General features: G+C 39.9%; 1 long non-coding RNA gene and 1 pseudogene across 4 annotated transcripts; one reads left to right on the top strand and one right to left on the bottom strand.

The window, feature by feature from the left end:
• Window positions 1–552: 552 nt before the first annotated feature.
• LOC129639879 (60S ribosomal protein L4-like) lies at window positions 553–1818 on the top strand (annotated as a pseudogene).
• Window positions 1819–29101: 27283 nt separating this feature from the next.
• Window positions 29102–43044, bottom strand: LOC129639051 (uncharacterized). 4 transcript variants are annotated; one of them, XR_008708140.1, is made up of 4 exons: window positions 42880–43044; window positions 42440–42602; window positions 38300–38382; window positions 29102–29860 (listed from the first exon to the last, which is right to left on the bottom strand). It is a non-coding gene; the product is annotated as an uncharacterized LOC129639051 (long non-coding RNA). The 4 variants fall into 4 exon arrangements; XR_008708141.1 differs by having other exon boundaries at window positions 42482–42602; XR_008708142.1 differs by lacking the exon at window positions 29102–29860 and adding an exon at window positions 34624–34836.
• Between the last annotated feature and the right edge of the window lie 29045 nt (window positions 43045–72089).

Raw genomic sequence — 72089 nt, 5'->3', positions numbered from 1 at the left:
GAAGACAAACCAGGTCAGAGAAGATAGCAGATAAGACCAGAGTGGAAGCAGTAAATGTAGAGACATGTGGTCAGATTCCAGGTATATTATGAAGACCAGGCTGATCATACTTTCTGATGAATCCATTGTGAGGTATAAGATAGGAGAGGCATCAAAAGAAGAAGAGAGTTATCAAGAGTGATGTATTAGTAAAAAAAAAAAAAAAGAATGAAATAATGCCATTTGCAACAACATGGATGGACCTAGAGATTATTATACTAAGTGAAGTAAGATAAATATAAAGACAAAGGTAAATATCATATATCACTTATATGTGGAATCTAAGAAAATTATACAAATGAACTTATGTACAAAACAGTAACAGACTCATAGGCTTCAAAAACAAACTTATGGTTACCAAAGGGGAAGAGGAGGAGGGATAAATATGGAGCTTGGGAGTAACAGATACACACCACTACATATAAAATAGATAAACAACAAGGACCTAGTGTTTTAGCACCTGGAACTGTACTCAATATGTTATGATAACCTGCTTTTCCTGTGAGAGCCACCAGATTGAGAGGAGTGTGGCCTTCTCCTCTCCTCACCATGGCGTGTGCTCATCCATGGATATCAGTGTACTCTGAAAGGGAGGAGTCCTCTGGCAAAAATGTCATTTTGCCTGCTGTGTTCAAGGCTCTCATTTGACCAGATATTGTTAACTTTGTCCACACTAACGTGTACAAAAATAACAGACAGCCCTATGCTGTCTGTGAATTATCAGGTGATCGAATCAGTGCTGATTCTTGGGGTACTGGCAGATCTGTGGCTCAAATCCCCAGGGTTCGAGGTAGCAGGACTCACCGTTCTGGCCAGGGTGCTTTTGGAAACAGGTGTTGTGGGGGTTGCATGTTTGTGCCAACCAAGACCTGGTGATGTTGGCACCTCAGAGTGAATACAGCACAGAAGTGATATGCCACTTGCTCTGCACTGGCTGCGACTGCCTTATCAATGCTGGTCATGGCTAAAGGTTATCGTCTAGAAGAAGCTCCTGAACTTTCTTTGGTGGTTGAAGGCTACAAGAAGACCATGGAGGCTGTTTTGTGTCTCAAGAGACTTAAGGTCTGAAATGATATAAAAAAGCTCTATGCCTCTCAGAGAATGAAAGCTGCCAAAGGTTAGATGAAAAACCGTCACCGTATCCAGCACACGGGACCTTCCATCACTGATAATGAGGATGGTGGTATCATCAAGGCCTTCAGAAACATCCCTGGAATTACTCTGCTTAATGCAAGCAAACTGAACATTTTGAAACTTGCTCCTGGTAGTCATGTGGGATGTTTCTGCATTTGGACGGGAAATGCTTTCTGCAAGTTAGATGAGCTGTGTGACACTTGACATAAAGCAGCCTCCCTCAAGAGTCACCACAACCTCCCCCATGCACAAGATGCTCAATGCAGACCTTAGCAGGATCTTGAAAAGCCAGAGATCTAAAGAGCCCTCCAAACACCATGCAATAAGATTCATCACAGAGTCCTAAAGAAGAACCCACTGAAAAACCTGACAATCATGTTGAAGCTAACCCCATATGCAAAAATCATGCCAAGAACCACAAAATTTGGATGAATAGGACAGCAGCAGCACTAGAAGCCAAATCGGATGAGAGGAGGGTTCGAGGCAAGAAGCCTGTAGTGGGAAACACAGAAAAGAAGGCTGTTGGCATTAAGGAGGGGAAGAAGACTGGTGGGTATAAAAGCTGCAAGGACCGAGAAACCAGAAGCTAAAAAGAAGCCCACAGGAAAGAAACCCACCATAGAGGAAAAGAAGGCTGCTGCATAAACTTCAATTTGTTTATCACGTAAAGGTCAAATCATTTTGGACAGCTGATTTTGAATAAAGACCTGATCAAAGAGGCAGTAAGAAAAAATATAATAACTTTAATGAAAAAGAATCTGAAAGAGAATATATATATGTATATATATGTATGTATGTATAACTGAATCACTTTGCTGTACACTTGAAACTAACACTACATTGTAAATTAACTCTACTTCAGTTTTTAAAAAAATGATACATTAATATTTTTGGCTGAGCAATTGTAAGGATATATTATATATATATACATACATATATATCACATATATGTATATGTGATATACATATATCACATATATGGAATATATGTATTACATATATATATGGAATGTATATATCACATATATGGAATATACATAAGCTACATACACACACGTAGTGCCTAGTACAGGTTTGGGACATGATGTGTGTGTGTGTGTGTGTGTGTATTTCCTGGAGGCTCAGATGGTAAAGAGTCTGCCTGCAGTGCAGGAGACCAGAGTTCTGTCCCTGAGGTGGGAAGATCCCCGGGAGAAGGAAATGGCAACCCACTCCAGTATTCTTACCTGGAAAACCCCATGGACAGAGGAGCCTGGAGATCTACAGTCCATAGAGTGGCAAAGAGTTGGACATGACCGAGCAACTTCACTTTCATACACACACACACACGTGTATAAATATGTGTGTGCATGTATGTGTTTAACAAATAGCCCCTCTCTCTCCCTCATGGGACATAGACATAAAGGACATCCCAGTTCGTTAAAGGTAGAGATACCCTCACACTTAAGTGGTAACCCTGAGTAATGCTTGCCTGATAATGGAGTGGTGGTGGAAGAGTGATGTCTGTAAGCCTTGATTCTTAGGCATTTGATGGGCACAGACAATGATGCCCATCTTAGGAAATAATCAGAGTAAACAAGAGTCACTATAATAATGTGGCTTCCAACAGGACTTTTTTTAAAAAAAACAACCAAGTGCTATTTTAGCGTGTGCCTGAGGGTGAATGTTTACAGTAGAGAGCTTTGAGATTTCTGTGTTATCTGGATATAAATAGAACTTTTGAGCGCCTTGGAAGAAAGCTTAGGTATTTACCAAGCTGACCACTATTTTCTGCTGCTGACCAGTGAAAGGCTTTCTAAATGTTTTTCTGATTGTATTAGCCCTTTAAGATGGATGTTTTGATATGACCTCATTGACTAGGTGACTTTCAGAGATGACAGACCCGTCACCAACTTGACACAGTATCTCCCCACACATCTCAGTCTGCAAAGCAAGGACCAGGCATTTGTTTTCAGGTTAACATTATGAACACCAAATTAATGTGTGGTTTCTACAGAATCCATGCTTTCTCCTTTCTTGGGTTTATAATAGATGTCTAAACAAAAGACTTGGTCAAGAACTACATTCCTCTGGGTCACTCTCATGCGCCCTGAACCTGTCATCAATCATATCCCTAAAGACTCATATAATTATGCCCAGATTCATTCTCCATTCATTTGGGTTAATTGCTAATATAAGGTCAGCAACATTGTGCTCTTAACTTGGGTGTTATTTTTAAGACATTTTTAAAAAATGCAAGATGTTAATTAGCAGTAAACATTGACTAGATTGAAACAAAACCTTTCCTTCAAGGTAACACCAAGTATGTAAGATGCTTTAAAGTGATTTGAAGATCCTTTTCAACTTGCATCATCAGTCAAGTACAATAGTTATGTTTATATTGTCATGACTCTAGCCTTTGAAACTTGTAAAACTAGTATAAAGATGATCAGGGTACAAAATAAAAGGTCTTCCCTGTCACTGGTACCTTCTTAATGGAATAAGACATTATGGAGTTCTTTTACATTAAAAGGCAATTGTGCCAGGGACTAGGAGGTATAAAAAGATAGAAAATGGCCCCCACCATTAAGGAGTTTATTATCATGGGGAGATAGAGTTGGAAGCCAGTGGTTTTAAAGACAGCAAAGGCCCAATTATCACTTCCAGGGGACAGTTTCTTGGTGAATAAGAAATGAATGCTATTAATCAGATAATAATACACACTCAGATTTATTGCATAGTTCTCTGTGTTCCATGTAACACCTAATTTAATCTCTACTACAACCCTATGAAGTAGGATATTATTTGTATCACCGTTTTGCAGTCAGGGAAAAGGTACAGTCAGGTTAAGTGACTTCCCAAGGCATACAGGTAGCAAGTGGTACAGCCGGGATCTAGAAGAACTGAAGAAATTCTGTTTCAGAATCTGCATCACAACCTCTGTGTCGTTTTACCATTTTGATGTCAAAGTGCGAAAATCAACTTTACCACTTACTGTAGTAACAGAGGGTGGGTGAAAAGAGAGAACTTTTATTTTGTGCCCTGGTCTCTCTGTGCACCACTTTTACAAATTTGGAAAGCAGAAGTCATGATAATGTAAAAATAGCTGCTTCTTGACTAGTCAAGTAGTAGTCAAGTCAAGATCAAAAGGATCTTAAATCACACTTGGATATCTCTTTCATGTTCTGTGTTGGAAGAGGGTTGCCCTTCAGCCTACAAATGTTTCTTGCATGCTTCAAACCTTAGATGTGTTATCTTAGGAAGAATGCCACATTAAAAACACTGAAGGTTGCTTGCTCCATAGTGGCAGATAACTGGATAAATAGCACAATTTGGAGTTTAGTGGTATATATTTAGCTGCTCTAAGACTTAGTTTGGCCCCTTGTAAAAGGAGAATAATGGTATCTACCTTATAGGGTCTTTGTAAGTATTAAATGAGCTATTGAGAGTAAAATGCTTAACTTTATGCCTGGCACATAAAAAAATACTCCATGATAACGACAAGATGATAATGATGATAGTGATGGTGATGATGATAAAACTCTCTCTGCTGATGGCAGGCTCAATTTTCAGTCAGTTCAGGCACACCTTTTGAAGGAGGTCGCCATTTTCTTCATTACCTCCACCATAGTTTGGTCTCAGGTCCAACGACAGGGAAGGGAACACAGCCCCGCCCAACAACAGAAAAGTGAAGTCGCTCAGTTGTGTCTGACTGTTTGCAACCCCATGGACTGTAGCCTACCAGGCTCCTCTGTCCATGAGATTTTCCAGGCAAGAGTAGTAGAGTGGGTTGCCATTTCCTTCTCCAGGAGATCTTCCCGACCCAGGGATTGACCCTGGTTCTCCTGCATTGTAGGCAGACGCTTTACCCTCTGAGCCACCAGAGATCAACAGAAAATTGGATTAAAGATTTACTGAGCATGGCCCGACCCATCAGAACAAGACCCAGTTTCCCACACAGTCAGTCTCTCCCATCAGGAAGCTTCCATAAGCCTCTTGTCCTTCTCTATCAGAGGGCAGACAGAATGAAAATCACAGTCACAGAAAGCTAATCAAACTTATCACATGGACCTCAGTCGTGTCCAACTCTTTGCAACCCTGTGGACTGCAGCATGCCAGGCTTCTCTGTCCATCACCAATTCCCAGAGCCTGCTCAAACTCATGTCCTTTGAGTCCATGATGCCATCCAACCATCTCATCCTCTGTCATCCCCTTCTCCTCCTGCCTTCAATCTTTCCCAGCATCAGGGTCTTTTTCAATGAGTCAGTTCTTTGCATCAGGTGGCCAAAGTATTGGAGTTTCAGCTTCAGCATCAGTCCTTCCAATGAATATTCAGGATGGATTTCCTTTAGGATTGACTGATTTGATCTCCTTGCAGTCCCAGGAACTCTCAAGAGTCTTCTCCAACACCACAGTTCAAAAGCATCAATTCTTCGGCGCTGTTTTCTTTACATCCAACTGTTTACTTTACATACAACTCTCACATCCATACATCAATTCTTTGGCACTCAGCTTTCTTCACAGTCCAACTCTCACATCCATACAAGACCACTGGAAAAGCCATAGCTTTGACTAGATGGACCTTTGTTGGCAAAGTGATGTCTCTGCTTTTTAATATGCAGTCTAGGTTGGTCATAGCTTTTCTTCCAAGGAGAAAGCATCTTTTAATTTCATGGCTGCAGTCACCATCTGCAGTGATTTTGGAGCCCCCCCAAAATAAAGTCTGTCACTGTTTCCATTGTTTCCCCATCTATTTGCCATGAAGTGATGGGACCGGATGCCATGATCTTCATTTTTTGAATGTTGAGTTTTATGCCAGCTTTTTCACTCTCTTCTTTCACCTTCATCAAGAGGCTCTTTAATTCCTCTGCACTTTCTGCCATAAGGGTGGTATCATCGGCATATCTGAGATTATTTATATTTCTCCTGGTAATCTTGATACCAGCTTGTGCCTCATCCACTCTGACATTTCGCATGATGTACTCTGCATATAAGCTAAATAAGCAGGGTGACGATATACATCCTTGATGTACTCCTTTCTCAGTTTGGAACCAGTTCATTGTTCCATGTCCGGTTCTAACTGTTGCTTCTTGACCCACATACAGATTTCACAGGAGGCAGGTAAGGTGGTCTGGTGTTCCCATCTCTTGAAGAATTATCCACAGTTTGTTGTGATCCACATAGTCAAAGGCTTTAGCGTGGTCAGAAAAGCAGAAGTAGATGTTTTTTCTGGAATTTTCTTGCTTTTTCTATGATCCAACAGATGTTGGCAATTTGATCTCTGGTTCCTCTGCCAGATTTTAGAATCTTAAATTTTAGGACACTGAGGTGAGATGTTCTATGTATTTTGCTTATGAATATAATATTTATAATATAGAAATTATCCTTCAGTCAGTTCTTCTATCATCCATTAATGACTTCCACATGCTTAATCTCTGCCATCTCTCTGAGATCTTATAAAAGCATTTAAAAGAAAATTTTACCAATTACCCTAACTGGAATTGAGCAAAACTGGGTGAGAGGATTTTTGCTTAGATGAAAGTTTCTTTACCCCTCCACCACTGCCCCCTCTGCCCGAGTATTAGAATTTATAGAACATGATTCTGAACAATCTTGTAAACAGATTAGAACATTTCTGGAGATAAAAGAAATAGTGTGATAATGTTGCCTGTAAATGGAATATCTCACCTAATTCATTATACATGCTATACATACATCTACTTCCAATCGGTATTGTCCACTGTAACCAGGCACACTGATTTTCAATAAATAATTCCCTGGACATTCTTTATCTAAGTTAGTTTATAATTGTGTTCACTGAGCATTATGTGTTCTTTGTGATTAGAGATAAGACGTCAAGAAAGGCTTCTTCGGATTCCAGAATTCCTTCCATTCACTATCACAGGAAGTATGCTCTCAGATTCTAGAATACTAATTGAAAGTTAAAGCATATTTTAAAAAATCTGGAATATATAATTAAACCAAATGGTTAGTCCTACTTGCTATTGTGTGCATATATAAGCATTTTATTTGTATTCAATTCTATAAAAAAGAAGGATTTAGTTACTTTTTTTCTTTCATCTTTCCAAAGCAATATTTACAGTGTATTCTTAGATACAAGAGGGGGCTAAAACGCAGACTTATAAATAGGACCAAATTTCATTGAATTGGAAGAAAAATTCACCACTAAGAGGGTGTGCGTGTGTGTGTGTTATTTTTATGCCCAAACATTGTCATCACTCTTCAGAGTCTAAAATGATGAGACTATTTTTGTGGATCTCATGTAATTCATTTACAGTCACAGCATGTAGGAAAATCTCTCCAGATCAGCATATTAGAGTGTATAGTGGGGAGAAGTAATATAGCTTTAATTTTAGTGATGAAGATTGGGTGATTTTCTGTCTTTTAATTTTTCTTTCTGCATAGGCCTCACTTCCCCTGCCAGTAAACCTCCATTGTTAAGATGTGAACGAGCATGAGGGACAGGCAGCTGGATTTTCACTCGAAATTGCTAGCTTGCATGCACTGCCAGCTGCCAGTATCAAGTGTTCATCTCTGTCTCGTGACTTGTCATTGACCTCAGTGAGATAAACCATCAGGCATGGGCCTAATACTGACTTATCCCTGGCTTTGGGGTGTACAGCAAATACTGAGGACTTAGTTGAGGTTAGGAGAGCCCACCCAGGCATCAGTTAGGCCAGTAGGTGAAGAGTGGAATCCAGCAACATAGGTCAGAAGTAAAGCCAGAAGATGCACTGGAAACTAGTCTGGAAACAAACAAACAAAAAAACCTTTCTGGATATAGCAATATTAAATCTGATTCAGTTAAAGAAGATTTTTAAATGATGATCCCTCAGTGGTGTAAAAACTGAGAACAAACTCTGTCGCTGATATTTGGCACTTGGCATACTTCCCTCTAAGCACCCAATAAATCTCTGGAGGATAACTGAAAGAATGAATGTGAGTGTTGAAAGGCCAGTTTAGTGTTACATCCTCCGCTTTGTCTATCTATTTTCCTGCATGCCTACTTCTGTCTTCTCTCACTATTATGTTTTCTCTCTCTCTGTCTGTCCCTCTCTTGACTGATATGCTCTCCTCCCCATCCATGTAACATGACCATATCATGACTTAACTCCTGAGTTAATATCTCTATTGCAAAGATCAACCCACATGCAGCCAAATTTCTTAGTATGAATTCCAAATAATCTGTGCCCCACCTTCTCAAAAAAGTACTGGGGTCAACTTAAAATAAAAATGCATAGACACTTGAATCCAGGCTAGGCAAAAGGAATTTAAATTATGATCAGGAATCATATAAAGAAAGTGAGACTATACTAGGAATAAAATAATGAAATGAAATAGTCACCATAACATGTAATTTACCTGGCAGACAAGGTAATTAGGGAAACATTAAAGATCATAAAATTGCCACCCCTAATAGAAGAAATTGTCATTTTTTAAAAAGCCAGCTCTTATCATAATGTTTGACACATAGTAGGTACTCAGTAAACATTTGTCAGATAACTGAAAGAAGATAAACAGTTTCATGGAGAAAATGTAACACAGAAACACCCAGACCACATTCACATGCAGACAAACACATTCACACAACTAAGATATAAGTCAATGTGAATATTTTTCATCCAACTAGCAATACAACAGGGGCTACTTTATATCTCTATACAAAATGTGGATGTCTTTTCTGTAAGAATTCTGATCCTAGCTGAGAGAGAACGTGAGATATTAGTTCAGAGAAGGCTCTAGTCCTGCTTACAACAACTTTGGCTATATAGCAAAAATGGAATCAAGTGATCCAAACTAATATAAACTAAAAGCCATCATTTATTATTAAGATACAATAACATGGACCTCAAAGGCCTAGGCGATAGATTAGAATGAAAGCTAAAGACACCATCTACATTCTGTGCCTTTCTCATCGCTACCCATTCTGCAAGTCTTCCTCATTTCTTTCTCTTTTTCTCAAAGTTTCTGTATCTCTCTCCTCTTCTTGGGATCCTCTGTTTTTTAATTTTGCACCCCACCAATCATGGGTTTATATCGTCTCCTTTTAAATAAGACATCCTGGTGGAAACTGGAATCTCAATCCAAATTTCAAATTTTCAGAGCACATGCTCTATTTTGTTTAGTCAGACATTCAAGTCTGGACCAGTCAATTGCACAGGAAGCCAAGGCCATATCAGAGAAAATGGTTGCTAGGGGACTACTCTTACCTTTCAGGTGGGAGTGGGCATCCTGAAGGAAGGATTCTGCGGCAGGCAAGATAATATTGAATTCATTGCTTTCAGTGGATGGAACACTTAACATGTGGCTAGAAGCAAGAGATCCTAGAATTACTGGTGGAAAACAGATCACCTCTTGCAAGTATAACCCTTCCCAACCCATGATTTTGGCCAAAGCTTATTTACAAAAATAAGCTTATCAACGGGCATCTGATAGGTATACACATTCTGTTTTTTAAAGAAACAGACCCTATGATCTTGCTTTCAAATGACTATGTGGAAAATTTAAATAAACATCATTTTTTTAATTGAAGAACCTGGTTTGTATTCTCACTGAGATAAAAAGTCATCCTACCTTTTTTTTTTTAATTTTTAAAAAAATTTTATTGGAGCATAGTTAATTTGTAATGTTGTATTACTTTCTGCTGTGTAGTAGTGAATCAGTTCTACATATACATATATCTACTCTCTTTGAGATTCTTTTCCCATATAGGTCATCACAGGGTATTGAGTACAGTTCCCTATGCTATACTGTAGGTCATTATTAGTTATCTATTTTATTACAGTAGAATGTATCTGTTAATCCTAATCTCCCAATTCATCCCAACCCCCCTTTCTACCCTGGTAACCATAAGATTGTTTTCTACATATGTGACACTATTTCTGTTTTGTAAATAAGTTCATTTCATCCTACCTTTAAACACCCTCTTCCAACAATACAAGAGAAGACTCTACACATGACATCACCAGATGGCCAATACCAAAATCAGATTGATTATATTCTTTGCAGCCAAAGATGGAGAAGCTCTATACAGTCAGCAAAAACAAGACTGGGAGCTGACTGTGGCTCACATCATAAATTTCTTATTTCAAAATTCAGACTTAAATTGAAGAAAGTAGGGAAAACCACTAGAACATTCAGGTATGACCTAAATCAAATCCCTTGTGATTATACAGTGGAAGTGACAAGTAGATTTAAGGGACTAGATCTGATAGAGTGCCTGATGAACTATGGACAGAGGTTCATGGCATTGTACAGGAGGCAGTGATCAAGACCATTACCAAGAAAAAGAAATGTAGAAAAGCAAAATGGTTGTCTGAGGAGGCCTTACAAACAGCTGAGAAAAGAAGAGAAGCCAAAAGCAAAGGAGAAAAGGAAAGACATACCCATTTGAATGCAGAGTTCCAAAGAATAGCAAGGGGAGATAAGAAAGCCTTCCTCAGTGACCAGTGCAAAGAAACAGAGGAAAAAAATAGAATGGAAAAGACTAGAGATCTCTTCAAGAAAATTAGAGATACCAAGGGAACATTTCATGCAAAGATGGGCTCAATAAAGGACAGAAATGGTACGGACCTAACAGAAGCAGAAGATAGCAAGAAGAGGTGGCAAGAATACACAGAAGAACTGTACAGAAAAGATCTTCACGACCAAGATAATCACGACGGTGTGACGACTCACCTAGAGCCAGACATCCTGGTATGCTAAGTCAAGTGGGGCTTAGAAGCATCACTACAAACAAAGCTAGTGGAGGTAATGGAATTCCAGTTGAGCTATTTCAAATCCTAAAAGATGATGCCGTGAAAGTGCTGCACTCAATATGCCAGCAAATTTGGAAAACTCAGCAGTGGCCACAGGCCTGGAAGAGGTCGGTTTTCACTCCAATCCCAAAGAAAGGCAATACCAAAGAAGGCTCAAACTACCACACAATTGCACTCATCTCACATGCTAGTAAAGGAATGCTCAAAATTCTCCAAGCCAGGCTTCAACAGTACATGAACCATGAACTTCCAGATGTTCAAGCTGGTTTTAGAAAAGGCAGAGGAACCAGAGATCAAATTGCCAACATCTGCTGGATAATTGAAAAAGCAAGAGAGTTCCAGAAAAACGTCTATTTCTGCTTTATTGACTATGCCAAAGCCTTTGACTGTGTGGATCACAATAAACTGTGGAAAATTCTGAAAGAGATGGAAATACCAGATCACCTGACCTGCTTCTTGAGAAACCTGTATGCAGGTCAGGAAGCAACAGTTAGAAGTGGCCATGGAACAACAGACTAGTTCCAAATAGGAAAAGGAGTACATCACGGCTGTATATTGTCACCCTGCTTATTTAACTTATATGCAGAGTACATCATGAGAAACACTGGGCTGGATGAAGCACAAGCTGGAATCAAGATTGCTGGGAAAAATATCGATAACCTCAGATATGCAGATGACCCCACCCTTATGGCAGAAAGTGAAGAGGAACTAAAAAGCCTCTTGATGAAAGTGAAAGAGGAGAGTGAAAAAGTTGGCTTTAAGCTCAACATTCAGAAAATGAAGATCATGGCATCTGGCCCCATCACTTCATGGCAAATAGATGGGGAGACAGTGGAAACAGTGGCTGATTTTATTTTGGGGGGGCTCCAAAATCACTGCAGATGGTGATTGCAGCCATGAAATTAAAAGACACTCCTTGGAAGGAAAGTTATGACCAACTTAGACAGCATATTAAAAAGCACCGACATTACTTTGCCAACAAAGGTCTGTCTAGTCAAGGCTATGGTTTTTCCAGTAGTCATGTATGGATGTGAGAGTCGGAGTATAAAGAAAGCTGAGCACCGAAGAATTGATGCTTTTGAACTGTGGTGTTGGAGAAGACTCTTGAGAGTCCCTTGGACTGCAAGGAGATCCAACTAGTCCATCCTAAATGAGATCAGTCCTGAGTGTTCATTGGAAGGGCTGATTTTGAAGCTGAAATTCCAATACTTTGGCCACCTGATGTGAAGAGCTAACTCATTGGAAAAGACCCTGATGCCGGGAAAGATTGAAGGCAGGAGGAGAAGGGGACGACAGAGGATGAGATGGTTAGATGGCATCACCAACTCAATGGACATGAGTTTGGGCAAACTCCGGGAGTTGGTGATGGACAGGGAGGCCTGGCATGCTGCAGTCCATGGGGTCACAAAGAGTCGTATGTGACTGAGCGACTGAACTGAACTGAACTTAAATGGAAATGGGCCTCAGATGGACTTGAGCACAGAGTCCAATTTTTTCTTAGAACAGAATTTAAAATCCACCCTGAGTCCTGCATGAGAACTCAGAGATTCCATCCATACCCCAGATAAACAGATTATAGGATATAGGAGAGAGATTTTGACTATGAAAGTTTTACTAGAAAGGTGTTAGGGTCAACTGCCATGAGCACCAGAGCAGCCCTGTGGTCCCAAGGACTGTGTGGGTCACAGGTGATAGAGAGAAAACATGTGATGACATCAGATTCCCAAATATCTTTCCCTTGAAAGCATTCATGACATAGGTGTTAAATCAGCTACTAGTAACCAAGAGATGGCAATTGTGTATAGTTGGGCCAGAATGCAGCATTCTTAGGATAGGAATGAGTCAGTCCCCTGTCCCCATATAGTAAAACAGTCAAAGCTGGTTCATTCCTACCATGGGTGACAACAGAATTTTCAGGGAAGTCCAATCTTATCTGTGTCCCCCTTCCTCTTTCTTCACAGCCAAAAAACAAACTGGATAGAAGTCACATTAATGCACGGGGAGGAAAGAAGGTAATACATCAATAATAACTTGTCCTTTGTCCAGTTCCCACCTAACATATAAAATTCCCAAAACTGTTTCACTCTGTGCTTGTAGTGAAATTTCCAAAAGCACAAGGCACAGTAATAAACAGGCCAATAGATTCAGACTGAGACCTAGCAGACCCTTGGAGGAAAAAATGATTAATAGTATCAGAATGACATCCTTGAGAAGCTGATCTCCTATCTCTGAGACAACAATAATCTAACTTTACAGAACAAACAGCACCACTAGACTGGGACTTGAGCCATCTTAGTGCATTCTGAAGAAACGGAGGAACTAAAAGAACAGCTTTAGAATCGCAGTCAGGAAACCTGCCAGTAAGACAATGGTTGGAGTGCACTTGGCAGGCTTTAGGGAAATGCCAGCTGAATCCAATATGTTCATTACACAATGCAAGCGAAATATGAGCAAGTGGAAACCCAGCTGAAGTAAATGTAGTTGGAAAGCAGTAATAAAAATAAAAATCAGGAAATGGGGCGAATGTGGTTAGAAAGCAGTAATAAAAATCAGTCAGGGAACTTGGGGATTTCTTAGGACTTGTGGACCAAATAAAAGAGATTGGAATATATAGGGCAGTGGTTCTCAAAGGAGCAGCATCAGTCTGCCAACTTGTTAGAAATGCAATTTCTTAGCCTTGTCCCTGTGTTGCTGAATCAGAAGCTCTGGGGGTGGGACTCAGAAAGTTGTGATTTTTAACAAGTACTCCAGGTGAATGGTTATGAAGAGGCATTTATATTGTTCACTTGATTTGTCATTGGTGATGACAAATCCAGGGGGGTAGTTGGGATAGAAACCAGATGCCTCTCAGTATACCAGGTTTCTAGCGAGATTGTACTTCCTGGCCCCATTGTGTTCGCCATCTGACTAATTTGGGCCAATGAGTTGTAAGGGGAAGTTATATGAATCCCTTTGGGGTTGAATATTTCATGATAACATTTAGAGCTGCTTCCCTCTACCACAGCATCCACCAAGTTTCATGGACTGTTCCTTCATTTGGATGAGCCCAAACTGAGAAGACGTGTATAAAAGAAAGTGAATCTTTCTCATTATAAAAAAAGAGGCATTTTATTAAGCATGGAGGGAGAAACATTATATATTTTCCAGGTATGGATAGGAGGAGAAACAAAAATGTTTGAATAAATGCATATTCCCTAGAGTTCTGATTTTTAAAGCCAGGTCATTACACATTGTTGGGTCATGAATATATCTGAGTCATGGATCAGCATGTAGAAAACTTGATTAGAAAACATCTATTGAATTTAGAGTATTTTCTTCTCAAAACCTTCTTTTTAGTCGTCTCTCTTTGTGTATATGTATGTATGTGTGTGTGCAGTAAAAATTATTTATTATCTTGGATAAAGGTCAAAATGTTACAAAAGCCACTTTTCTAAGACAGAGATTCTCTTTTTTTAAATTTTATTTTATTAAAGTATAGTTATTTACACTGTTGTGTTCATTTCTGCTATACAGCAAATAGATTTATATATATATATATATATATTCTTTTTCATAATCCTTTCCACTATGTTTTATCACAGGATATTGAATATTGTTCCCTGTGCTTGTTGTTTATCCATCCTATATATATAAGTTTGTATCTGCTAATCCCAAATTCCCAATACATCCTTCCCTCACCCCTCCCCTTACCCTATGACTAAGACAGTGATTCTTAAATTTTAATGTACATAAGAAGTACCCAAGTGTGTTAAAGATGAATTTCCAGACCCCAGGCAGAGAATGTAGTACACGAGACCTGAGGTGGACCCAGGAATCTGCATTTTAACCAGTGCCCTAGGTGATTCTGATTCAGGTGGTCTGCAGATCCATTTTGAGCAACAAGTTTCTAGGGTAGACATTGTAACTGACATTAATGAAAAAAATTAACAGTTCAGATTAAATATTTTTGAGTCCCAATTAAAGATAGGCTAAAGGTTGTGGAGTGTGTAAAGTTGAATTAGACCTGGATTCTTCCCTCAAAGACATAAAAAAAGAAGCAGTCTTTATTGTTGGGCCTGCCTGATTTGGAAAGTCTGCAAAAGACAAAAAGGCTAAAATATCCCTGGGGATATTATTTGCCACTTACAATTCAGTTAGCAAGAACAAATATACTGGGGCAATCAGAGTCTCTGCTAGCACATATAGTGCCTTTGTGAGTAGTAAAAAGGGGTACCTATTCTGGGTAAATGAACTAGGAAAACACACACCTAATGGGTGGACCATCTAGAAAGACTTGCCCCTTCCTCCATATTAATATAGGCTCTGACACCACCACCATAGTTCTGTGTGGGACACAGAACATTCTTTCTACCCATACTCTTTGATGCTGCCCTTCCCCACTAGCTCTGGACTGTTGTTAAAACTTGATTTGGCCACCAGGACATCAGCAAACATGATGCAAGCAGAGACTTGAAAAAGGTTTATACATTGGAGTTTACCCTCTTGCTGCTGTCAGTAACTTTTCCTACCATGCAGAGTCCATCCAGGTTAGCCAGGGGGATGGTGAGTGTCTATAAGGGGAGAGGTCTCAGTCATCCCAGCCATCCCAGTTGAGGCCATCCTAAACCAGCCAGCTCCAGCCCATTCATTAACTGACTATAGGTGAAAAAGCAAGCTAGCCAAGATCAGCCAAGCCTAGAAGAACCACCCAACTGAGCCCAACCCAGATTGCCAATCTATAATAATGAGCAAAAATAATGGTTACTGTTTTAAACCACCAAGGTTTGAAGTATTTGGATATTTGATGAAGACTCATGAGCCACCTAATGGGCTTTCCTGGTGGCTCAGACAGTAAAGAATCCACCTACAATGCAGGAGACTTGGGTTCGATCCCTGGGTTGAGAAGATCCCCTAGAGGAGAGCATAGCAACCCACTCCAGTATTCTTTCCTGGAGAATCCCCATGGACAGAGGAGCCTGGCGGGCTTCAGTCCATAGCATTGCAAAGAGCTAGACATGACTGAGTGACTAAGCACAGCAATGAGCCACCTAGACAGTAATCTCTAGTTGGAAACAGTCCTTCATTATTCAAGCCCACAAGCCCAACAGTCTGTGGAGGACACAAGCTGCACCATTACACGTGACAGCCTGAGGTGCAAACTATGTTAAGTCAGATTAAGCTTTATAGGCTGCAGTCATGTCCAACTCTTTGTGACCCTATGGACTGTAGCCCACAAGGCTCCTCTGTCCATGGGATTCTCCAGGCAAGAATACTAGAGTGGGTTGCCATGCCCTCCTCCAGGGAGGAGGATCTTCCCAACCTAGGAATTGAACCCACATCTCTTATGTCTCCTGTATTGGCAAGTGGGTTCTTTACCCACTAGTGCCACGTGGGAAGCCCAGGCTGCAGGATAACCACCAAGAAATCTCTGCCTGGTAGAGTAATTAGAGTCTGTCTATCTGGTCATTCATGAAAGAGTGAAATGACTCAAGAGGAGCCTGCTGAACTGGGAAATTAGATGGTCTAATGATGAGATCAGACTCAATGAATGCGTAATAGATGGTACAGCACAAAAATTCCAGACTGACTGCTGTAATGAAGGCACTCATTGTAAACACATAGCCTCTTTGGCTGAAGGATTGCTTTGGGCTATTTTTATTAAGAAAACTATGCATGTTTAGAAGATATAATTGGGTTTCCCTGGTGGCTCAGATGGTAAAGAATTTGCCTGCAGTGTAGGAGACCCAGGCTCAATTTCTGGGTTGGGGAAGATTCCCTGGAGAAGGGAATGGCTATCCACTCCAGTGTTCTTGCCTGAAGAATTCCATTGACAGAGGAGCCTGGTGAGCTACAGTCCATGTGTTGTGAAGAATTGTTTCAGTGTTTTATTACCCATCTGGGTCCTGTGCAAAACCATTCATAAAATGTGTTCCTATGTAACAGAGCAGCAGGAAACAACCAGACAAGCTCCAGTGGCAATTTCCCTTCACTCTCTACTCCTTATCATGCCATCAAATGTGAAGGGAAAAAACGGGAATCTCTCTTCCATATTTCCTTCAATTTGGAAAGTTTTCCTTTTAAAATCTGAAACAGTTTCCTTTCATAATATCCACAAATATCTGTATTGGTCACATAAAAAAGGAAATCATATCCCTGCACATTCCCCTGTGTACAGAAATGAAGTCTGAGCCAGCTGGTTTATCATTCTAAAGTAGATGTGGAAAACTGTTGAATGAGAGATAAGTTGCATGTGGAGAAAGTGACAAGACACAGAGATGTTCACAACACAAAGGTACCACCTTATACACCTATTAGGGATCAGAGGAGACCTGGAACAACCCTGAGAGCAAGCAACAATTCTGGTGTTCTTTAATGAGGTCAGTGAATAGGCCATAGCTGGGATGCAGAACCTCTGGGATTAAGCGCAACAATTCATGTGAACGAATTGTGTGCTTTTATCTGTGGAGAAGGCTCAGTTGCTTTCATCAGGTTCCTAAAGGAATCTTTGTCTTCCCTGCTGCTGCTGCTGCTGCTGCTGCTGCTGCTAAGTCGCTTCAGTTGTGTCCGACTCTGTGCGACCCCATAGACAGCAGCCCACCAGGCTCCCCGTCCCTGGGATTCTCCAGGCAAGAACACTGGAGTGGGTTGCCATTTCCTTCTCCAGTGCTTGAAAGTGAAAAGTGAAAGTGAAGTTGCTCAGTTGTGTCTGACTCCTAGCGTCCCCATGGACTGCAGCCCACCAGGCTCCTCCATCCATGGGATTTTCCAGGCAAGAGTACTGGAGTGGGGTGCCATTGCCTTCTCCACCTTTCCCCAAAAGGTTAAAAATCATTACAGTAATGGAATCTTAATTTGTGAGCATCTCACTTCATTAGAGGATGATTTGATTTTATCTTTTCTCTTCTTTGACAGCTTCATTGAGGTATAAATGATGTACAAAAAACTGCTCTTGTTTAATATATGCAGTTTAATGAGTTCTGACATATGCATCCACCCATGATACTATCCCCACAATCAAGGAAATAACCATATCAATCACTTCCAAAAGTTTCCCTTTTGTGTGTATGTGGTAAGAACATTTAACATGAAATTTACTGTCTTAAGAAATGTTTAAGGGCACAACACCAACTTGTTAACTATAGATAGTATGTTGTATAGCAGATCTCTAAAACTTACGCATCTTTCATACCTAAGACTTAATACCCATTGAACAAAAATACACAGGGACCTCTTATTCAATTGTTTTTCTTTTTAAACCAGAGCCTGATTGTCTTTTACACAGAAGTACTTTGCACTCAATGTGTAACATGAATCTTTTCTTTCCCTTGACAGATGGGTCAATACCGCCAACAGATTTATTATATTCTTTGCTGCCAAAGGTGGAGAAGCTCTATACAGTCAGCAAAAACAAGACTGGGAGCTGACTATGGCCCAGATCATGAATTCCTTATTGCAAAATTCAGACTTAAATTGAAGAAAGTAAGGAAAACCACTAGACCATACAGGTATGACCTAAATCAAATCCCTTACGATTATACAATGGAAGTGACAAATAGTTTCTAGGGATTAGATCTGATAGACAGAGTGCCTGAAGAACTATGGGCAGAGGTTTGTGATATTGTACAGGAGGCGGTGATCAAGACCATCCCCAAGAAAAAGAAATGCAAAAAGGCAAAATGGATGTCTGAGGAGGCCTTACAAATAACTGTGAAAAGAAGAGAAGTGAAAGGCAAAGGATAAAAGGAAAGCTATACCCATTTCAATGCAGTTCCAAAGAATAGCAAGGAGAGATAAGAAAGCCTTCTTCAGTGATCAATGCAAAGAAATAGAGGAAAACAATAGAATGGGAAAGACTACAGATCTCTTTAAGAAAATTTGAGATACCAAGAAAACATTTCATGCAAACATGGGCATAATAAAGGACAGAAATGGTATGGACCTAACAGAAGCAGAAGATATTAAGAAGAGGTGGAAAGAATAGACAGAAGAACTGTGCAAAAAAGATCTTCATGACCCAGATAACCACGATGGTGTGATCACTCACCTAGAGCCACACATCCTGGAATGCGAAGTCAAGTGGGCCTTAGGAAGCATCACTATGAACAAAGCTAGTGGAGGTGATGCAATTCCAGTTGAGCCATTTCAAATCCTAAAAGATGATGCTGTGAAAGTGCTGCACTCAATATGCCAGCAAATCTGGAAAACTCAGCAGTGGCCACAGGACTGGAAAAGGTCAGTTTTCATTCCAATCCCAAAGAAAGGCAATGCCGAAGATTGCTTAAACTACTGCACAATTGCACTCATCTTACACCCTAGTAAAGTAATGCTCAAAATTCTCCAAGCCAGGCTTCAACAGTACATGAACTTCCAGATGTTCAAGCTGGATTGAGAAAAGGCAGAGGAACCAGAGATCAAATTTCTAACATCCACTGGATCATTTAAAAAGCAAGAGAGTTCCATAAAAGCATCTACCTCTGCTTTATTGATTATGGCAAAACCTTTGACTGTGTGGATCACAACAAACTGTGGAAAATTCTTCAAGAGATGGAAATACCAGACTACCTTACCTGCCTTCTGAGTAATCTGTATGCATGTCAAGAAGCAACAGTTAGAACTGGACATGGAACAATAGACTGGTTCCAAATTGGGAAAGGAGTATGTCAAGGCTGTATATTGTCACCCTGATTATTTAACTTATATGCAGAGTACATCATAAAAAATGCTGGGCTGAATGAAGCACAAGCTGGAATCAAGATAGCTGGGAGAAATATCAATAACCTCATATATGCAGATGCCACCACCCTTATGGCAGAAAGCAAAGAAGAACTAAAGAGGATCTTGATGAAAGTGAAAGAGGAGAGTAAAAAATCTGGCTTAAAACTCAACATTCAAAAAGCGAACATCATGGCATCTGGTCCCATCACTTCATGGCAAATAGATGGGGAAACAATGGAAACAGTGACAGACTTTATATTTTGGGGCTCCAAAATCACTTCAGATGGTGACTGCAGCCATGAAATTAAAAGACACTTGCTCCTTGGAAGAAAAGCTATGACCAACCTAGACAGCATATTAAAAAACAGAGACATCACTTTGCCGACAAAGGTCTGTCTAGTCAAAGCTATGGTTTTTCCAGTAGTCATGTATGGATGTGAGGGTTGGACTATAAAGAAAGCTGAGTGCCAAAGAATTGATGCTTTTGAACTGTGGTGTTGGAGAAGACTCCTAAGAGTCCCATGGACTGCAAGGAGATCCAACCAGTCCATCCTAAGGAAATCGGTCCTGAATATTCATTGGAAGGACTGATGCTGAAGCTGAAGCTCCAATACTTGGGCCACCTGATGTGGAGAACTGACTCATATGAAAAGGCCCTGATGCTGGGAAAGATTGAAGGCAGGAGAAAGGGATGACAGAGGATGATATGGTTGGATAGCATCACTGTCTCGATGGACTTGAGTTTGAGCAAATTCCGGGATTTGGTGATGATTCCGGAGGCCTGGAGTCCTGCAGTCCATGGGGTCACAAAGAGTCGGACACAACTGAGCGACTGAACTGAACTGAACCCACTTTATAATGAAATTAGATGTGTGCTCCAAACAGGTAAGAAAAAAAAAAAAAAAGCTTTCAGTTTTTACTTTTGAATGTCTTGACAAGAAAAGGGTCAAGTGAAGAGGAGTAATTCTCTCCCCTAATCTCCTCTCCTCTCCAATTTCCTTATGGCCTCTTTTTAATTTCTTCTGTGTTCCTTTCACGTATTAGAACATTTTTTTTTCTGACTTCTGGACACACCTGATGCTCTTTGCCTCTCCCCATGGACTAAAGGAATTGATTTGGGTCCTGAACATCCTCTATGATCCCCTGGTTTACTTTAGCTGCCGGAGCTCTGCTGTCTTCATGTATGTGAGTATTTGGCAGAACTGAGATATTCAATATATTGGCCTTCCCCTCACATCCCCGACACAAATGATGCACCTGACCTGAAGGTCCTCAAGTTTGACATGTGATACAAAGTATGGTGTGGTACAAAGTATGAATAGTCCCCTCTTTCATATGAATCTGTGAGTTCAAAACAGTGGCTATTCGTCTCATTTAACCAAATGCATCTAACAGCCCTTTATAAAAGAGATGCTATGCAGGATTATCAAAAGTTTCTCCATTTTACCCTCCTTAGTGCTCTTAGAAAGGATCTGTAAGCAGGAATTATGAAAGTCTTCATGAATATCTTTCAGCAACAGACTAGCCAACCAGGAATCTTCAGTAGGGAGCAGGGGGCAAACTTGATTCCAGAGCCCAAAGCTGATTTGGGAACATACGCAGTCTATTTTAACAATGAAGCTGATTTGGTCATACATTCTGAGCAACTTCAGATTAAGGTGAGGTAGGATCTGTCCATTCTTAAGGGAGGTAAAGAGAAGAGGGACTTATTTGGTGGCTTCCATTGTGTGCTCAGTCGTGTCTGACTCTCTGCGACCTCATGGACTGTAGCTCACCAGGCTCCTCTGTCCATGGGATTCTCCAGGCAAGAATACTAGAGTGGCTTGCCATTTCCTCCTCCAGGGGATCTTCCTGACCCAGGGATTGAACCCACGTCTCTGGCATCTCATGCATTGGCAGGCAGATTCTTTACCATTGTGCCACCTGAGAAGCCTGGCTTCCATTGCTTTTCATTTTAAAAGCAGCAAAACCACATCACAAAAAAGAAAAAAATCGGAACATAAGATAAAGAATAAAAAAGAGCTCCCAACTTCACCCATAGTCTAGCACTCTCAGGCAGCAAAATTAAGTTGTTGCTGTGTCTTAATCATGCAATGCAATCTATTTTCTCAATGTGTATGTATAAAATTTAATTATTGCAACCCTTGTTGGTTCTCAGGTGATTCCATTCTAGGGACATCTATCATAATTTATGATTCTCCCCCAGAATTTCAAATTAACTGGAAATATATGGGAAAACAACTTCCAGTCAATGAAATGAGGCTACAGGATAAAACTGACCAGACTGCCTCATTTATTAGCTGTGTAATCTGGACCATTGCTTACCACCTATATGTATTGGTTATTTCTTATAAAATGAAGATAGTAATGATCACTAGCTAAATGTATTGTTGTAGCATTAAATAAGGCAATCTTTTTTTATTGAAATATAGTTGGTTTCTAGTACTGTGTTAGTTATTGATGTGCAGGTGTACAAGTGATTCAGTTATATGTGTGTGTGTGTGTGTGTGTGTGTGTATTCTTTTTCAGATTCTTTTCCATTATAGTTATTCAGTTCAGTTTAGTTCAGTCACTCAGTCGTGACTGACTCTTTGCGCCCCCATGGACTGCAGCATGCCTCCCAGAACCTACTCAAACTCATGTCCATCATATCGGTGATGCCATCCAACCATCTGATCCTCTGATGTCCCTTTCTCCTGCCTTCAATCTTTCCCAGCATCAGGGTCTTTTCCAATGAGTCAGTTCTTCGCATCAGGTGGCCACAGTATTGGAATTTCAGCTTCAGCATCAGTCTTTCCAATGAATAGTCAGGACTGATTTCCTTTAGGATTAACTGGTTGGATCTCCTTGCAGTCCAAGGAACTCTCAAGAGTCTTCTCCAACACCACAGTTCAAAAGCATCAATTCTTTGGCATTCAGCTTTCTTTATAGTTCAACTCTCACATCCATACATGACTACTGGAAAAACCATAGCTTTGACTAGACAGACCTTTGTTGGTAAAGTAATATCTCTGCTTTTTAATATGCTGTCTAGGTTGGTCATAGCTTTTCTTCCAAGGAGCAAGCATCTTTTAATTTCATGGCTGCAGTCACCATCTGCAGTGATTTTGGAGCCCTGCCAAAAAAGAGTCTCACTGTTTCCATTGTTTCCCCATCTATTTGCCATGAAGTGATGGGACCGGATGCCATGATTATAGGTTATTACAGGATATTGAATATAGTTCTCTGTGCTCTCTATACAGTAGGATCTTATTATTTTATATATAGTGGTATGTATCTATTAATCCCAAACTCCTAATTTGTCCTTTCTCCCACTATCTTTCCCCTTTGGTTACCATAAGTTTGTTTTCTATGTCTGTTTCATAAATAAGTTCATTTGTATTATAGTTTAGATTCCATATATAAGTGATATCATAAGATATTCGTCTTCCTCTGACTTCCTTCACTTAGTATGATAATCTCTAGGCCCATCTATGTTGTTGCAAATGGAATCATTTCATTCTGCTTTATGGCTGAGAAATCTTTTAAGACACATAGCAGATTACCTAGAATGTAATAAAGTGAAAGTGAAAGTCACTCAGCCATGTCTGACTCTTTGCGACCCCATGGACTAGTCCATGGAATTCTCCAGGCCAGAATACTGGAGTGGGTAGCCTTTCCCTTCTCCAGGGGATCTTCCCAACTCAGGGATCAAACCCAGGTCTCTGATTGCAGTCAGATTCTTTACCAGCTGAGCCACAAGGATGTAATAAGTCTTCAATAAATACTGGCTGTTAGGATTAGTAATAGCCTACCCAGCATTTGTTGGTTTATGTTTCCCACATACTGTTTAGATCCCAAGCCAAGAGCACAGAGGCTCTGAGTCAAAAAGAAGAAAGAGAACTATGGTAATCACATTGTGATCCGTAGTGTCACGACTAGTACTTAAGTGAGAATGGAGTCCATGTATTACGCCCTCAGCCTTTTGTTTGTTCAAGATGCTGCAATACCACGTTGGCTGAAGGTGCCCTTGTGAGCCTGCTCTGCACTACTACTGCTTTCTATCACCATCAATCAGGGCCACACATGTTAATTAAGCACTTTACTGTTTTTGCACATGATTTATTAGATCTCTTTTCATTAATGTGTTTGATCAAAAAGAAAAGTAATTAAGTGGGGAACAGTGGTGGCAAAACATACTCGGCATCAATTATTAAAAATAAAAATTCTTAGGATGAGAGCCTGATCATTCATCCTTAAGCCATCTGTGGGCCTCATCTGATGGCAAACCGGCTGAACCATTGCTACCTCTAATTCTTAGATGCACAATTAATTTTTTAAGAGTATTAAAGGGAAATATATTTTTATGTTTACAGTCAAAATACCAGTAGTTGGCAAAGGAAGAAGGGCATTGCATAATCTTCTCTTTATCCCTTAATCACAGAAAATCAATAATACTCCTCTCCAGTCAAAAACCTGTAATTTGTCCCTTAAATATCCATAACACAACTTTGTAAGGTAGGCTTCTCCGAAAATAAGGAGCGCACAATTTTAATGGGGAAAAACACATTTTAAGGGAAAAAATACCCACCATTTCGTCTTCAATAACTTGTTTTTATAATGGAAAGATTCAAAACAAGTTAAAAGGCAACCCCAGGGGTCACTGTGTGGATTCCTCATTTTTAAAGGCAAGGTTATAAACAAAATCTTCTAGAATTTTGTTCTCACTGTTTCAATAAAGCACCCAATGTAGAGACTATTATTCAAGTCTTATGATTAATCCTGGTATTCTGATGAATCTATAAAATGAAAATCATCATCTCCTACCCTCAGAGATATTTAAGAGGCTATGGGTTCTCAACATCTTAAAGCTGATGAGTTTTAATTATTGGAGTCAATTTAAAGACACTTGGAGAGTCACCATCAATTATATCTGCAACAGGATAGGGTATAAATATACAAATAAATTGGATGCCACTGCCAAGGAATATTCAGATATGACAAGAATTCAGCCTTTTAGATTATAAGAATAATGTACTGACTATAATAACGAAGCTGATTTTCTACTGTGCAATTTATTACTATCTTTCATTTTGAGACTATTTTTAAGCTCCAGTGTTTTATCTTATATCAGAAAAATTCTGTATTTGAAGGTCCTTATTTTTAAAAATGGGCCAAATGTGAAAGCAACATGACCATATGCAAACTGGAATATGAGATCTGCTGAATGGGAGGTAAAAATCTTGACAAGGATGAAAGGAGTATAGGATATACTTTGACTTTAGAAGGATCTCTATGAAAGTATTAGTAGTTGTGATGCTTAATAATTATAAGTTTTTGTGCTTTTCCCTATTTTTCAAATAAAATTCTATAATAAAAGGACATTGATTTTGGAATTAGATTAAGAGGCTATTTTTTAAATAAAATTTTATCAAGTTAAAACAATAAGAAATTTAAAATAGTATAAACCTCACTTTTTTTAATTTTAGTTTTTGATGTAAGTATGATTTCTAGATATTCCTGATTTAACTTCCATAGTAGGATATTGTAGGCTTCCCTGATGGCTCAGACAGTAAAGAATCTGCCTACAATGCAGGAGACCCAGGTTCGATCCCTGGACTAGGAATATTCCCTGGAGAAAGGAATGGCTACCCACTCTAGTATTCTTGCCTGGTGAATTCCATGGACAGAGGAGTCTGGCGGGCTGCAGTCCATAGGGTTGCTAAGAGTCGGACACAACTGAATAGGATATTGTACCAAAAATGAAAGTAGCCTTAGAAAGCATTTTTTTTCTCAAAGTAAATTCTGTAGAACATTAATCTTTTGAAATGGTCTTTGTAAAAAGGAGAAGAGGGCAGCAGAGGATGAGATGGTTGGATGGCATCACTGACTCAATGGACATGAATATGAGCAAACTCCGGGAGATGGGAAAGGAAAGGGAAGCCTGGCGTGCTGCAATCCATTGGGTCGCAAAGAGTCAGACATGACTTAGTGACTGAACAACAACAAAAAGGGTTCCACAATCAAATAAGTGTGGTAAATCCTGCTCTTCATATTCAGAGGCTCCACGTAAAGAATGCAAGAAGCTTGCTTCTAATGAAACCTGTTTAAGTATACTGCACCCAAAATCTATATACCTCATTTGACCACAGAGAGCATTTTTCTACATAACTTCAATTAACATCCTGTCACACTTTGAGAAACACTGATTTCAATTAATCCTATCAAGAGAGAAACTTTAGAGAGCTGTTGCTCAAGGTTCAACAGCTAGTTAATAGAGACATTGGCCCTGGAACTCAGACATTCTGACTCCCTGTCCAGTGCTTGTTTTTATTAAACCCAAGTGTTCAACACTTTTACTCAAAGGTGAAGAGAGACCAATTCCTCCTTCCGTATCCATCCAACAGTCCTTTTCTCACCTCAAGGAAACAGAGCAGGGAAGATTCCTTCTGACATTTCCTTCCAAGATTCAAGCCAGTCGAACGCAGTAATACATCCTCATGTCTTAGAACATTTGGATGATTATAAACAGACTTGAATAGTTCATCAACTGGCCCACTTAAGAAGGAAAATTCTCCCTCACACTTTGCTATTCCCATTCCTGCTAATTTGAAATGCTCCTCCCAACCCCAATAACCTTGAAGTAAAGCATTTTTTTTTTTGCTCTTTAAACACTAATGCCTCTTGAAGGCCATTTATGTCACATTTTAGGAGTTTTTTTCTCATTACCTGAAGAATCATAAAAGAGTGAAAATCTCTATCCATCTGGGAACTGAAATGGAATCCATGTTCAGAGCAGTTATTGCTTTTCCCTTTGTTCTATTTTCTTATAGTACATAGCTTAAACGATCAGCTACCCAAGCCCGTCACATCACCATACCTTCAATTTGGAGTGTTTTGCTCCGTGGTAGTAAATTATTTGTTGCTCACTTACTGTCTGAAAACCCAGACCTTCCCATATTTCCTTCATTGTCTGGTTAATTTCTTCTTTTCCTTTACTTTTTTTTCCTTCTTAATATTCTAAGACCTTTAAAGAATAGCACCTCTGTGCAACAATATGGCTTCACTCCTCATACTAAGATCTGTGGGAGAGCAGTTCAGCTATCACTTTGGGAGTTGTTTAGAAATGTAGAGCTACTGAGTCAGACTCTGCATTTTAACACAATCCCCGTGGGGTTGTGTGCACCTTAACATCAAGAAAGCATCGGTCTAGGATATGTTCCAATGCAAGGAATTAATTTGAGAGGCAGAAGCTGGAAAGAATTATGTTTACTTGCCAACTCCTTCTGAACTCAGGCATTCTTTTTGGTTCTGAAATAGACACCAAAGCTAATATATTAGGTGTGTGCGCTTTTAAATAAGTCAGTGAAACAGAAACAAACCTGGAGACTCTCTGAAACATTTGAAAGGAAGCATCAAAATATAGCTCACATGACTAATGTAGTCAATTTCACTTTGATGTAAAGTAAGCTAACCAGCAGCCTCCTTTCCCTCTAGGAACTGACAACTGGGCAGCACAGCTCAGCATCAGCTAGAGCTATGGAGGGGTGTGGATGGAATAAGCGGAACCATCCTGGGTGAGGCATTAGCATGCATGCACAGCCCCTGGCTTTCTTCTACCTGGGCATTTCCACTCTTGTGATTTCCCTGCTGCTATCTTCTTGGGACTAATGGGGAAAAGGGGATCAAGTCTAATGCTTCCTTGATTTAAACAAAACCCCCCAAAAATGTAATTTTCCTCAGGATGCCAAGAAGTGGTATGTGACTGTGGACTCATCTTATTTGATAAGGCCGAGACTGATTTCTTTTTCCATGCATTTTGAAGTGCTGTATCTTAGCAGTAGCTTTCTCTAAGGAACTTTACACAAGCAGCTCATTACACTATGAAAAAAACAATCCCTGGGAGGTAAAGGGATCAATATGTATTATGCTCAGTCTTAGAGGAGTTGAAGACAGTGCATGGAGAGAGCTAAACATGGTGAGTTGAATTTCAGACTACTAGCTCTTAGCTGTATACTCTATGCAGTGGTGTACCTAGACTCCATCTGTTAGAATTAAGGAAAACTAACTTCTTAGTTTCATTAACTTTGCTATTAGACAGTCCTAACCATCCTCTCAGTTCATAATAAGGAAGTAGATGGATGCCAAGCAGCCATGAAGATGCATTTTTGTCAATACAAATTTCAGGGGTAATGAATAACTAAGTTTCCAAGCTGTTGGTTCTATGCATGCTGATGGCCCTGTTATTTGCTTCTTAATTACTTAATTAACTTTTCACTGGCTTGTCTGTGGTCAGTGGACATTCATGCACCCTCAAGTCTACATCTAGTGCTTGGATTCTGAATTTTCCACTCAGGGGGTAATGTTTTAGTTAGCTAAAGTTCACAATCCATGGTTAAACATCCAAAATCAAATAGGCAAGGAAATTTGAGGCAGAAATTAGCTGTAAGTTGCCTTTGTTTTGTTGCCTAGCATGGAATAAAATCTAGATACAAAGTCTGGAATAAAACAATAAGAATTGATATATTTCTCAAGGGCAAGCATTTGCGCCCATTTGCATTTGAATTTGAAATCCATGGGTATAAATCCCACCAAGATGTCCAGCAATCTGTTCAGATTAAACAAAATTGTGATAAGGCAAAATGAAGGGTGTGACACTCCTTCCATAAAGCATTTTTTACTTTACTTCTAAAGAAGTGATTAACTGGTGGAATTCATTCTTACTGAGATCAAGAAGGAGTAAAGAATTTGAAGTGAAGAGGCTTTTTTTTGGTTCCCTTCAATACACATCATCCAAGTGTTTAAAGCAAGCCTTGCTGAAACTAGAGGACGCTTAAGAGAATGAGACCTCATTTTTCGCACACCTAGGATAGGATATGAGCTTTCTTAAATATAGATACTTTTTTGATACAATAGCTGATATAGTTAAGTATTTTCAAATTATGCCTTGCCCAAGGCATTCAAAATCATGCGAAAGAATTACAGTTGTATGTCAATAGCTTTGAAAATATGCATGATTGGAATAGTTTTCAAAGAAAACAAAAATTATTAACTCTGACCCAAGTACAGTTAAAAAGACTAAGTAGACCATAAAAATATTTTTTAAATCATCAAAATTCTCCCTTGCCCTGCACAAGCCATTATGCCAGCTAGTTCTATGGAACAGTACTATGTACTGTTATATAGTACTATGTACTATATATATATTTTTTAAAAAGGTTATTTGTGTTCTACTTAAACTGTCCTGAAGCTAAGAAAAAGATAAAAGTCCAAATTTATTTCTAAGAAACTAAGGTGACATGCTAATCAGATAAGGACAGCTCTATCCTCGAAAGAAAATTATTGACCAGTCTCATTAATGAATATATTGCCAACATTAGTAAACTGGATATTAAAAATCATGCAAAAGAATTCATGATTAAAGAATTCACTTTAAAATATTAAAGTATATTCTAAAATAATAATATATCACACATGATAAATATAAGGATAGTTCAACATGAGGATACAATTTACACATGAAGGAGAAAAAAGCCATATGATAATTTTAATAGGTCTATGTGTTAAAATTAAACAGAAATTCAGGATAAGATTATTAGTAAGCAATGAATAAAAAAATATCTCTTTAACTAGAGCAAACATATTTATCAGGGACAAAGAACAAATTTCTTACCAAATAATAAAATAGAGACATTTCCATTAAAACAGTATCAAGACAATGATCCCTACCATCAAACAATTCTTCAGTATCTTCCTGGGCAATAACACTCATTCAGTTATAAAAATCACTCTTGAAAAGAAACATCACTTTTAGTCAAGCAAATGGATTGTTGAGCCTTCCTTAGTCATATTTTATCCTCAAAAATTTTTACCAAATAATTTCTTAACTATATTGCTTGATAACTAAAGAGAAATTATCTTTCACCTTTGATAGACACACAATGTCATTGCCCTATGTGATTTTCCAGATGTTTTTCTGAAATTGCGCTGACACTTGGTTCTAGCTTGTCCTGACATGTAGACTGTGATTATCTTCTATTTGTCAAAGAAATCTACCATCAGAGAGTTGAAAAACCTATCCTCACACTCTCCTATTGCTTTCTACCTCCTATAGTTTCAGAAATAGCAATATACCCCGTGTTACAAAGCAGGTTTTATCTTTGATCCATCACTCTGAATTGTAGTGGCTCTGATTTAGAAGCAAAGTTACTAGTCCAGCTGCAACAGGGAACCAGTTTAGCACATCACGATTCATCCTGAACAGAAGAAATAAAGACATAACAGTGAAAAATTAACAGAACAAACACATTAGGCTCAACATTTACATGAGTAATGTCTATAGAATTCTAATTGGAAGCATATTAATGAGGAGTGTTGAATATATAAAACTTGGAGTGAAAAAGCTATTTTTAGAACTTTGCTTTTCTTTAAATGTCACTCTTTTATATATATTTTATATTCTTCCTTCATTCTATGAATCACAGTATATTAGAGAAGAAGATGGCTTTATTTCAAGTGCTTTGTGTTTGTATTGATGTCAACAGGCTGCTTTCTTAGGCTAGTGAAGCATGTGTAATTAGGAGGGACAGTGGCATTTGTAAACCAGGATGACAAGGTGGAGGGGGATCACTGTAGTTTTCCTATCTAATGACACTGAGAAAATATCAATAAGGGTGAATATACTTTGTTTTACCTTGAGGCCTTACATTTAATTTCAGGAAAGAAGACAAAAATCATAATGCCCTTGAGCAGGAAAAAGAAAGGTTATAATCTCCTGAAAGCTTGCGCAAAACAAACCATTCATACTCTCAAAGTATGTGAATCTGAACTCGCTTTTTGGTTGTTTTTTTTTTACTTTTTCTTTTGAGATAATTATAGATACACTTGCAGTTTTAGGGAATGATATAGAGATATCCTAGGAACATTTTATTCAGTCTTACTCAATAATATCTTTAAAAACCAAAATTTCTCCCAAAAAGCCAGGAGAAATATCAATAACCTCAGATATACTGGTGACACCACCCTTATGGCAAAAAGTGAAGAGGAACTAAAGAGCCTCCTGATGAAGGTGAAAGAAAAGAGTGAAAAAGCTGGCTTAAAATTCAACATTCAAAAAACAAAGATCATCATTTCATGGCAAATAGATGGGGAAACAATGGAAACAGTGACAGACTTTATTTTCTTGGGCTCCAAAATCACTGTGGACAGTGACTGCAGCCATGGAATTAAAAATACGTTTGCTCTTTGGAAGAAAAGCTATGACCAACCTAGACAGCATATTAAAAAGCAGAGACATTACTTTGCCGATAAAGGTCTGTATAGTCAAAGCTATGGTTTTTCCAGTAGTCATGTATGGATATGAGAGTTGGGCCATAAAGAAAGCTGAGTGCAGAGATTTGATGCTTTTGAAGTGTGGTGCTGGAGAAGACTCTTGAGAGTCCCTTAGACTGCAAGGAGGTCAAACCTGTCAATCCTAAAGGAATTCAACCCTGAATATTCATTGGAAGAACTGATGCTGAAGCTGAAGCTCCAATACTTTGGCCACCTGATACGAAGAGCTGACTCATTAGAAAACACCCTGATGCTGGAAAAGATTGAAGGCAGGAGGAGAAGGGGACAACAGAGGATGAGATGGTTGGATGGCATCACCGACTCGATGGACATGAGTTTGAGTAAGCTCCGGAAGATGGTGAAGGACAGGGAAGCCTGTTGTGCTGCAGCCCAGGGGGTCGCAAAGAGTCAGACATGACTGAGCGACTGAACAATAACAACAAAAGCCAAATATAATATCACAACCAGGCTAGTTCCCTTTACTTGTGCTCATTGGTGTGTGTGTGTGTGTGTGTGTGTGTGTGTGTGTGTATTTAGTTCCGTTCAAATTTATCACATGGGTAGGTTTGTCTAGCTACCACTGTAGTCAGCATCCTGAATAGTTCTGTCCCCACAAGAATCCTCTGTGTTGCCCTATTCAAAGTGCATCGACCTTCTACCTGCTCCCTGTCTTGTTTCCCTGTCTTTAACACCTGGCAATCACTAATCTATTCTCCACTTTTACATTCCATTTCTATAACATGTCAAGAATGATAAATGGAATCCTACAGCATTTAGCCTTTGGGGATTTGCTTTTTACACTCAGCATAATTCTCAGGACATGCGCCCGAGTTGTTGCATGTATGCATAGTCTCTTATTTTTACTGCTAAGTAATATTCTATGGTATGGATGTGCGAGGGTGACAGGTAGGAAGGCCACAGGTCCCCAAGGGGCAGGAGGAAGTAAACTTGAAGTGGCAGATTTTTTTTTTTTCCTGGTCTACTCAAAATTAAAAGAAGCTTCTTTTAATTCTGTGTTGAAGGCACCTGGTTCTGCCTTGAACTAACCAATGCACTTTTCTTATGGAAATGTTTTTCTTAACCTTTGTTAATGAAACTATGTATTTGCTTTGGAATCTGCCTTTCTTCAAAATAGTTCTGCCTAAGACTATTTTCTTTTCTCAAACCTTGGGCTGATAATGACTCAACACACCAGTACTCATGTGAATTATTTTATGGCCGTGGGTGACACACCTTTCGCCGTCCTATCTCAAAAATGTATATTGTGGGAGAGGGGCCTGGAGAAACTCCCTCAGCCTTGAGGCATTTCTTTTATCTGATTAGAAGCTCTCTAACCACATAAAATGCCTTGCTAAAAACTAGCGACTGGGCATTCTTTCTGCCCTCTTCTGATACCTATCCTATGTCAGAAGCTTTCTCTGTCTCCCTTATACTTTAATAAAATTCTGTTACACAGAAAGCTCCAGTGGTCAAGCCTGGTCTCTGGCCCCGGGTGGAAATCCTCTCCTCCAGAGATCATGAATCCCAGCGTAGCACACGGCTTCGCAGCAGCAAACTTTCAGAAGTTTGTTTTACCATTCACACATTGAAGGACATCTGTGTTATTTCCAGTTTGGGGTTATTATGAATAGAGCTTCTTTGAATATTTGTGCCCAGGTTATGTAGGAACATACATTTTCATTTCTCTTGATTAAATGCCCAAGAATGCAATTGCTGAGTCTTATGATGATTACAGGTAGAGTTGTACAAGAAACCATCAAACTGTTTCCCTGAATGACGATACCATTCATACATTCCCACCAGCAGTGCATGAGTGATCCTCTTGTGTCTCCACATCCTTGCCAGCACTCGACGTGTCACTATACTTTATTTCAGCCAGTCTAATTGGTGTGGAGTGTATTTTTCATCCAGGGCTTCTCATCCTCAGCACTACTGGCATGTTAGATGGGGTAATTCGTTGGTGTTGGGTAGAGGGAAGGGTCGGAGAAGGCAATGGCACCCCACTCTTGCCTGGAAAATCCCATGGATGGAGGAGCCTGGTAGGCTGCAGTCCATGGGGTCGCTAAGAGTCAGACACGACTGAGCGACTTCACTTTTCACTTTCATGCATTGGAGAAGGAAATGGCAACCCACTCCAGTGTTCTTGCCTGGAGAATCCCAGGGACGGGGGAGCCTGGTGGGCCGCCGTCTATGGGGTTGCACAGAGTTGGACATGACTGAAGTGACTTAGCAGCAGCAGCAGCAGCAGGGGGAAGGGTTGTTCTATGTACTGTAGAATGTTTAGCCACATCCCTGTCCTCTGTTAGATGCCAGTAGCTCCTTGCCCCCATTGTGACAAGCAAAAATATCTTCAGATACTGCTAAATGTCCCCTTGGGGACAACATTTTTCCCTGTTAAGAATCACTGTTAAAGAAAGGATCACTAATCCATCATGACAGTCTAAGTAAAACAAGATCACTAATGCTCATTTATCTCCTCCAGGCTCTTTCCCTTTTTTGGATATTAAAAACTTTTCTTAGCACCTACTTCCCTCCTGTTTTCCAACCAAACTCCTCAACTCACTACCCAGACGCGTAAGACGATAAGCCTGCTCTAATGACTTACTAGACTAAGACCAAAGTGAAATTGCCTTCATATGATTTTAACTATTAAGTCTTGCCCAGACTATTAATTCTCAAATCGTCTGCAGTAGCTCTGAATGTGCCTGCTCCAGCTTGTTTATAAGATGCTAATCTCATGAAGGAGAAAATTCAGAACAATTAAGAGATGAGAAAGGAGAGAAAAATCTGGACAATAGGCTTTCTTAAAGGAGTGTTGAGGCAGATAAGAATGAATCCAGGTGAAAGCAGATAATGCTACAAGTTGGGAAAAGCTAGAATTCCAGTGGCTATACCTCCAGAGTTTTACCTCCAAGCATACAACTCTGCCTGTCACTTCAGGCATGTGTCAAACTCTAATTCCCTCACTTCTCAGTCTATTAAAATGCTTCTCATCTTCCAAAGGTCAGATCAAGTGTTGTCTCTTCTGTAATACCTTCTCCAATCCTCCTAGCTGAAACAAAATCATCTTTCCCCTGGATTCTGCCAACATTTATCTCCACCTTGATCACTTTGACCACACTTTGATATGTGTACATCTTTCTCCAAAGTGAGATGGCCAGCTTCTTGAATTTTATTTGACAGTGACTTAAAGATCAGAGCAAGAGTGCGTGTACAGCAGGTACAGTGGGCTACATAGAAGGCCAAAGGGGAAAGTATGGAGAAGCAACCAACAGCTGAAAGACAGTGGAAAAGGGGTGATTTCTAAATCTGCATCTATAGGGGGCTTAGATGCTAATCCCATCTTGGAATTTGAATCCCAGACTGCTGGACCCCACCCGTAGAAATTTTGATTTGGTGTCAGGAATGGGCCTGAGAATATGCATCTTTAACAACTTTTCAGGTGATGCTGATATTGGTAGTCCAGCAGCAACTTGGAGAACCACTGTCCAGGCTGGCTGTGTTGACGGCATGGGCTTACCATCAGGGGTCCAACACAGCGGGAGAGCTGTTGGGGGAAGGACTTATATACAGGACCAAACTGGGGAGCACCTCCTCTTTGCTCAGGCAAGGCTAGAATCTCCCCATGAGCATGGGCTCTGGACATCCTTTAATGACTTTAAACAAACATTCAATGAGATTCGTATTCATCTTTGTATTTCTGAAATGCTTTGCATGAGTAAGTGGAGGACACTCAAGAAATGCTAATTAAATTTTTTTAAAAGGCAGATAGATGAACTTAATATCCTTTTAATCCTTGCGTGTTCCTAAAACAGGGAAGTTAGTTGCCCAGTAAAGGTTTGTTGGTCTTGCTGCTGCTGCCATAATATCCTTCTCAATCTGATACCAAACAAGGTGCTATCTATGGAAGACAGAGAATGAGGAAATAGTGGAATGAATAATCAGCTTTGAGGCACTAAAGGTCTATAAAGGTAATCTATGCTGCAGATATTTCCCATGCGCTATTTATCTAAGTAGAATCTTAATAAATATGCATAAATAGGTAGATGGATGGATGGATGGACAGATATGTAGACAGAGAGATATACCCACTCCCCCTTCATGGGTCCTGTGACAGGCAAACTTCTAAGATGGCCCCAAGGATTGCCACCTCTTGGTATTCACGCCCATGTATAACCCATCTCCTTTGAGTATGCCTGGACCACCATAGCAAGTTGTTTAAAATTTGAATACAAAAAAGTAATAAGATGTTATATTTCCAATTGAAAATAGCAAAACTTACAAACCACTGTGACTTCCTACCTTCTGACTTGTTCTCTCTCTCTCTCGCCTTTTCACGTGCTCATACTAGTAAATCCAGATGTGATATTCCCTCCACAGAGATGCCCTATGGAGAGGCCACTTGGCAAGGAACTGAGGGAAGCCTGACCACAGACTATGAGGAACTGAGGCCCCAGGCCAACATGGGTCCAGCAACTGCATAAGTGAGGTAGGAAGCAAATCCTTCCAAGTTAGCCTTGAGAGGACCGTGGCCTTCTCAGAAACCCTGCTATGGGGGCCCAGTTATGCCATATAAGGATTCCTGATCCACAGAAGTGATGTGGTGATAAATGTGTACTATTTTAAGCTACCAAAATAGTAATTTGGGGGTAATTTGTGATGCAGCAATAGATAATGAATGCAGATTCTTTTCTAAGAATGCCAAATAATTAGTATCTCCTGCATATCATCAAAGAAGTAGTGTGTGTATATATATATACGTGTGTGTGAGAGAGAGAGAGAAAGGGAGGGAGCAAAGGAGGGAAGAGATCAGGCAGGATTCCAAAGAGATTTTTGATCCCCCCCCCATGGGGCATAGTCTTATTTCCTATCACAAGAGATTTGTTGCCAATCTGATCCCTTAAAAAAGTAAACACCAAAATTGCTAGGATTAATTAAGGTTGTCATTGTCACTATTTTTCAAATTTTCCAGTCCTAATCGGGCCATCCCTCTCACATTACTCATGAGTAATTGACAGAACTGTATTATTTGTAATTATTTTTAGTCTTACTCTTGCTGACTCACATTTCAAGCTCCACTCATATCTTTTTGGAGACTTAACTAAGTCTCAAGAAGAATGTGGCTTTACCCCAGCTGTGGCTAAAGTCTCAAATACTCCAACCATACATAAATACTTTTACACATCCAGAATGACAGACAGCATTCACTGAGTTATCCATTTAATTTTTGACTAATGTTAATTTACTGCCTACTAGGAGCAATGTGCTAGGAACAGTAATGGGAAGGTGACCATATGTCATGCATTCATGATGCATATATGACCATAATGTATTCATGCTCCCTTTGAAGTTTACAGTAACCATTGCACATACCCCCACCCCATGGTGATTTCTTTGTAGCAGTATCTTGTATAGCAAATATGGCGAGAACATGACCATTTGTGAAATACCCGTGGTGAAAATGTTGATTCTCAGGAATAAACGAGAAGTCTGTCATTGGCATGTACTTTGACCAGCCTTTAAAAATGAAACACCAGCAATGTGCCCCTTTAGCTATTGCTTGCATGGCACCTGATTTGAGATTTGAAACTCTGGCTGGCTCTTTCCCATAGTACCACCCTGAGGGCTAAGGGAAGATCACAGGGGCCTCTCTGTCAGGATAAATCCCAGCAAGGCAGACACAAGTGTGTGTCTGACATGGATTCATCTCTGCTTACACAGCCAGCAGGTAGCACAATGGCAATTCATAACATCCCATGACCCTCAGCGTTCCCAGAGATCAAGGGAAGTAAACAAGAGACAGAATATGCTCTTGAGGCACATTGCTTATAAGTGAAAAGCAATATATAAGTATTAAAATAAATCCGTAAGAGGCAATTTGGCAATGCATGTGAAAAGACTTAATTTGTAGTTTGCATATCTTTTGATCTAGCAAATCTACTTCTAGGAATTTATCCTAAAGGGGGAAGAAATCACAGGGCTTTGAAAATCTAGTTACATGGGTACTTGCTAAAATTACCTTCATGAGGGAAGAAATTGGAAACAGCTTAAATATGCACCAAGTATGAACTGAGTAAATGAATTATTATATAATTCACAATGGAATGTAATTCAGCCCCTGAAATAATACTGTGAAAGAATAATTTAAAAGAATATAAAAGGAAAATGTTCATGTTCATTATATATTATAAAGTGAAAAAGTAGGCTAATAAATGACATGTACAATATTATGTTTAAAAATGTGTGTGGATACATCTGTGTATCATGTATGTGTATCCATACATACAGAGAGAGAGAAGGAGATTTTAATAGTGGTTCTTTTTAGGTGTTGAGCTTATGGATAATTTCAATATTATTATTTAACTATGGTCTATTTTTATAATGAGTATATATTATTGAAATTAAGGACAATTCAAATTATATTAATGTTATTTGACTGTTATCTATATTTTCAACAATGACCATACATTGTTTAGAAAACATTAAATTATTATTAGAAAAAGGGATCGATTAACTAAGTGTACACTAAAGGGATTCTTAAACCAAATCTTGAGGTTTTAGGTACATAAAAAAGGGAATATATGTAGGCATCTTAATTCTATGTTCTGCCCAGAGACTTGGCTATCACTCAAAGGCAATAGAAAGTTAAACGGTTCCAAACGTCACTAACTGTCAGATAACAACTCTAGATCCTGTTAGCTTCTGTCATTGGGACTTTCCTTTTGCCAATGACTGAATCAAAAGGAACTCGTCTTGGGATTTCGGGAGACAAAGGAAATGGTCTTTCAAGGAGGAAGGAGAGAGGACAATCCCTTAGGTAAAGACAAAACAAATGCCAGCTGAGGAAGACATATATGTGAGGCTGCTACTAAGGAGAGGTAGGTCCTCAAAGGCAGTTCAGACATAGATGCTTTCTGTTCAAGGACAGTGACGGGGGAGGGGGTTCCTTTCCTTTAAAAAAAAAAATCTCAATAGGCAAATAATTCAAAGAAACTGAAATTGTAGAAGATGTAAATGTAATAGGTGTAGGAAACACTTGGTCTCTTCCTGAGATCCAGCAAAACCTGGTATTTACCAGGCAACTGATTTTTATTTTAAATCAAAATAATACTTCACATTTAAGCAATTTCCCCCTCTGAAAATTTTTCCATTTCTTTGAGTAAAAAGAAAGCTTTCCAACCAGAGTTCAGTAGAAAAATACCTAAAATATCTAAACAGACAAGAAACATCTAATTTAACAAATGCTTTGACTCTATTAGGTTGCCTCTTCCTAGGAGACACAAAACAACCCAAAAAGATATACACTCACTAAGTGTGCAGATAAATAATCTACCCATTTACTCATTTAACATGAATTTACTTACCATCCACTGTTAAGTGTCCAGGATAAAAAATAAATAAAGACCAGTGCTGCCCTACAGGAATTGCCTTCTGTTGTTCCAGAGCACTGGAAGAGAATAGGTAGAGCCGTTGAGAAAGAAGACTTGTTAAAGTAAAGCAGATAAGGAAATCCTGTTTTCAACACAATGTATTAAATGCTTTAATAGATTAATGCACAGCATGAATGCTATGGAAGACCAGGGCACAGCTATGTTTAAAATACCCAACAGAAGGAGGCATTAGTGAGGCTTCCAGAGGAAGAAAGACTTGCTGAATCTTGAAAGGATGGAAAATTAACCCAAGAGATGAGTGGGGCATACTTCTAAGGGCTCACTAGCCAGGATCATTAGCTAGATTTGGAAGCTGTAAATGATATGGCAGTAAAAATGGGCAGAAGTCAATAATATTAGGAGATAGGCTCAGCTGTTCTAACAATGACATCAAAACATCAGTGGCTTTAACATGATAGACATTCATTTTCCCTCTTGTAACTCAAGTCATAAATCATCCAGGGAGATAAGACAGATTTACAGTGTGGGATACCCAACCCATGGCTTCCATCTCGTGATCTGAATGGCCACTCCAACTCCCACCAGCATGTCTGTATTCCAGGAGGAATGTAGAAGGCATGCTCCTTTCCTTTAAAGTGAATGAACCAGATATTTCACTCATCACTTCTGCTCATACCCTTTTGGCCAGCACCAAGTAATATGACTGCAAGAGAGAATGGAAATGCAGTCTTTATCTGATCAGTCATGTGCACAGCAAAAACTCAGGGATATTATTCAGTTCAGTTCAGTTCAGTTGCTCAGTCGTGTCCGACCCTTTGCGACCCCGTGAATCGCAGCACACCAGGCCTCCGTGTCCATCACCAACTCCCGGAGCTCACTCAGACTCACATCCATCGAGTCAGTGATGCCATCCAGCCATCTCATCCTCTGTCGTCCCCTTCTCCTCCTGCCCCCAATCCCTCCCAGTATCAGAGTCTTCTCTAATGAGTCAACTCTTCGCATGAGGTGGCCAAAGTAAAAGCATCAATTCTTCAGCGCTCAGCCTTCTTCACAGTCCAACTCTCACATCCATACATGACCACAGGAAAAACCATAGCCTTGACTAGCCGGACCTTTGTTGGCAAAGTAATGTCTCTGCTTTTGAATATGCTATCTAGGTTAGTCATAACTTTCCTTCCAAGGAGTAAGCATCTTTTAATTTCATCGCTGCAGTCACTGCAGGGATATTATTACTAAAGTTCAAAGGGGAGAATGGATAGTGGGGGAATTAGCAGTTTCAGACACAGTTATCCAGTTGGTAAACGAGTTGGATTGTGGGATCTGGCTGGAAAGTAGGAGGAATGGCATTATAACGTTTATATTTTTGAAAAATCACTTAAGGTATGGAATTTGGATTTGAGGGGATCAAGTCAGGAATTATGGAGATTAGGAGGCAAGTGTAATAGACAGATGAAAAATGAGGGAAGCCTGAACTCTGAAAAGAAGTGGTCTGATTTGAGGGAATCTTAGGAGCAATAATCCAAAGCACCTGGGGATTGATTGAGTACAAGGAGTGACTGAAAGAAGGAAATAATCGTCAAGAATGTTTCCTAGACTTCTGCCTGGAGATTTGGATGGACCATTCTCAGAGACTGGGGAGAGTAGGGAGGGAGTCAGTTTGGTCAGCTTGGAGGTGTGGTGAACTGACGTTGTAAGAATGGACAAGACTAATACAGTGAATTCTGGACTCATAAGAGAGCGTGTTACTCTCTTGTGAAGCGTGGCCTGGATAAGTATGACAAAGGAATTCTTAGGGCAGCATAAACATACCTGTTAATTTCTGTTGTTTCACTGAAACAGAATTTGATTATATGTTGGCAGTTAACAAGCTAATATGGTCTAAGAACTTGTACAATTTCCCAACTGTGGTGTATGAAGTTATTGGGGTTTTTTTTTAAGATTTATTTATTTATTGGCTGTACTGTGTCTTTGTTGTTTCGTGTGGACTTTCTCTAGTTACACCGAGCGGGGGCTACTCTTCACTGTGGGCTTCTCATCGCAGTGGCTTCTCTTGTTGCAGAGCACAGGCTTTAGGGCACGTGGGCTTCAGCAGTTGCAGCTCCCAGGCTCTAGAGCTCAGGCTTTGTAGTTGTGGTGCACACACAACTACAGGAGTTTAGTTGCTCCTCGGCATGTGGGATCTTCCTGGACCAGGGATCAAACCAGTGTCCCCTTGCATTGCAAGGTGGATTCTTAACCACTGAACCACCAGGGAAGCCCTGAAGTTATTATTAAAAATTATTTACTGACCCCTTCTCCACTTTTGTGGGTGGATTGCACTTGCCCATCCCTTGACTAGGGGTTTGTCCATTTACTTGCGTTAGATGGTGGGATGTCAGAAGACATGAGACCTAAAAACACTTGAGAGGCTGGGCTCTCTCAATTGCATCTCTGCTATCACCATGAGAAGAACTTACTATCTCCTTGTTCCTGGGAAGAAAATAAGCCACACAGAGCACAATCTCCCCATTCTAGTCCTTCCCAGATCAGTCATCCCGAAGTTCATCTTCAAACTTGTGTGCTTATTGCTGTATGCATCTGAGATTTTATGGTTGTTTGTTATGCAGCAGTATTGTGATCATAGTTACTGATACATCAATTAAAAATATTTCCTGATATTATGCGTACAATTTCAAACATAACTAATATTTCTTAAATGAGAAACTTATCACAGTTTTATATTGTGTTACTGTGTGATATGTGAGTTTTGATTGGAGAGAATTAATACAGAGTTTAGTTGAGATGAATGCCCAGACACCTTAAAGAAATTCATGAAATTCCTGGGCTTTGGGTGGTAGGAAAGGAGAGAGAAGACAAAAAGAGAGAGAGTAGGAATGAAACATATTTACCCTCCTCACATATTTTTTTCAGGATATATCTGGCATTCAACTAAGTGTTTGGTTTAGCAGAGGAGGGGGTAGACAGATCTTTTTAAACTTTAATCCTGCTCCTATATACTATATATAATATATTCATGGATTAGAAGACTCAATACTGTAAAGGCAGTAGTTATCTCCAAATGCATGCAAAGATTTGATGCCATTTCAGTCATTGTGAAAATCCACAAACCGACTATAACATTTATAGTTATAAATGCAAAGGCCAGGATATCTGTGGCAATTATTTTTTCATAATTTTATTTATTTGTGGCTGTGCTGGGTCTTCTGTGGTGGCTTCTCTTGTTTCATAGTGTGGGCTCTAGGGCTCATGGGCTCAGTAGTTGTGGCCCAAAGGCTTAATTGCTCCACAGCATATGGAATCTTCCCAGACCAGGGATTGAACCCATGTCTCCCGTGTTAGCAGGCAGACTCTCCACTGGGGAGCCACCAGGGAAGCCCTGTGGCAATCTTAAAGAAATACAGAGCTGGAAAACATTGCCAGATGTCAAGATTTGTTATATAGCTAAAGGGATGAAGCCCATGTGCTGTTGGTGCAGAGAAAGACAAATAGACCTTTTGGACCAAAATAGAGAGTCGAAAAACAGACCCATCCATATACAGTCACATGATTTATGACAAAGTTGACTCTGCTATGCAATGGGAGAAAGGATATTGTCGATAAGTGGTCCTGGATTATTTAAATACCCAAATGGAAAAAACAGTGAATCTTAATCACTATCCCACATCATCCCCCAAATTAATTTCAGACAGAAGATAGATGTAAATGTAAAAGTAGAGGAATGAAGAAAATATAGGATACTATTTTCCTGACTTATGAATAGGCAAAAAGTTCTTGTATAGGATCATAAACAAAATGAATGACAATTTGGATTATAATTCTAATCATCCAATTTTGAGGTGACTCTACCAGTACCATTTCCAGGGTGAAATGTGAACCGGAAGGCATTACTTCATTTATGGAATAGTCACTTAAATGTATTATTGCCACTTCAGGCCTCACTGTATAATATCCCCAATCTCTGATAGACAAGATAAAAACTTTCCTTACTAGTGATACGGATGGTGAGTATGAAATGAATGAGTGTCCTTTCTAATATCAGATATTATTCACTGGTATGAGGGAGCAATCCTAAAGAACTCATTTTTTTTCCTTCTCTAATATTAGTATGCTCACCACAGAGAGACATCACAGAGCAAAGAAATAATGCCTCCTAACCCCTGGAGTATTGCATTAAAGGCCCGTGTGAATAGCAGACTTCCTTAGTGCGTTGTGAGGGTCTGCAGATCACTGACTACTTGACTGACTGGTGGTGGCAAATTCCAAGTGTTGGATCAATCTGAAATGAAAAGAAAACATCACACATGACGATCTGAGTCAAGGGGAAAGAAGATTAAACCTGTATAAGCAATACTTAAGAGCATCCATCAGATACAAGAAGGTAAACATATTCAGTTTCAGGCATTTCAAGAGCTGAGAGGTTCTTTGGAAAGGGAGACTCAAAAGATTAACTGCCAAAGAAGCATGGAAATGAGCCCAGGAGAGAACAGCTAGCGCGGGAGCCCAGTGCTCTCTGGGCTCTGTGATGTTCCCAACAGGCAGGGCACAGACCTCACCTGAAGTGGCCCAGAGGCTGCCAGAAAAGGCTGCGCCTGAGTAAATGCAACGGTGAGCTATTTTTTCCCCTGCAGATGTGTGTCACGATGGATCTGTAGTCCCAACGGGGGGAGTCAGAGCATCAGCGCTGAAGTCATTCCATAGCAAGACGTCAGCACACCCCACACGCATGCTCACTGGCGTCACACAGCCGACCTTGATGATTCCAAATGAGGCCTGGCAGAATCCACAAGTTCTGATTGCAAAGGGTGTATGCGTGTGTGTTTCTATCACTTACAATGGGACAGGAGGTGTTTTACAGACGACTGCATGGCGGTACTCAGACACAACAGTATTTTTTTTTACTGAAATATGGTTGGTTTACAGTGCTGTGTTCATTTCTGCTGTACAGCCAAATGTTTCAGTCATACATGTATGCACATTCTTTTTTATATTCTTTTCTTTTGTGATTTATTATAGGATATGGAATATAGTTCCCTGTGCTATACAGTAGGACCTTATTGTTTATCCACCCTATATATAATAGTTTACAGCGTCTCACCGCAGACTCTCACTCCGTTCCTCCCCCAGCCCCTCCAGCTCGGCAACCACAAGTTTGTCCTCGATGACTGCAGACGTTTCAGTACTGAGCCGCATAACTAAAAGCTACCTATCAACGATGCTCTTTTATTTCCATGGGAAAAGAAAGAGACATAGACCTCCCAGGAGAGAAAGCAATGTATATTATCCACATTAAAGAAATATTGTCAAGAGGTCATTTTTAAAACATCATTCCTCCCTCGCCTGCCCCAATTAAGCTGCTACAGTGACATGTACCACCAAACAGTAGCTTCTCCCCCGTCCATTTAACCTGCTCAGATCTTGGGTTAAATTAGTTAACCTCTTCTGGATTTCTTTACCTGAAAAATTAAAATATAAAGTATTTGTTAATTGCCTGCCTCAAGGTCTCCCCCCAAATTAAGAACCTATGAACATTTAAACTTGGCCGATGGCTTTCTGTTCTGCCAACTCACTGTATTATGCAATAACGTGCTAATGCTCAAATGTACTTAACCTTGGCAAAGACTAATTGAGGGACTTAAATGACTTCAGGTTTTATTTTAAAAGTGCACAAGTGCAAAATATTTACAACCTTTTCTGAGAGAGCCTTGGTGATTTATTTCTGTATAGCAGAACCAAAAGAAATTTCATTAAAAAAGGAACTGCTTCTTAATCAGAAAATGACTTTTCTTTTTAATAAAAAAAAATCAGCCTCTCATAGGAGACTCATGCATAAGTGGCTATGTGTTAAATACACTAAATAGAGGATGAATAATATATTTAGAGATTTTAGCACAATTAAGAGGACCTCCCATTGCCTTTAAACAGTTCCCACAACTCAAATCCCAAATGGACTCAGAAATAGAAGACAGTTTGTCAGTTCTGAAATATTGTGTAATATGGATAATCTTGAGAAACAGAGACTCTGTGAAGCTAACATGTCAATCTGTGTGTCTAGAAGACAACCCTGCAATAGATTTAGCAAAACACGTTAAGATTCTGGCATTGCTAGTTCTAAAAAGATGTGAGCAGAACGTGGCTTTTTGTTTTGTCTGATCGGGGTAAGTTACAGTGGTCATCAGCCTTCCAATCTCTCCCTGCAGTCACTGTCTCTGTCCTGCTTCTTCTCTTGATCAAATGGAGTTGGCTCCATTCTGATGGGCCATGGAGATTAATTCCAGATATGTGCAGAATCCACCTGGCAAACCCGATAAAGGCAGCTTCCAAGAGTAGAAACAGAACAAAGGCATGAATAATAACACAGGGGATTTACAAAGGACAAAAATATGGGTCACCATTTGAAAGTGACAGTAGTTACTGAAGTAAATGTCAAAACTCTTGAAAGAAACAAGAGGAAGACAAGTCATGAATATTTAAAGTTGAAACATGCCATTTCTATTGATGTGCTATTTAGAAAGAGATCCTTCTTCTTATATTAGCTCAGGTAGTGTTTTTTGGAAGTGGTATACAGCCTATCTATCTTTATAATGGGCAAACTGACTCATAAATGATACAAAGTCCACACACATTTTATCCAGTCCCTTAGTGCCTTACTACACAAAAGGCTAGCAGCCTTGGCCCCAGCTGGGAGCTTGCTAGAAATGCAGAATCTCGTATCCCATCACAGACCTACTGATTCAGAACCTGCATCTTAACAAGATCCCCAGGTGGTTTGTGCGTGGTAAAGATTGAAATGCCCAGTCTCAGAACATTTTGAAATGGCATCTTTTCAGTGATGCGTTGTTCCAGGCTTCTGCATTTAGAATACCTTAGTGGACAGTAAAAGGGTTGCAGTTGCCTCAGAGAATAAAAGGATAAATAATTTGCTAACCTACCTGGTCTGGTCATGAATAGGTTCCTAACTGTCCAAACGTGGTAATTGAGAGAGAACCCCTAAAGAATATGTAATCCCATAGAGGTTCACAGATAGCTTTCAAGAAGAAAAAGCTGCCAACTATTAATGCATTAAGGATAAAATTCCTGCTACATAAAAACAGTCCTTTATCTCATTTTCTTAAAACATTAGTGTAACATTTTCTTAAAAGAAATTTAGATTCCAAGTACTGATGGAAGGTTATCAAAATATTTATGACCTCAAACAGCAGACCAAATCAAAACAGTACCGAGAAAAGTAGTGTGCCCAGAATCATCAACTATTTGACCTGGCAATCACTTTAGAAATCAACTAGCACACCACTACCCTATTTTGACCATGCAGAAAATAATTTCCCACATGGTGAAATGACATGTTCAGGACTTCACAAATAATTGATGACAGAGCCAGAATTGCAGGTCCAGTCTTATGAATCAAATCAGGGCTGTTTCTCTGCTCAACATGCATGGATGTGATCTGCATGATGACTGAGTCCTGCAAGTGGAAAAAAAGCCCATTTTTCTTTCTCCAGTCACATCACCCAGGGCTTCAACAGTGCCTTTACCTGCTCATTTGGAAACAGTTATTTTTAAGTGAATTTCAAAAGCAGCGTCTAAAAATAAAAAAGGGGGTGTAGCCCTTAAAAAATAGAACTGTTTCAAAAGGAGCCAGGTGCCTGTTTGAATGGTTAATGGATAATCTTGAGCATCTGATTGAAGTTAGCGTTTATAACAATTATGTGTGCCAACGTAAGCTTCTTTGAAGAAAAGAAGAGGTGGTGTGAGTGAATTACTTTCTCAACTTGAGACCTGAAAAGTCACAATGAGTTCTGTGATTTTTCTCCTTGCTTTTGCCACATGGATAAGAGGACCCAAGGAAGTTAGAAGGACAGGCAAGTTCTCCTCCCTGAGCAGGGGAGAGTCTCTGTACAGAATGCTCAGCTAGCAGAGTGAGATGAGAAAACCAGTGCTGCTCCTCTGAGACCTCCAGAGGCCTGGGCTGGTCCCAGAAACACTGACTGTCACAAAAGGATCATGGTAAACTGCTTTTTTCAACTTCGATTAATTACTGTATTCAACTTTAGAAGACTCCTTAATTTAGGAGTTGGATTAAGCCATAGTTACATTTGGTGATAGATTTGGGTTTGCATTTATTTCCCTAATCACCAGTGAGTGTTTCATTAGTATGTCTCATTCCTTTAAAATATCTTATGTCCTTTACACGAGTAAATAAATGATGTGCTAGTTTATAATACCCCGTATCTTCCACAAGAGTGAGTCCTAATCACATCAGCCAGTCACTGTTTTTATCACTTCCATAAGGTTGCAAAGAGTCAGACACGGCTAAGCAAGAGAGCATAAAGGAATACGTAACTTCCTAAGCATTAGTCACTTAATTTTTTTGTATCAGGATATTAAAATGAAACTCTCTCTCAGTTTTGATTGAGAGACTGGAGAACAAAACAATCATTGGCAACAATTACCACATTCCAGACTGAGGAGCTTTACCATTTCTTCAGGACTTGGAACGGAGGGACCTGAAAACGTCCATGAGTTACCTTCTCACCCAGCACTCCTTGGGAACCAATACTTCACTTTTGCTTTGGTCTCCCACAAGTTAATCCATCGTTCCTGGAAATGGAATTTGCCAGCCAGCCCAGTTTTAACCAGGTGGAGTGATTTGATTCTATTGCTCTATGTAGGGAACCAAGCATCTATCTGATTTTGAGAAAATGCCACAATAGTCCTGAAATGAACTCTAGAGAACCACTGCCTTAATCTGATAGAATGAAACTCTGAGCATAGTTTGTCTGGTTATGTAACAAAGAGAGATATTTTACAGAGAATGTCTTCATGAAAAGTGAAAGTGAAGTCGCTCAGTTGTGTCCAACTCTTTGCGACCCCATGGACTGTAGTCTATCAGGCTCCTCCATCCACGGGATTTTCCAGGCAATAGTACTGGAGAATGTCTTCATAGCACTCCTGAAGTCACAGTGTTCTCTCCCACTTTCATCAAATGGACAAGGATTTGTGGTAGATTGTTAAATAATGGTTCCCAATTCATCATACCTCCCAGAGGTCTTGCCCTGTTTTGTCCTCTCCCTCTTGAACTCTGGACTTGGCCATGTGCCTCGCTTTGGCCATCAGAACATCAATACATGTGATTCAGGCAGAGATTTGATACACGCTTATGCAGTGAGTTTTGCTCTCCCGGAACCCTGAGACTGTGGTGGAGAAGCTGACATTGAAAGGCCACACGAAGAGAGAGGCCCAGCATCCAAGCAGAGTCGCCAGCTGACTGCAGTGAGCTCTAGTGAGAGCATAGAACTTCCCAGTCAACCCACAGAACCGTGAGGAGTAACACATCCTTCTGTTCTAACCCACTATATCTTGGGATTGCTTATATTGCAGAAATAGATAACTGAAACACAATCTAAGGAAATTGTTCACTGCTGCTGCTGCTGCTAAGTCGCTTCAGTCGTGTCCGACTCTGTGCGACCCCACAGACGGCAGCCCACCAGGCTCTGCCGTTCCTGGGATTATCCAGGCAAGAACACTGAAGTGGGTTGCCATTTCCTTCTCCATTGTTTACTACATCCATTCAAAAAAGCAACTAATCAGCAAATGCATGAAATATAAGTTCTAAAGTTGATCTTAGAGATGAAAAGTAAGATATCTAAACTTTGAGTAAATTTATGCCTCTGCATAATGGATTCAGGGCTTCCCAGGTGGCTCAGTAGTAAAGAATCTGCCTGCCAATGCAAGAGACACAAGATATGCAGGTTCAACCCCTGGGTTGGAAAGATCCTCTGGAGGAGGAAATGGCAACCCACTCCAGTATTCTTGCCTGGAGAATCCCATGGACAGAGGAGCCTAATGGGCTACAGTCCACAGGGTCCCAAAGAGTCGGACACGACTGAGTGACTGAGTGTGTGCCCACACACACACACACCCCTCTTATTCAAGGATTTTCTTATTTCAACGCTTAGTACCTAAACAAGTCTCTGACTTCCAGTTCCTTTTAAGATTTCAAAATTATGCAAAATTTCCATCCTGAATGTTTTTTATAATTTTATACATTTTTGGGGGGGGGGCTGTGCTGAGTCTTCATTGCCATGGAGGCTGTTCTCCAGTTGTGGTGCAAAGGCAACTTCAACTTTGTGGTGGCTTCTCTTGTTGCACAGCACAGGCTCTAGAGCATGAGGGCTTCTGTAGTTGTGGCTCCCAGGCTCTAGAGCACAGGCTCAATAGTCATGGTGCACAGGCTTCATTGCTCCATGGCATGTGGGATCTTCCCTGACAAGGGATTGAACCTGTGTCTCCTGCATTGGCAGGTGGATTCTTTACTACTGAGCCACCCGGGAAGCCCCATCTTGAATGTTTTTGATATGAAAGGTCCCCCAAATATCATTTAATATGTATGTGTGTGTGAGCCAAAAAGGTCAAATTATTTACTAAGACAACTTAATTAGTAGCAGAATTATATAAGTCTCAAGTCTGATAATCTTGAGTCAAACCTTTTCTCTGTTCATCATGCTTCTTAAACTACTATACTTTTATTCTTTGAGATGTCAGGCAGAGTAACAAAGGACTTGGGAAGCTACAGGAAAGCCATGGTGCATCTTTCTGGCATGTTATTTTTACCTGATAGAATTTAGTTTTATGCTATTTTTTAAAATAAGAAAATATTAACATATTGTATAAATGTAATGTTCACAAAAGACTTAGCTCAAAAAATAATAAGCCAGCTAGTTCCCTCAGAATAGATTCTTTTTTTTACCTTAATGAATACTTTGGAATATTTCAGAAGCACTACACTAGGCTGATACTCCTATGCTTCTTGTGATCTCTCATTATCATCATGGTAAAGGAAAGAATTCCATGCTGAGAGGCTTTGGAATTGTGAACTTTTCCTTGATAAGTCACTTCTCTACAAAGCATGCATGTAGAGAAGGGAGGTGAAGACTCATATCAATTAGATGATCTTTGTTCAACACTGTGTATGCTGCTACTGCTGCTGCTAAGTCTCTTCAGTCGTGTCCGACTCTGTGCGACCCCATAGATGGCAGCCCACCAGGCTCCCCCGTCCCTGGGATTCTCCAGGCAAGAACACTGGAGTGGGTTGCCATTTCCTTCTCCAGTGCATGAAAGTGAAAAGTGAAAGTGAAGTCACTCAGTTGTGTCTGACTCCTAGCGACCCCATGGACTGCAGCCCACCAGGCTCCTCCATCCATGAGATTGTCCAGGCAAGAGTACTGGAGTGGGGTGCCATTGCCTTCTCTGAACACTGTGTATAGATTATCACAAATAATAAGTCAAACTGCCATTTCTTTAGAGGATAATCATTTATTTCATACATTCACAGAATATTTACAAAGGACTGGCATGCACTTGGCCACCAAAGTCACTGGTTATTAAATATCCAAATTTGTACCAAACACCTGAGAGATATCAGTGGTTGTCACACTCAGAGATTCTGATGTAATTAGACTCGGATGGGACATAAGCATTGATATTTTTAAAGTTTCCCAGGCTTGTCTGTTACCAAAGGACAAATTTTTTATGATCATACTAGATACTGAAAATAAGAGCTCTTCAGTTTGTTTATTGTCCTAACTAGGGTTGGCAGTATTTTCCAGATCTATTTTTCATACTTCTTCAAGTCTTAAGAATACCCAGGGTAAAAAGGGAGGCGGAATAGAGTTCACAGTCTCTGACATAATCTCTTTTATGTCGAGAATGTCTTTGTACTAATAGTGGGTGAGGCTTGAAAGTCAAGAAGTTAATTTTTCTTGACCCATCTTAAATACCAGCCCTATCTTGAAACTGCCCAGATGGTTACCATCTTAATTTTGTTTTCTACAATGCCTTCAATATTATCATTCTAAAAAACACATGCTGTATTGTGATTGTCCTTCTCACAAATGAGGAATGGTTGTCCATTTAAGAAAGCCACAGATTTCTTTGTCTAATATTCAAGACCCTTACTGAGAACCAAACAGTTCTTTAAGCCAAATTCCAATGACCCAAGACACCAATCTCTTCTATTGTTATTACTAGACTATGTATGACGCCTCTGCTATAAATGACTTTGCCAAGAATTTTCTTCTTTTGTCTCTCTCCCTTTTCATGCTTCAAAGCCCTAGGCAGATGCTACCACCTCCATTAAAACATTTCTAACCCTAATCAGAATTAATAGTTCTACCTGCCCAGAATTGATTTGCATCACAACTAGTGTTTGTTGCACAGTGGGTTTTCATTATTAGTATTTATGTGTCTGCTTTTCTCCCTAGATGACAACAGTAGAAAGAAAAAAAAAAGACAGTAAAAAAGAATGTTTATCAACCACTTATTTTTTTTGCCAGCTGCTAAGCTAAATGCTGTCTATATTTCATACTTTAATTGTCCCAACAACTCCTTCATTGACACCATTTTATAGATGTAGACACTGTGGCTTAGAGAGTTTAAGTAGATCACTTCAAAGTCATATAAGCTAGGAAGCTGTAGCTCTCACTTAGCTTTATCTCAGACCGGGATCTAAACTTTTAGCCACTGTGCTATTTTACTTGTAGTCAGAGGCAGTATATAATCCTTTGTGTATCCTTTGCCATCTCCCAATATCTGGGATAATTCCTTAGGCATAGAGACTCCCAAAGGTTTATTAAATTGTAGATTTTGAAAGAGATAAGATTTACTCCATTGGCAATGTAAACAACAGCAAATTTTTTCCCACAGACAAATAAATCATTTGTGTCTTGTGCTTCAAAATATAGTCTTAGTTATCTTGGCTGGCATGGGAATGGCAGAGGGGTAGATTTTCAATAAAGGTATATCATGGACACAAAGAAGTCTAGTGGGGAGAGGAGGCTTGGGAGAGAGTATTCGGTGGCTTTATAAACTCCCCACAGGGCATATTTACGTAGAAATTTAGTTAAATAGACTAAGGGACCATGAGTGTTTGTGAAGGGCAAACAGTGAGGTCATCCTCTGGGAAACTCAGTTACCCATGTTTGATGTGACTCCTCTGAGTGCAACAAGCTAACCCTAATTGGAGTTACTAGAATTTACACATTGGCATTCAAAACATGTTGGGCATACATAACACCTACCATCTCTCTGAGGGAATCAAACTTGGAAGAGAAAATTTCCTAGATACTAGGCAGCTCGTGGTCCCTTCTGCATGTAGAGTTTGAATAATCCATCTGTCGTTTACAGTCATGACAATGAACCATGACACCTATCAGTGCCAGCTGCGCTAATTCACAAATGGAGGTATAATTACTACTGGAAACTGCCAGGAGGAGGGAAGGAGGGCTTTTGAATAAGTTTTGAGAGGAGAAAATTATCTAAAATCTAGCTGTTTAATCAGTTTGTGGAATCTGCATGTGTGATTATAAACAAATCACCTGAAAAGAGGGAGAGACATTTAGTTTTATGGCTTCTCAGTACCTTTGAGCTAAATTCCCCTAAAACCACAGAAATAAACCTTCAAGGTTAGTGCTGTCCAATACATAGCCACCTGTCACATGTAACTTTTGACTATTTGGAAAGTGATTAGTCTGAATGGCGATAAGTTACAAGGGTGAAATACTGATGTCAACGGCCTTGTATGGAAAAATAATATAAATAACTCATTAACAATGTTTTATATTGGTTAAAGGTTGAAGTAATAATATTTTGTCTATATTGGGTTAAATGAAAAATTATTTAAATCAATTTCACCTGTTTTCTTTCTTTTCTTGCTTTTTTACTTTTTTTCATGTGGCTATAGAAACTGTTTAATTTTTTATGGGGTTCACATTATATTTCTATCAGACAGCTGTGGTCTACATAAAGGATCTGACATTGCCTAGGTTTTAATCCTAGCTGGCTGTATGTCCTTGGGAAGATTAATGACCTTCTCCAGGCCTCACATTTCTTCATATGGAAATAGCAATAATAATGCTACCTCATAAGGCTTCCCAGGTGGCGCTAGTGGTAAAGAATTTGCCTGCTAATGCAGGAGACGTGGGTTTGATCCCTGGGTCGGGAAGCTCCCCTGCAGTATTCTTACCTGGAGAATTCCAGGGACAGAGGCGCCTGGCGGGCTACAGTCCATAGGGTCACAAAGAGTTAGACACGACTGAAGCAACTTAACATGCATAAGATTTCTGAGAGGATGAAAGAAGTTCATGACCACAAAATGCTCTACTTGGCACTTGGCTCGTGCTTGAAAGTTCACTAAGGTTAGGAATTTTTTAAACTTCAAGAGTAGCTTGAACACTGATCATCTCCCTTCCAAGAACTCTTCAGGTGCTTTCCTTTGCCCACAGGACCCTAAGCACCTCAGCATGTCTAAAAGGAAGCACCTACAAAGGCTGACCCAGCCCAGCTCCGCAGCCTCCTGTTCTCAATCCCACCTTGAAATGACCTTCTGCATTCCACTGTTACTTCTTTAACACACCACATTCTTGGTTGCTTTTTGCAGTTTTGACATTATTAGCTCTTCCTCCTAGGTTTAATCATCTTTCCTCTTTTCTCTGCCTGCCGAAGTCCCTCACCACTTATGTAGAGATTACTTACTTTGTCAAGCTCTCCATAATTCTCACCCTCACATTGCAATCTCGAAGAGTTACACAGCATACAAATGTCATCTGTATAACTATTATTGTAAATGTCATGCTGCATTATAGCTAGGGGTTTACCTATTAACCTTCCTCACTCAAGTGGTGTTCGTGAGAATAACAACCACATTTTACTTTTGTGTGTGTCCAGCATTTAACACAACTCTTGGCTCATGATAGATTCACAAGAAAGGTTTGCTAAAATTGATACAAACTTGAGCTAATCTATTGCTGGAGTGGGTAATTCTCTGCTAATATGATTTGTAGATTCCTGAAATTCCCTCTGTCTCTCAAACATACTGCATTTTGTTCTCTACATTTCCCAGCGATCATGCTTCTTTGTGAGTTATCCTGACCAATGCACCTTGAGTAGAAGTGTTGTGTCACATTCAGTTCCAGGAAATTAAGAATAGTTTACCTCTTCCAGTCTTTCTCGCTCTCATGCCCACACAACTAGAAGCAAAAGACTCTACGATGTCAGAGTTGCAAAATAAAAGTCACTAGTCCCTGCGCTGGTATTTGGAAGAAAAACATGCAAGAGAAGCCCCCAATCCACATGAATCTGTGCTCTAAATGTCTTTACTGTGTCAATCCATTGAAATTTGGAAGTCTGTTACTACAGCAGAGCTTTCCCTATCCTAATAAACTCACCATGGTAAATAGAGTTAGAAAATTTCATCTGCATGATAGGCTCTTAATTGCCAATGCTCTTGGGAAGAGGAATTATCTACATGAACATTATCTACTCTGATAACCACAGATTTTTCCTCCTTCCAAGTGAAATCCAAGAAACAGAAGATGTCTTAGGGTCTTAGGGAGCTTATGAGGGGGTCTCTGAAAGGAGAAGATTGAGCAGAGAGCTTAGGAAGCAGTACTTTGGGGTTTCAGGACACCAGAGACAGTCCTCGTCTTTAGATAATTAAAAATTATACCAAAGGAAAATAAATTAAAAAGGAATTATTATGTACCACCCAGATCACTCATGCTACTGCTTCCTTTTATTTTATTTTATGCTAGATAAAACTGAGCAGTTGTATAAATAGAAATGACTGGAGCCTTTACGTCTAATAGCAGAACTCATTTTTATTTCTTTTTTGGCCTCTTGATAAAGCTAAAGGATAAAGTCTTTTTTAGAAAGCTTTTATTTTGGATCTGTTAGGCTGTTCTGTTCTAAAATGTCATCAATATTCTTTAAGGTATCAAAACTAATTTTAGCAAAAAGCCCCAGGAGTTGACTGTTGCTGGTCTGATAATGGATATCAATTTTTAAAACTTAAAACAACTAAGAGCTCCTAAAAAAAACCTCCATAAACCAAGCAGACTTTCCTCCTCAAACAATGAGCTCTATGCTTTTATCACTTTCCACAGTTGCACCTCTTCCTATAAGCTACAGGAGCCATATCTGAACCATGACAATGATATAATCCCTTTCATCTTGGACTTTTCACATTTCCCAGTTCATTTGATCTTCTGGCCAGAGGAGAGTAACCAAACCAAGATTCCAATTTTTATTTCAACAAGCCATACTGACATATGTTTAGATACACATACAGTTACCAGCTGTCTTCATTTTCTGCATCTTTTTATTCTGTTCCCAACTCTTTCCCCAATATGGTCGTGTAGTGAAGAATTTGACCCAAAGAGAATATCTGGCATTTGCCCTGTTTCTGGGTGGTAATCTCTGGCCTCTTGCAATGTTCTGCCTGATAGGAGTGTCCTTATATGCCTGGGTGCCTTGAGTCATACTAGGTAGTCTAACAAAGTGATTTAGGGTGGGATATGGCCACACCCATAGACTTTTTTTTTTAGATAAGAAAGTAACATCTTTATTCACAAGAGCAAATGATTATAAACCACTCAGATTTTCAGAAAATTAACAGAAGAATGGAAAACAAAGTATGGCAAAATCAAACAATGGAAGAATTTTAAACAATTGAAAGAATAAACTATTGATAAATGCAACTGCAGAGATAAATCTCAAAACATACTGAGTGAAAGAAGCCCTGCAAAAAGAACTACAGATGGTGTACTTTTATTAAATTCTAGAAATAATACACCAAATGTATTTGATAGAAGTCAGATCATTATTTGCCTGGGGCTGGGTTTCTGAAGGCACACCCATATAGTCTTAAAGTGGGGGCTGGCCATGCCAGAAAGACAAACAATGTAATTTAGGATGTGGGCTTTGGGTTGTGTGGCATCAGTTGGCCTGGAGACTGAGATCAACCATGTAGGGAACTGATCGATCTGCATACACAATGGATCCCCAATCAAAACTGAATGCTGAGGCTTGAGTTAGCTTCCCCAGTTGGCAATATTACATATGTGTTGTCACATAATGATATCTGGAAAGCAACATATTTTGACTTCACCAGGAGAGGTTAATGAAAGTTTTGTGTTTGGAACCTTCCTGTACTCTGCCCTTTGCATGTCTTCCCCTGACTGACTTTAATCTGTCTCCTTTTCCTATAATAAACCATAAGCATGAATATAAGAAAGGGACATGAGTTTGGGTACACTCCGGGAGTTGGTGATGGACACGGAGGCCTGGCATGCTGCAGTCCATGGGGTTGCAGAGTCAGACATGACTGAGCAACTGAACTGAACTGAACTGAACTGATGAATATAAGGGCTTTCAGTGAGTTCAGTGAGTTGAACCTGAGGGCGCTTTGGGGAACCCCTCTCAAACTTCCAGTTGATGTCAGGAGTGAAAGTAATCTTGGGCACTATACCTTCCGATTTCATATGTTGACCTAAACTCTTCATGCTGGTATAATGTAACTGGCAAAGATTCAGGGGCAGAAAATCCAGGTTCAATGGCAGGCTCTGTGATTCACTAGCTGTGTGAATTTGGGCAATTTTTTTACTCTCTCTGTGCCTCAGTGTCCTCATCTGAGAAATAGCTGCTTAATTGTTTAGAGTCCCAGATTAGTAGAAGTATGTACAGGTTTCAGAGTTAGAAAGTTGCAGAGTCATTGCTTATTTTAACCAAGTTAAGATATAAAGTGAAGGAAGCTGAGCACTGAAGAATTGATGCTTTTGAACTATGGTGTTGGAGAAGACTTTTGAGAGTCCCTTGGACTGCAAGGAGATCCAACCAGTCCATTCTGAAGGAGATCAGCCCTGGGATTTTTTTGGAAGGAATGATGCTAAAGCTGAAACTCCAGTACTTTGGCCACCTCATGCGAAGAGTTGACTCATTGAAAAAGTCTCTGATGCTGGGAGGGATTGGGGGCAGGAGGAGAAGGGGACGCCAGAGGATGAGATGGCTGGATGGCATCACTGACTCAATGGATGTGAGTCTGAGTGAACTCCTGGAGTTGATGATGGACAGGGAGGCCTGGCGTGCTGCGATTCATGTGGTCGCAAAGAGTCGGACGTGACTGAGCAACTGAACTGAACTGAACTGACTGAAGATATAAAGTTTGGATATATCTCAACCAACTTGGGATATAAAGTTAATTAAGAAAATTATGGACTCTAACATTAATAACATTATAGTGTAGCCAAAGATGTATTTTTCCCCAAATTAAGCATTCTTTATCTTTACCTAAAATAAATTTGGTAATGCCTACCAAAGTTATATATAGTAAATTAATTAAAGTATTAATTCACCCATTCATCAGTTATTTAGGGAGCATCTATTATGTGCCAGCAGTGGTGCTGGGACTAGAAATGCAACAGTATATGAATCAGGAGCAGCCCCTACCCTCTTGAGCCCTGCAGTAAAAATCGGTAAGACAAAAAATGCCCTCTAAAGGGAAGGAAAGCATATGAGGGAAGCAGGTGACTGGGTTGAGAAGAGATGGGTGTGGGGAGAGAATAATCCATGTGAGGTCACAGAAGCGCTGGTGCAAGCAAGATGGCTCAGAAAGGCTGAGCGGAGTGGGCAAGGGGAAAGGTGAGTGAAGTAGAACAGCCAGGCTGCAGCCAAATCGTGGAAGACTCCATGAGCTGAGTTAAGGTATCTGGCCTTTGTTGTAAAGGCTTTAGGATGCATCAGAAGGTTTCAAAGAAAGGTGATATGACTGTATTTGTGTTTAGGTAACCAGAGAATGGAGAATGTACTAGAGGAAAGTGAAAATTTCAGGGAGGGGACCAATTAGGAAGCCATGACAGTGGTCCCTGTCCCAAAAAGAATCCTGTTCTGAACCAGAGTGGTAGTGTCTATGGAGAGAAGATAAACTTGAGAGACAGGGAAGTGGGAAAGAATGCAGATTCAGCAATCAGTTGAACATGGAGTGTGGCTAATCAGTTGAGCGGGTGGTGGTTCATTTATAGGGTTGTGAAATACTGGAAGAGAAATGTTTCTGTGTGTGTGCATGTGTGTCAGAATTTAATGGCTCGGTTTGGGATTTATGTTTGAGACATCCATGGAGAGATGACATGACTAATGGGAATATGCTGATTTGTAGCTCAAAGGAGAGATATAAAAATATTCAAACTGCCCAAAGAAAGGAAAGTATTATATCCATTAAACAAACTAAAATGCTCCATGTTCCTTTATCACTTGAATTATTTGTCCTCTACCCTCTTCCTGTTCTGGTAATTGGATACAAATAATTAACTCAAATTGGTAGGCAATAGGAATGTTCTCTTGAATGCATATTTATTATTTGCCTTTTATGACTCAATATGGATAGAAGGCCATCCACAGGCTCAGCTGGTCCCAATTTAGTAATTATTGCTTACTTTTGGATGTTCAATTTGCTTCAGCATGTCTGAGAGGGACCCTTTTAAGAGCCTTCAACAAGATATTCCAGATTTATTTTGAGTTCTCTTATCCCCAAAGAGACAAATATCTGTGTATTATTTCACAAGAGAGCTCAAAGCAAAACAATGCGACATTCAAACCACCTCAAATATCAGATATATTTTTTACCTTTCTCTAATATGAAAGTTTATTAACCCAGTTTATTTATTCCTTCCATTAACTCCTGAAGGGAAAGTGTTAGTTGCTCAATTGTGGCCGACTCTTTGCGACCCCATGGACTGTAGCCCACCAGGTTCCTCTGTCCATGGAGCTTCTGGTGTGCCAGGCCATATTTTGTTACCACAAACAATGCTCTTGATTTATATTGTTGCTCCAGATTTAAGAGTCTTTATTTTTTCTTCTTTCTCTTTTGCTCAAGTGTAATGAAATTGACCCCAAAGTATGAGAATCTAGATGAGGAGCCAGCAAACTACAGCCCATAAGCCATATCTGGCCCACGGCCTCATGTTTTAAATAAAATTTTATTGGAATGCAGCCATGCCCATTTGTTTACATGTTGTCTGTGGCTGTTTTGCACTTGAAGGGCAGAATTGAATGGTCCTGATAGAGATTATCTAGCCCACAAAACCAAAGATGTTTCCCACCTTGCCTTTTACAGAAAACATTATCTAACCCTTAGTCTGAATGAACTCCCTTGTCTGTACCTGTCAATCACCAATTGTCTAAAAAGAGAAACGAATCCAAACATTCAACATTCTTCCAAGAGAACACCAAAGAATACAGAAACACAGGCTACCCAGTATCTCAGCCAGATTCTCATAACTTTGCCAGCAATAACAAGGAATGGGTCAATACAGTAACTATAAACCATTAAGGTTTTTCCCAAAACTCTTTAACTGTTATGGGTCATAGTGTCATGATTTATTATTTATCATTGGAACCTTAATATTGAATGGCAACTTTTTAAAGGCCTTTGTGTTTATATATTAATATATTTAGCAGATTGATTCTATTCAGAGTCCTAGCTTTTCACTTGCATTCCCCTTCTCATGTCCATACCCTTTCCTTGTCATCACTCAGTCACCAAGTCGTGTCCAACTCTTTGGGACCCCATGGACTGCAGCATGCCAGGCTTCCCTCTCCCTCACCATCTCCTGGAGTTTGCCCACGTTCATGTCCATTGAATCAGTGATGCCATCCAACCATCTCATCCTCTGTTTTCCATACCCTTTGCCATGTTACTTTGCAGTTTTTCTCGCTAGAGAGGCATAATGTGTTTTCCCATCTTTTTTTAATCTGAGTTGGCCTTTTGACATGCTTTAGCCACTAGGATTTGGTGAAGATGATGGTGTGTCATTTCTGAACCTAGTTCTCAAGAAGCCTTGTATATTTCTGCTGTCTCCCTTGCATCTCTGCCCCTGTCATAAAAACATACCCAGGAGGGTATGTTCAAATACGTGTAACATATTTGAATTGCCCCATTTACACAAGCCACAGGCAGAAAAGATCAACCAATAGGGAACAATACCCACATGTGTAGGCGAGCCTAGGCAAGAATGGCAGAGCCCATTTAACCAGCCACTCGAGATGTGTAAACAATAAACACTGTTTTATGCTACTGAGGTTTTTTTGTTTGTCATGCAACATTACTGCAGCAATAGATAACTGGTGCAAAAAATATTGAAATTACTTATCTGGTTGTTATACCAGTCTATTTTTTCAAAAACTACTTAAAAGTGTTCCAGAATACAACCAAACTGATATTAAGAAGTTTGAGATACTTATAAAACTTAATCCCAGGACTTCAGGTAGAATAATTTTTATGAATTGTCAAAATTCTACAAGAGTCAACCAGAAAACACTAGCACATTTGGATTGTGGCAAATTTCATTTGTAATTCTATAATCACATTACATTTAAATACCCCCAAATCCCTGTACAATCAATTCCCAACATTTTTGGATATATCCCAGAAGTTTTAATCCAAATACAAAACAAATGAGAATTCAGCAAATTGTAGCTATAGAATATTGTGATGTAATTATCCATATTTTGCAGGGATTTTGGCCCATCTGATGCTTAATTCTGTGTACAACTATTACAGATGAGGACTGATCAGTCACTTTTTTCTAGAGAACTTGGTGAATAGGGTGTCATAAGATTTCCAAATGTGGATTACAGCTTTGCCAAAATCCAAACAGCCCCATTGCATGTTGGAATTCCTACTTGGATCTAGAAGAGATGAGGAGAAAGTAATTTATTTTAATAGTTTGGTGTCTATGTAGTTCAGACTTTATGATCTCCAGTAATTTAACTGACTTGAATGCTGCTTGCTTGGGATCTGGTGAGGGACTCTTCACATGTGTAATTAACATCTGGCTTCAGGTAGAGGTAACATACCTAAGAGCCATGTGGTTTCACTTACAGATATCCTGTTGTATATCTTGTTATATCACTTACAGATATCTGCTAATGGCACTGCTCTGCTGGGGTCGGGGGATGTCTCCATCTTCAGCCTATCACATTGAAAGACTAAGTCTCTCTTCCCTTTGGAGATCCAGTGTTCTCAAAAATTTCTTATTTGAGCTGTATTTCCTCCCTGGTCACCCTACCTTCTCTCGGGATCTTGCCTAAGGAAGAACTTCTTTTGTTTCCAAATAATTTACAATCTAATCTTATTTAGCCAAACTTCTTTTGGGGAACTTCCCCAACTTTGAATCATCTTTTATTGAAAATGTGGAGGTGAGGAGAGAAGCCCTCACCTATCCCCCGTGCACCTTCTTAGTTTCGAGTCAAAAATTCTAAATATTCCAGACAGGAAAAAGTAGTTGGTCTTTTTCCAAGACTGAAAAGATCTGGACTTTGATCCAGTGTCTCTTTGTTTATTTCAGTTTGTTCTAACCCAAGATGATCGTCTTTTCTTAAACAAAATTTTGTCTGCAAATATTAGTTGTGTGACACTTTGGTTGCATTGTTTTGAGTCAATTTCAAATCAGTATACTTAGGAACCATGTCTCACCTTGGATGTAATTATGAATATGGTTTGTGACTTCTCAGACATTCTTAGTACTATATTTCACCAGGTTACCTGCACATCTCTTAAACAGAATTTTCAAAAAGAGATTACTTTTGTTAAAAAGATTGCTTTTTTATTTAAAAGATTACTTTTTTAACCATTGGCAGTTTCATGTTTTAATGAAATACTTCTGATTTTTCCATTTAAAATGTATCTAGTTCACATAGAAAATTATTTCTGATACCCAAGATTTTGTATGCCATTAAAAATATATGTATGCTTGAATCATCCAAGGTTGGAGTTCCAAGTCCATAGCTCTTTTTCAAATGAGGAGATTTTTAAAGATCTGATATATAGATAAGCTACATATGATAAACTCAGCATAGCTTACAGTAATAACAAAATTTTGATGTTATTTTTTCCCCTGAGCGCTTCCTCCTTGGGTTTGTGACAGTAAGCATATTCCACCTCCTTTCTCCCCCCTCTCACACTTAAACCCAAATTTGCCTCATAAAGTTCAGTTTTATTCTGACTGGAAAATGTCAGTTTTCATTCCAATCCCAAAGAAAGGCAATGCCAAAGAATTTTCAAACTACTGCACAATTGCACACATCTCACATGCTAACAAAGTAATGCTCAAATTCTCCAAGCCAGGCTTCAACAGTACATGTACCATAAACTTCTAGATGTTCAAGCTGGATTTAGAAAAGGTGGAGGAACAAGAGATCAAATTGCCAATATCTGTTAGATTATCAAAAAAGCCAGAGAGTTCCAGAAAAACATCCACTTATCCTTCATTGACTACGCCAAAGCCTTTGACTGTGTGGATCACAACAAACTGGAAGATCCTTAAAGAGATGGGAATACCAGACCACCTTACCTGCCTCCTGAGAAATCTGTATGCAAGTCAAAAAGCAAGTCAGAACTGTACATGGAACAACAGATTGGCTTCAAATCGGGAAAGGAGTACATCAAGGCTGTATATTGTCACCTTGCTTATTTAACTTCTTTGCAGAATACATCATGTGAAATGCTGGACTGGATGAAGCACAGCTGGACTCAAGATTGCTGGGAGTAATATCAATAACCTCAGATATACAGATGATACCACCTTTATGGCAGAAAGTAAAAAAGAACTAAATAGCCTCTTGATGAAAGTGAAAGAGGAGAGTGAAAAAGTTGGCTTAAAACTCAACATCCAGAAAACTAAGATCATGGCATCCAGTCCCATCACTTCATGGCAAATAGATAGGGAAACAATGGAAACAGTGACAGACTTTATTTTTGGGGGCTCCAAAATCACTGTAGATGGTGACCGAAGCCATGAAATTAAAAGATGCTTGCTCCTTGGAAGAAAAGCTGTGACCGACCTTGACAGATGTCAAAAAGCAGAGGCATTACTTTGCCGACAAAAATCTGTCTAGTCAAAGCTATGGTTTTTCCAGTGGTCATGTATGGATATGAGAGTTGGGCTGTAAAAAGAAGCTGAGCACTGAAGAATTGATGCTTTTGAACTGAGATGTTGGAGAAGACTCTTGAGAGTCCCTTGGATTGCAAGGAGATCCAACCAGTCCATCCTAAAGGAAATCAGCCCTGAATATTCATTGGAAGGATGATGCTGAAGCTGAAGATCCAATACTTTGGCCACCTGATGCAAAGAACTGACTCATTGGAAAAGACCCTGATGCTGGGAAAGATTGAAGTCAGGAGGAGAAGGGGATGACAGAGGATGAGATGATTGGATGACATCACTGATTCGATGGACATGAGTTTGAGTAAGCTCTGGGAGTTAGTGATGGGCAGGGAGGCCTGGCATGCTGCAGTCCATGGGGTCACAAAGAGTCAGATACAACTGAGCAACTGAACTGAACTTGCCTAATAAACAACCCTTTATCAGTCTACAGGATGTTGTTTTGGAGGTAATTCCCTCCTATATGTACTTCCCTCCTATACTATCCTATATGTTCCTGATGGATCTGTTCTAGGATCAGCATCATTAATTTAATGTCAGTTTTCCTTAACAGTCAGACATTAATCCATGTTACATTTCCCCATTTCCTCCCAATTCTCTCAGCCCCAGGGAACCACTAGCCTTTCTGTATCTACGTATTTGCCTATTTTAGATATTCCATGTAAAGTGGATTCATAAACTATGTGATTTTCTGTGCCTACATTCTTCTATCAATATAATTTTTGTTTGTTTGTTTGTTTTTGGCCATGCTGTGTAGCACGTGGGATTCCCTACCCAGGGATAAAACCCATGGCTGCTGCAGTGGAAGCACAGAGCCTTAACCACTGGACTGCCAGAGAAGTCCAAAATAATGTTTTCAAGATTCATGCAAGTTGTAGCACAGATTAATCCTGCATTCTTCCTCTTATTTTTTTGGCACAGTCATAATCCATTGTATAGATATACCATGTTTTGTTTATGCATTCAGTCAATGCTGAACATTTGGGTTGGTTCCACTTTGGGCTATTATGAACAATGTTGCTATGCGGACATAAAGAACAGACTTTTGGACACAGGGGGAAAGCCGAGGGTGGGATGAGTTGAGAGAATAGCCCTGAAACATATATACATTACCATATGTAAAATAGATGGGGGGAACCCAAAGCTGGTGCTCTGTGACAGCCTAGAGGGGTGGGAGGGGAGTTCAAGAGGGCGGGGACATATGTATCAGTTCAGTTCAGTTGCTCAGTCATGTCTGACTTTTTGCGACCCCATGAATTGCAGTAGGCCAGGCCTCCCTGTCCATCACCAACTCCAGGAGTTCACTCAAACTCACATCCATTGAGTCAGTGACGCCATCCAGCCATCTCATCCTCTGTCGTCCCCTTCTCCTCCTGCCCCCAATCCCTCCCAGCATCAGAATCTGTTCCAATGAGTCAACTCTTTGCATGAGGTGGCCAAAGTACTAGAGTTTCAGCTTCAGCATCATTCCCTCCAAAGAAATCCCAGGGCTGATCTCCTTCAGAATGGACTGGTTGGATCTCCTTGCAGTCCAAGGGACTCTCAAGAGTCTTCCAGTAGCATGGATATATGTATACCTATGGCCAATTCATGTTAATATATGGCAAAAACCATCACAATATTGTTAAGTAATTATGCTCTAATTGAAAATAGAAAATAAAGAAGATAAAAAATAATGTCGCTATGAGCATTAATGTACAAGTTTTATGTGCACATATGTTTTCATTCCTCTTGGGTATATACCTAGAGTAGATTGCTGAGTCATATGGTAACTAAGAAATTGACAGACTGGTTTCCACCAGTGGCTTCTGTTACCATCTGCGATGTGTGAGGATTCCAATTTCTCTACAACCTCCTCAATACTTACTGTTTTTTTCCTTTTTGATTATAGCCATCCTAGTGGATATGAAAGTGGTATCTCATTATGGTTTTGATTCTGCAGTGCAATTTTAATGTTCTTATCAGTTAAAAGCTACAATGCAGGTGCTGAAATGGATGCAGAAATCTAATACTTAAAACCTCTTTCACTTTGTGTGGTCATTAGTGCAGCTTACTTGGGGCTCTAATGCCTTCCAAGTCCTAAGGCAGATTGCATTTACTGAATAGCTTGCAGTGAGGTGCGGCCAAGTGACTTGCTCTGGCTGATGAGTTGTGAGAATGGAAGCAGTCAGTACCTGTCACTTCTATGCCAAAGCATTGAATTGCTGATGCAGGACCATCCAGAACTCTTCCCTTCTACTTTGAGAACCATCAGTTTTCAAGACAGTAGCGGTTTTGGTAGCCTTAGTCATGGGGTATGAGGACATTCAATGGAACTGACCTATGATGCACTTGTCATGTGAGTGGGAAACAGCAGTTGTTATTAAGAAATAGGTTTTGTTGGTTACTGGGCTTCTCTAGTAGTTCAATTGGTAAAGAATCTGCCTGCAATGCAGGAGACCCTGGTTCAATTCCTGGGTCAGGAAGATCTGCTGGAGAAGGGAAAGGCTACCCACTCCAGTATCCTGGCCTGGAGAATTCCATGGACTGTATAGTCCATGGGGTTGCAAAGGGTCAAACACGACTGAGCGACTTTCACTTTTACTTTGTTGCTTACTGCAGCATAGAGGGCAGTGGCACCCCACTCCAGTACTCTTGCCTGGAAAATCCCATGGACGGAGGAGCCTGGTGGGCTGCAGTCCATGGGGTCGCTAGAAGTCGGACACGACTGAGCGACTTCACTTTCACTTTTCACCTTCATGCATTGGAGAAAGAAATGGCAACCCACTCCAGTGTTCTTGCCTGGAGAATCCCAGGGATGGGGGAGCCTGGTGGGCTGCCGTCTCTGGGGTCGCACAGAGTCGGACACGACTGAAGCGACTTAGCAGCAGCAGCAGCAGCAGCAGCATAACTGTTTGAATCCCATGTGATAAAATAATCATTATTTCATTAAGATATTTGAGTTCAACAGATGTGGGAAATAATTTAGCATCTCTAAGCCTCAGCTTCCTCTAAACATGGGTGTCATAATACTACTTTACACAGTTGCTTAAAGTTAAGCAAGAAAATGTGTTGTTCGATAACGCTTAGCACAGTGCCTAATACATAGCAGGTTCTTAAGAAATTATTGTTATTAATAGAAGGGCAGTGAAGTGAGTACTATGATATTGGAGCTAATTTTATGCACAAGATGATGAGCTAGCCTTTGCAGGACCAGCCCATAGAAGCAAGGAGGCAGGGGGAAGGATAGTTTTTCTTTGGGTAGTGTGTTTGAGCCTCGCAGCAAGCCTGCCTGGCAAACATTCTCGTTCGTGTATATATGCATAAAATTATTGCAGGTGAGAAGACCTTCTTTTTGGTCTTGATTTTTCTTCCCAGAAGAGAAGAAATGGCCACAGTATTCTGACTCATTTCACGGAATGAGAAGCACACAATTTAGAATGTAATTACATTTAAAATATGCTGGAAAGTGATTTCATGAATCCAAAATTATTAATCACTCTTCAGAATGACAGGCAAAGGGGAAAATGCCAAAACAATTCCCTTGAGAACACTTAGATCAATATAAAATATTTTTTCTTTAAATGTGTGCCTTCCTTGAGACATAATGAAGCAGGAACTTGGTTCAGTCTGGAAAAAGACAATTAACAGAATTAGTTAATAACATGCAAATATTACCATACAGGGTGAGAGGAAAGAGAATTCAAAACCCCCAAACAGTCATTTCTATCCACTGAGCATTGGTGTCCATGAATTTTCTCTTTTCTTGCTTTGTCTCTACTTAAGTCTCTTCTCTTCTGTGATGCTTGACTGTTCCTCCTTGTTCTTTAACTAATTTGTTGTCCTCCGCTGCCTGTATTTTAAATGCTAACATTCCACAGATCAAGCATAAGTCTTGTTCTCTCCTCATCCTACAAACCCCTCTCAAAGTTCTCCCTTTCTTCCGTGGTGTTACCTGTCTCTGTCGGCTGATAACTTCTACAAGGCCTTGTTTCTGGGTGCATGTTTCTGCCTGCTTATTAGAAACCTTCACCTGGGTGTCTTATAATATTTAACCTGCCTTATTCCTTCTTTTTGAAACATTATTATTTTATGTTCACCAGTCTCACTCCTTCAGATATCCTTTTAAACTTTACCTCAAGGTATTATTTCTAGAGACTGAGATCTGAGTACAGTATCCAGACACTCCATTATTTTTTCTTAAGAAATTCAGAGCTAGTTGTTTTAAATTACAAATTAATGAGGTTATTCTGTTTTCTCTTTCATGCTAGACATTTTGCTCTGTGAAAACAAACACAGTATCTGCTTTGATTTCCATTAGATTCCCAGTTCCTAGAACATGGTAGCCACTCAGTGAAACTTTGTCAAAGAAATGAATCAATGATGTAATCTAGACCCATAAGACTCGTGCCTCTCCTGTTTCTATTTATATAATCCTTTTTTTTAATTTTATTTATTTTTTTATTTTTTAACTTTACAATATTGTATTGGTTTTGCCATATATCAACATGAATCCGCCACAGGTATACACGTGTTCCCCATCCTGAACCCTCCTCCCTCCTCCCTCCCCGTACCATCCCTCTGGGTCATCCCAGTGCACCAGCCCCAAGCATCCAGTATCGTGCATCAAACCTGGACTGGCGACTCGTTCCATATATGATATTATACATGTTTCAATGCCATTCTCCCAAATCATCCCACCCTCTCCCTCTCCCACAGAGTCCAAAAGACTGTTCTATACATCAGTGTCTCTTTTGCTGTCTTGTATACAGGGTTATTGTTACCATCTTTCTAAATTCCATATATATGTGTTAGTATACTGTATTGGTGTTTTTCTTTCTGGCTTACTTCACTCTGTATAATAGGCTCCAGTTTCATCCACCTCATTAGAAATCCTGGACATAGTGAATATGTTCTCAAGTTATGCAGTTAGTCCAACCAGAATCTGGGAGTTATCTTGTATACCACTATCTGCTCACTTGTAACATCTAAACGTATAGCATTCCTCTTAAAGAACTTGTGAATCCATTCCTTCTTTTTTTTTCTCTCTCTCTCTCTCTCTCTCTCTCTGTATAGCAGTTGTTTTGTTTAGGTTCTTGTCATTTTTATGAATTCGTTTCCTTCTAATCCTTCACCGTCACTGTAGAACATTTGATTCAAATACGAATCTGACCATTTACTCTGATACTTAAAGCCCTTCATCAGACTCTCTGTTGCCTTGAAGGTAAAGTTCATATTCTTAAGCCTAATCTACGTAACCTTCCACAGTCTGACAATCTGGTCTTAGTCTTCCTTGCCTTACCTCTTTCATCCTCTCCCGCTTCTTCTACTCATCCAGAATGAATGATTCCCAAATCTACCCTCCTTCCTTTACACAAATTATCCTTGCCTACAACATTCCTTAACAGATGTTCTGTACCTACTCTTCACATTTCAAAACAAAGCTTTAAGTTCCCTTCCTCTGGGAAATCCTTCCAAGTTTTTTCAGGCAGAATTTAGTGCATTTTCCTCTGCACTCCGTGGCACTTTGCAAGAGCCTCAATTGTAGCCCCCCAAATCTTCAGTGATTATTTTTGTTCAGTTATTATTTTATTCTTTATTGACCTGACCCCTTCATTGAACTGTGAGCTCCTAGAAGCAGAATCTAGCTCTTACTCACCTCCAAATCCACTGGAATCCTAAGTCTATATTTGTAAACTATTTCTCTGATAAAAGACTTGGACCCAGAATATATAAAGAACTCACAAGCACAATAAAAAATAAATAAGCATCTCAGTATAAAATAGGCCAAAGATTGAACACACTTCATCAAAGAAGATATACACATGACAAATAAGCGATAAAAGTATGTTCAGTATCATTTATCATTGGAGAAATGACAATGAAAACCTCGGTGAGGTACTACCATACTTATTCAAAGGTCTAAACTAACAAAGATTGAACATACCAAGTGCTGACAAGAATGTGGAGGAACAGAATTTTCATAGCCTGCTGGTGGGGATGTACAATGGTGCAGCCACTTTGGAGAACAATTTGTGGAAATTTCTTACTTATTTATTTAATCTATTTATTTTAATTAGAGGCTAATTACTTTACAATATTGTATTGGTTTTGCCATACATCAACATGAATCTGCCTCGGGTGTACACGTGTTCCCAATCCTGAACCCCACCTACCGTATGATTTGACCATTCTACTCCTAGATATTTATCCTATAACAATGAAAACATATGCATGCCCATACAAAGACTATCATGTGTGCTAAATCATTTCAGTCGTGTCTAACTCCATGACCCTATGGGCATAGCCCTCCGGGCTCCTCTGTCCATGGGATTCTCCAGGCAAGAATACTGGAGTTGACTGCCATGCCCTCCTCCAGGGAATCTTCCCACCCAGAGACCTAACCCAAATCTCTGATGTCTCCTGCATTGGCAGACAGGTTTTTTACCACTAGCACCACCTAGGAAGCTCCAGAGACTATCATAGAAGCTTTATTTGTGATAGGCCCAAACTGGAACTAACCCAAATGTCTGTCAACAGGTTCATGGATAAGCAAACTAAGATATACTCATAAATGGAATATTACTCACCAATGAAAAGAATGAACATACAGCAACATGGATGAATCTCAAAATAATTATGCTGAGTGAAGTCAATCCAAAAAAGTACATACTTTTAGACTCTATTGATGTAAGATTCAATAGAATGCAAATTAATCTATAGTGACAGAAAGCAAAGCAAATATTTCCTGGGCTTGGGAGATGTGATGGGGAGGACATGAAGAGATATTAGAAAGAGTCACAAGGAACCTTGGGAATGATGAATATGTTTATTGTTTTGATTGTGGTAATCTTTTTACTAGTATATACGTATGTCAAAATTTAAATTGCACTCCTTAAATACATGATATTTATATGTTGATTTTAATCCCAATAAATGTGTTTTAAAATAACCCTTAATTTTTTAACCATTTTGTCAAGGATTACCTTTTTAACTTTTCAAAGGCTCTTTTATTACAATTTTTAATTCATTTTACAGAATCATTAAGTCCTACCTTCACTTTGTACATGAGATACCTACTTGTCTACCCACCTAGGCAAAGGAACACTGGGCTAAGTTCTCCTGCCTCCCTGCCCTTTACCTCCTTCACATTCTCTTCTCTATCCTGACAGAAGGGAATTTGGCTGTTTTTTCATAGCTCCTATTATCGTCTCTGCAGTGTCTCATGTGTGACTAGTACTCAACACGGTGCTTCACAGTGTTTGTCAACAATGTGTGCATAGATATGGGGAGATCATATTGCCCTGGATGGAACAGTTCCGCTTTCCCAGATGGTTAAAATTAACCAACTCTAGGTCAAGAGGCTGGCTTTAGTCTCATGCATAGAAACATGCTATGTTTTTCAGCTCCAGGATAATTTAGCCTGTAAATAAGGGAATGTTAATGATGTGGCTGCAATTGATACTGGAATAAGTTCCTCAAGAATGTACATTTTACCATCATTAGCAGGGTGAAGAAGGTGAGGACAAATAGAAAGGATGAAGTAAGTGTAGGACAGGAACAATTCTGAGAGGAGAAAGGAGCACCCTTAGGAAGCAAACCTTTAGAAATTGAGTGCACTCATGTTTATAGCTGCTGCTGCTGCTGCTGCTGCTAAGTCGCTTCAGTCATGTCCGACTCTGTGTGACCCCATAGACGGCAGCCCACCAGGCTCCCCCATCCCTGGGATTCTCCAGGCAAGAACACTAGAATGGGTTGCCATTTCCTTCTCCAATGCATGAAAGTGAAAAGTGAAAGTGAAGTCACTCAGTTGTGTCCGACTCTTAGCGACCCCATGGACTGCAGCCCACCAGGCTCCTCCATCCATGAGATTGTCCGGGCAAGAGTACTGGAGTGGGGTGCCATTGCCTTCTCCGCATGTTTATAGCAATGGAATACAAATGAGTGAATACTGAAACTAAGGGATTATTTTTCTGAAAATAGACATCAATCATGTTTACAATGAAAGAAGAAGGAGCAAATGAAAAGCAACTCAACTTGGCAGCAATGGAACTAAGCAGCCTCCATTGGAAACACAGGCAGCATTGCTTGGCACTTGGAGGAGCAAAAACCATAATGCAGTTGATCTCCCCTCAAGCATCCCTGGCCAGGAGATTCCTGAGCAGTTACTTTCAAGATTAAAAAAAATACCACTTTCAGCCTTTTTGCTTCAGTAGTAGCTCCCTCCCCAAACCCTGGTAGCAATTTTTTTTTCTCTACATTTCTCCAGCCTCCACTCACCTTTATTCTTATCACTGGGAGCAAGCCAAGGGTGAGAAATGATCTCTTCCCACTAAATTGTCTGGGAAGAAAGCCCACTTTATCATTAATTACATTACCTAGCAGCCTCTTGTTCATCAAGATGTGGTCCTTGGATCAGCAGCAATGGCACCATCTGAGAGCTCATTAGAAATGCAGAAACTCGGGCCTCATTCTAGAGCTCCAGAATCTGTATTTAAATAAGATTCCCAAGTGGTTTGTGTGCACATTCGGTTTCTGAAGTGCTTGTCTAACTCTCAGAACATCCTGTGTAAGGTAAGGATTACTCATTTTAGAAAATGAGAACAGGGAGGTAAAATCACTTGACAAGGACTAAATGACTAAAAAGGGCCAGTGTTGAGATTTTTGCAGTAGTTCCCACAATTCTAAATGCCAAGGCCTCCTTCTTTCCACTATGCATCTCTCCATATGAAATGAATTCAGTAGTTCCAGTCATAACCACCCCACTCTCAACCTCATCCACTGATTTACTGCTAAAACACAAACTCTTACTCTCAGATGTGTATGATTTAGATTAAACATTGCCCATCCTTTGAAATATTTTAAACACCAGTATCTATGGAGAGAGGGACTTAGTAAATCCCATTAAGTCTGGTGGCTCAGACGGTAAAGCGTCAGCCTGCAGTGCGGGAGACCCGGGTTCAATCTCTGGGCCGGGAAGATCCCCTGGAGAAAGAAATGGCACCCTACTCCAGTACTCTTGCCTGGAAAATGTCCATGGACTGAGGAGCCTGGTAGGCTACAGTCCATGGGGTTGCAAAGAGTCGAACACGACTGAGTGACTTCCCTTTCTTTTTTTCTCAAGTCTTAATGTTTGGGAACTCGATCAGACTGCTGCCTTCGCCCACTGATGGGAAGAGCAAAGCAGCTAGAGGTCAACACTGTACCCTGAGGCAAAGAAAGAAGGAAAAGGACTGAAGGAGAAGGAGGAAGGAAAAGCGCCCCCAGGTTTATAATTCAGCCCTTCCAAGGACGTTGGCTGTCCTTGAAGGTTTCTGTAGCTGCTGACTTGAACTTGTTCCATTGCTTCTGTCATGGATTTCTGAATATTCTGAACTAGCTTTGCGTCCTTTCTCTATGCTATTTCCAGGGAGATGTATGCAGAAATCCTTGCAGATGTTTGCCACTGCTACCCAGGGTAACGGAGAAGAAACATGAAGCAGTTGTGCTTACCAGTGCTCAAGGCATCAGCGTCATTAAAAAAATTACTCCAAGATTCTATGGTTACCAATAGTCGCTATAATTTTTGAGATTCTACTATATGCCAGACACTGTGCTAGATACTTAACAAATATTCCCCACAATAGACTTGAAAGTATGTATTATTTAGTAAATGGAGCTGGTGAGGAATGGAACCTGGCTTCTAACCAGTCTTGTTTGAGACAAGTGAGTGTTCTTTCTGTCATAACACACTTACTCTGACAGCTTCAGCTAACCTCCTAAAGAAAAGAAAGTGAAGTCGCTCAGTCGTGTCTGACTCCTTGTGACCCCATGGGCTGTAGCCCACCAGGCTCCTCCATCCATGGAATTTTCCAGGCAAGAATACTGGAGTGGGTTGCCATTTCCTTCTCCAGGGGTTCTTCCCTACTCAATCTTTGATGCCTGGCTTAAATAACCCCTTCACTAGGCAACTCTCTCTCAGTGACTTTGGTGAGATCTTTTCTCTATAACCCTGATTTGGCACTTTTCATACG

Source organism: Bubalus kerabau, chromosome X (assembly GCF_029407905.1).
Source record: "Bubalus kerabau isolate K-KA32 ecotype Philippines breed swamp buffalo chromosome X, PCC_UOA_SB_1v2, whole genome shotgun sequence".
NCBI lineage: Eukaryota > Metazoa > Chordata > Mammalia > Artiodactyla > Bovidae > Bubalus > Bubalus kerabau.
The sequence above is the reverse complement of the archived record's forward strand: the minus strand, read 5'-3'. Positions and strand labels throughout refer to the sequence as shown.